The sequence below is a fragment of the Prenolepis imparis genome, unplaced genomic scaffold (genome assembly GCF_030444845.1).
Source record: "Prenolepis imparis isolate NDT839.2.m4 unplaced genomic scaffold, iyPreImpa1.0 SCAF_15, whole genome shotgun sequence".
Taxonomy (NCBI): domain Eukaryota; kingdom Metazoa; phylum Arthropoda; class Insecta; order Hymenoptera; family Formicidae; genus Prenolepis; species Prenolepis imparis.
Window position 1 is genome coordinate 7,387,802 of NW_028141173.1, and position 72,089 is coordinate 7,459,890.

The 72,089-nt window shown below is 34.8% G+C and overlaps 2 protein-coding genes, 1 non-coding gene and 1 pseudogene across 3 annotated transcripts; all 4 read left to right on the forward strand.

Moving 5' to 3' along the window:
* Positions 1–9,115: 9,115 nt before the first annotated feature.
* On the forward strand, positions 9,116–25,087 carry Sidpn (bHLH protein similar to Deadpan). Its single transcript, XM_083055160.1, has 2 exons — positions 9,116–9,374; positions 20,167–25,087. Exons 1-2 carry the CDS (start codon positions 9,162–9,164, stop codon positions 21,184–21,186), a joined length of 1,233 nt encoding a protein of 410 aa, XP_082911286.1. The 5' UTR covers positions 9,116–9,161; the 3' UTR covers positions 21,187–25,087.
* A 12,019-nt stretch (positions 25,088–37,106) lies between these two features.
* On the forward strand, positions 37,107–37,850 carry LOC145946243 (uncharacterized). Its single transcript, XM_083055769.1, has one exon. It carries the CDS (start codon positions 37,107–37,109, stop codon positions 37,848–37,850), a length of 744 nt encoding a protein of 247 aa, XP_082911895.1.
* A 1,169-nt stretch (positions 37,851–39,019) lies between these two features.
* LOC145946244 (uncharacterized) lies at positions 39,020–47,083 on the forward strand (annotated as a pseudogene).
* A 14,179-nt stretch (positions 47,084–61,262) lies between these two features.
* Positions 61,263–61,336, forward strand: Trnas-gga (transfer RNA serine (anticodon GGA)). Its single transcript has one exon. It is a non-coding gene; the product is annotated as a tRNA-Ser (tRNA).
* The last annotated feature ends 10,753 nt before the right edge of the window (positions 61,337–72,089 follow it).

The following is a 72,089-nucleotide window of genomic DNA, read 5'->3' on the forward strand; positions in this document are numbered from 1 at the left end:
CTAAGTGGCAGTGGTATCAACGCAGAGTACTGCAAGATTCCAGAATTCGAAATTGCGACTTTTGCTCATTTCCGGATCATAAAAAAACATAACCGCTCGGGACATAAAAAGAATATCGCTCACCACGTGGATTTGCCGTTAAAATCGCGCGGTGAAAAGAGGGCAGAATAAAAAGTGGTTCTATTAGGCGCGTACGCTGCGAGACGAAATATAGATGTATGCAATTGAAGGATGCGATATTAAGTGCGAAAAAGGAGAAATAAAAGTAAAACAATTCTGATCACATTGTTATCGCATTTATTCGATAGCACGCGGCGGATAATTAGCATTCTTTTTCATAATACGAGATGATAAATTTATAAGCATTTCTCGAACGGAGGAAAAATTTCGAGATCCTATAATTTTTGAAAAAAATTTATTTAAAGATCTTTGAAAAAGTTATTTTTTCAAAATTTTATTAATGTTGTTAAATGATTTTATTATGAAATTTTTGTATAAAACATTTTTAGATATCTCGAATACTTTTCGAAATATATCGACAAAAGCAAAAAGCCTACACATAAGGGATGGTTTTATCCTTTTTAGAATCGTTTTTAGGCCGCAACTTAAAAATTTCTAAATTCACCTATTTATCCCTCCACATATGTATAAAGTTTCATAAAAAAATCAGAATTTTTGGATTTACGAGATTTCTTTGTAAATCACCTCTCGTTATCCCATACCACCATATATACCATATTTTCTCTGTTCATTACATTTTTTTCTCGACGCCTACAAAAATTTAAAAGCTGCTGAGAAAATCAATTCTTCTTTAATTCTGATTAAGAAAAGACGAACGAATTGCTAATACTTAATAAAACATATGACAAATAGCAAGTCGCAAGGACACGAACGCGTATCAGAATATATCTTGTATAACGTCAATTGTAGTAATTGGGTGCATTTAGGCGGTTATTATACAAATCGTCCACAAAATGCTCGCTCTCGCAGCATCGTAATTTAAAGGTAATTTAGTTTATTCAATTAATTCGATCAGAAACGTGCAATCGAAATTTTTGTATTTGTTTACGAAAACACAGTTTCTTCTCATACTTTTTTAGTTTTTGTACATTTTATATTTTTCAAACTTTTGTATATTTAATAGAGGAAATACATTATGCACTATTTCATTAAATTATAAAAATATTATAGCAGGTGGAATATAATTTTTACATGAGTGTATTGTGTGTGTGACATGTATTCATTTAAATATAAAGATATATTATATTCCTATTGAAATTTCAACATCACTACCGTATATATTTATTGCCTAGAATTTATTATCTATAATTATGACGTAAAACATCATTCATAAAAAGCAGGAGTTAACTTCAACTCCTGCATTTTCCACTTAAATTGTATAAAAAGTATTTTTATAGAAATTCTCGATAAAAATAAGAAGGGAATTAAGGCACATGTTCGAATAACACACAAAGAAGGAACCGCTCATTCCGCGAAATATAGGCCGTGTTCCAAAATTGACTGCCAGTACTGGAAAGCTATATAGTTCACGTCACATATATTATAAATTTTCAGTGAATTTTAGAACACGGCTATAGAGTCAGTCAATAAGTAAAAAGACAAAGGGCTATTCAGTTAAAAAAAAATATCTAAATAATCTAAACATCTAAATAAGAAGTACGATATTCTCAAAACCATAAGTTGGCATCCCTGTTATCCCTGTTATTCAAAACAGCTGTTTGACAACTATTTCAGTATACATAACCTCTATCACTCGTATGTCGCGAGCGCGAGGCAGGACTGACAGGAGGCATGCGTGACCAGCGATGCACGCGTGCGTCAAGTGCGGCTGAATGTTGCCCTTTTAAGGTGATCCGCGTCGCGTGAGAGTGCACTCGCTCGAGCGTGAGTCGCGAGCGATGCGTCTCCTATTAGGAAAGTTTCCAAGCGGTGACGAAGGGCGGCAACTTTGCGCACTCGTCTTTATTAACGGAATGGATTTGTGGCGAGAAATATGCGCGCGCCACCTAAAATATCATCCTGCTTTAATAGCGTGTAAGAAGTTAAAAAAAAAGAAAGTAAAAAGGAAGAACAAAATTTATAATAGTAGATTCAATAAAGACTATTTTTTATTTCTTGAAAAATAGCATAAAAGTTAAAAGATTTATAAAATATTAACTCTTTCAAGTTATCCTTTCCTTCACTTTGTAATTTATAATAGGGAGAATGTTATTTCCGAGACCCCTCAATTTGATAGATGTGTTTGATCGATTTTTCACCGAGAAAAAGAATGTCGCATAATATAATACACGCTACAATCAATAGCACTAGTTTACAGCCAAAAATTATTCTTATAGATTTTTAGGTGCCGAAAACGATACCGCAAATCAAATTTCACCAGCAAGTCAGATTTCCAAAATAATTGAGATTTAATATGCAAAAAATGGCTTTTTGCAATATTGAGATATTTTTAAAAGCGATTAACGTTATCTGAAAAGTCTGATTAAATATTATGAATGTATATTGTTCATCCCCTATAAAATTTTTTTATTTTTTTGTTATTTCAATATCTTACTTTTTAACTATGAAAGATTAAAGCCAAGGGGTGTCTCACTCACCAAAAATTTGTACATGTATTGCGAATTATCGGGAATTCCAAGTAATTCCATGTAATGTGCCGTGTAATTATAAGTAATGCGACGGAATTACGTGTAATACTAAACAATATAAAGTAATTCCATGTAATGCTAAAGTAATTCCATGTAATTCTAAAGTAATTCAATATGTTTGTTTATAATTTTTTGTTTTACAAATACAGTAAGTAATATATAGAGTATCTTGCAGTTTTTTCCAATTAAATATTCCTCTTTATTTACTAAAATAAACACTATTTAAAAGTTTTGCAAAATGTCAGAATATTATAGGATATGTAATAACATTTTATAAAATTTTATGTATCGTTTCTGATTTCATCGAAAATAATATCAACTCTTTTCAAATAAAATACAATATATTCAAATGTTAGTACTAAAACTTTAATTTAGTAAAGAAAAATGCAATTAAAATGGAGAAAGATATTAAGAGAAATAAATTTATAAGATATTATTATTAATTATGTAATCGATATACATATTATGCAAAAAATTCAAAATTAATATTTTTTATCATACAAATATTTTTTTAGTTGAAACACCCAAATTAAGATATCCCTATATGTATAATACTTAATATATAACAAAACGTTTCCGATTATAAATAAAAATAAATGAAAAAAAATTATTTTAAACTGTGACTAAAAAATTCAAAAATTTTTAAAGTCAACTAAAAACATTTTTAATAAAAATTTATTTATATGTTTATATTAAATTTTTATTTCTTTTATACGAATTTAAACACAAAATACAAACTTTTAATACTGATCTGATCAATTATTAATGATTTTATAAATTATAATATTTTGTTATACATATATTTGTATAGAGTTGTGTTTACATATATATATTTTAGTTAGGTAGCATGTTATATAGGTAGGTCTATATATTAGTTAGCTTATATATTATACATTTTTATTACATAGTTAGTCATTACAGAGTTAGTCATATATTTTCTTTAGTTCTTTGTATTTTGTTTCAATTAATTTTTTTTATATAGTCCTCGCGTGATGGAAAAAGAGACGAATAAAAAACAAGCGAGAACGCGTACATATGCACTACTACCGAAGCACTGAGTGCATATGTCGCAGTACATACAAGAATAAACTTTGATTTTACACACACACAAACACATACAAAACTTATTTTATTAAATTAAAAAAATTATTTTTCTGCGATTATTACCCCTATTTATCTGAAATATTAATAAATAATCATAAATTTGACTCTCAAAAAAATTGTAAATCAATGCGAAGTAATACGTAATGCGAAATAATACGACGTAATGCGAAGTAATGCGAAGTAATGCGAAGTAATGCGTAAGTAATTCCAGAAAAAATGTACATGTATTGCCACAGTGAGACACCCCTTGATTAAAGCTATAGGAACTATTCATATGAAGATGCTCTTGGGGAAAAAATGTTTTTGGAAAAAAAATATTTTTTCCAAAATTGATTTTACCATTGTTTGTTCCTCTTTAGATCATACAACTTTTGTCCGAAACATTTTTTCGAAAATGCATTTGTTTCGAAAAATTCAAGGTGGGCAACTAAAATGAGACACCCTATATATAAATATATATTTTGTGGAATTGATCATGATAAGTTACACTGTGTATGTGTACCGATAGTCCTAAACTACAAATTATTATATGACTTCATCATCATAGGCGGAATATTTGCTATCTCAGCAAAATTCTGTAGTTAAATCCTTCCTAACATGACTAAAAAATAACATATCGAAATAAAAAAGATTTTATAATAGGGACATTTATTCAGGGGGTGAACAATATATTCATGACATCTGATCAGAATTTCTAATTAATGTTAATCTTTTTCACAAAAAATCTCAAATATCGCAAAAAAGCCATTTTTTGCATATTAAATCTTAATTATTTCGGAAACCTGACGTACTAGTGAAAATTGGATTGCAGCATCATTTCCAACATCCAAAAATCTATAAAAAACACCTTGTCTGGTTTAAAATAACAAAAAAGATATTTTTTTTATAAATTAGTGTAATTTTCGTAATATCAATGTTTTATAATTTTAATTTTTTTCTGAAAAAATTGTATCCTGGAAATAACATTCTTACCATAATTTCATAAGCTTTTTTGCTATAAGCTCATGCACATATCACAATTGAGAGAAATAAAATGACTTATTTAAAATAAAAAATAATGCCGAATAAAAACAATAAATAAAAAATATAAAACATAAAAAATTTTATCAGTTTAAAATTGTATAATTGAATATATGTATATTTAAAAGTATTATAACTTGGGGTTTAGTAAATGAATAATATGTATGTATGTACGAATTTTTCTCACGTATCAGCTTTCCTTTTCTGCATCTATATTTATATCTCCTTAAGGTGTCAAGTAAGAAATAATCCATATCGCATCTACGTCGTCGGATTATTATCGTTGAGGGATCGGAACGATAAATGAGAAAATTTCTGGACGCAATGAGAACGGAGAAGTCTCGTGGGATTTCGAAATAGTAGATGAAAAAGAAATAATAGGGGGAGATATACGACGGGACGCACTGGACGCGTTGCTATCGTCGTTGGATGACGGTATAATTGACGGCTCTTAACGGATCGTTGTTATGCTCCTGGTGTAATTACCTGTCGCTCGTTGCCCGCGTATTTTAATCGATTTATCATAAGCGAAGCGAAGGCATACTCCATTCCGGCAATTCACACGAAGATGACAATGGAACGAGCAAATAGCGCATATGTATTTAACGCCTCCAGAATCAAACGAAAGCAATGATCCAATTATTGAATTTTTCTTTATTTAAATTTAATTATATCTTTTAGAAAATAATGTGTAGTAGCAAAAATATAAATTAAATAATCTTAATACCCTTTACAAGGCGCAATCTTATTGTATCTTTAAAAGAAAAGAAAAATATATTTGCGAAATGGTTAATTTTTTTAATTACGAGTAAGTGCTCCACACAATTTTCACGAATGGCACAAATTTTTTAAGTACGACACTTGAGATATTGACGCTTAAAAAGCTTCCTAGACAGTCATAAGAATAATTTAATAAAGTTGTATATGTAACTAAAAAAGTTTAAGTTTTTGTGGATCATAGCGATACATATTACAAGAAAGATGACCGTGACCGACAATATGGTCAGACTGTTAAAACAAAAGTCTAAAAAATTCCGACTGTTCGTGAAGTTTGGACGACGATGGTGATTCATAACGTCGTACTGTACATGACGCGCCAAAGTCGCAAAAAAAAAAAAAAAAAAAAAAAAACGATAAGCGACGAGACGCGATTTATTGTGCGTAACGCGCTAATCGACGGCACCATCAAGTCACGACGTTGCAAAAAAGTTCTTCTTTATTTTTTTTACGCGTGCGACTATTTTTCACATCATGCACCGAGTGAAAGAACGTCACGACGATTTCGAGTTATCTCGAGTGTGACGAAGTTATCTTTCGATACCTATTGGAAAAATGGTGCAATTTAGCATTGTGTAGAAATGGTAGAGAGTCGAATACGCGTCGCGCACGAAGAGTAGTAATGAGAGAAGAGCGTTCATTAATTTTAAAAATGATGAGATAGTGCAAAAAAAGAAAAGTGAAAATCAACGTTATTAAAGACTTTTTCGAAATATGCACACAAGCGAAGGTGCACTTTCGTATTCCTTGAAATTATTAACATAAATTTAATGTCGATTTTTTATTTAACAAACATTTAAATATTATTATTGATTACATTTTTAACACACATTTTTATCATTTATTTTCTCGGTTGTAAACTTGATTTTAGAATAGATACATTAATAAAAAAATACTAAAGTTAAAATAAAAAACAAAACTAAAATTTCTTCGCATTTCGACGCCATCAGATGCTGTCAATTGAAAAAATCAATAAATAAAATTAAAACAAAAGAAAAAAAAGGCTTATGACTTAACGTAGTTTTATCTTTCGAGTCTCAAAAGCAAAACTTAAATATATACCTCTTTTACGAAATTCTCCACGCATACCGAGACGCGAGAGAGTCCGTCGCCGACAGACGCGCATCTAATCTTCTCCCTCCTTCCTTCTATTCGTCGTCCTTCCTCCTCCTTTGTACGCGGCTCTTGTAATAATAGAAGGACGCGACGGAGCAAGAGTCGGTCGGCGATGCACGCGCGTGTGCACACACGCGCACACGTACACACGAGTGCCGCGGCGCGCGGCTTGCTCGTTTGTTTACCCGTCGCGGCGCTCCCGTGTGAACGTACCGCGCCGGCTTACCTCATCCTCCCCCTCCTTCACCTTCCTTCTCCTCTTCGGCTTATCTTCGTCGCGCTCATGCGTCTGCGGTCACTGGTTCGCTCTATACTCTATACGTTCCGGTCGCTCGTTATCCTTCTCGCCGACCGTTTTCTATCTACATCACTCTCGCACAGTAATTGCGGTATCCTCCCTCCTTCGTTGGAGCCGACTTTGTTCGTTTTTATCGCTCTACATCTCGTTCGCTCTATCGTTCTCGTCTCTTCTCGTTCTATACCTATCGCATATCCTCTTTCTTCTTCTCTTTCGCTTTCTCTTTCGCTTTCTCATTCTTTCGTGTTTTTAGATCTATATAATTCTATTTGCTCTCCGTCGCTTTACGTCATTATATATCTGTATGTTGCTCTTCGTCTCTTTTATGTCTTGTATATCTGTTATCTTTTTCTCATTCGAATACGGCGAATCTGAAAATCCATCTCACCTCTTATATCGTTTTTTGCCGTCCCTCTTCAGACGATTTTTTTTCTCTAATTCTATAGTGAATATACATATTGTATATTTATCGTCCTTTCTTTCGGCAAAAGTGCCTCTGTGCAGATTCGGCCTTGCTATTTCGCATGCTGTTCTTTTTTTGCAAAAGTTACGTGTTACTTTTATTTTCCTTTGTAACAATTTTTTATTTCCTTTTCTTCAAATTCTGCAAATCCGTTTTTTCTCTTATTTTTCTACATCTATATTGTTAATACTATATCTATCTCTTTTACTCTTGCGTATTATTAGTTATTTCATTTTTATTCTCTCTTTATTATCTACCCTTTTCATTTTTCGTACATAGTTTTTGCTTTTATTTGTTTTCTTAACTTTAACATAGTCATGTAATCAGATGGTAAATGCAAGTAGCACAGGAAATGTTTATTTTATGGACATTCATTTATAGTATAGAGAAGTTCACAATACACTCTCTTGACTATAAAAAGTCTTCTAAAAAAATTGAAATCTTTAGGAATTTCATATTTCAATAGTCAATTAATGTATTTAAAGCAAAATTATCGTGTGACACATACCGTAGAGACATTGCATGAAAAATAAATCTTATGTGCACTTTTCAAGCACCCGTTGTATACGCCTTCGCGTACTGACTGTACTATCCATTTAAAGTCTAGTTCACTTTATCTGGTTCTATCTCCGTTCGTCTGCGACTATCTCACTGTCGGAGCTTCCACGATTGCTCCTTCTTCCATCCGCTTCTGAGCCGCCGTGAACGGCATCGGCATTTAGCCAGCGAGTTGAAAGCCACCAAAAAGTGAAGGATTTGCCAGAACGTAGACATGTTCGCAAGAGACTGTATTACGAAACAGAGAAATCACGTATCTTCTATAATTTGGAAAATTTCGATATTCTGATGAACGAAACGTGAAATATACATCAATTCTTGAAGTTCTTAAAATAAAAAGAAAGAAAAAAGTAAAAAAATTACATTAAAGGTTCCTGGAAAGACGGACATATTGTAAGAAAATTGTAAAGAAATTATTAATTTATTGTAAAGAAAAAAAAACGAGAAGTCAGTTTCATTCAACCTCGGATCCTGTATAAATGTAATTGTAAGCCTAACTCAATCTATACTCGATTGAGTCAATAATATCTTTAATCGTATTTTAAATGATCCGAATTAGACATGGATTTAATTTAGATAGATAGATAGATAGATAGATAGATAGATAGATAGATAGATAGATAGATAGATAGAGAGAGAGAGAGATAGAAAGAGAGAGATAGAGAGAGAGAGAGAGAGAGAGAGGGAGAGAGAGGGAGAGAGAGGGAGAGAGAGAGGGAGAGAGAGGGAGAGAGAGGGAGAGAGAGGGAGAGAGAGGGAGAGAGAGGGAGAGAGAAAGGAGAGAGAAAGGAGAGAGAGGGAGAGAGAGGGAGAGAGAGGGAGAGAGAGGGAGAGAGAGGGAGAGAGAGGGAGGAGAGAGAGAGAGAGAGAGAGAGAGAGAGAGAGAGAGAGAGAGAGAGAGAGAGAGAGAGAGAGAGAGAGAGAGAGAGAGAGAGAGAGAGAGAGAGAGAGAGAGAGAGGGTGGAATCTCTATTTTTAATTATTAGGAATAACAATTGCGTATTTGAGAATATGAATATAATTGCTATATTTGAATTGAAGAAAATGCGTGTTATATATATTTAACATTTATATATATATATATATATATATATATATATACATATACTATATATATAAGGTTTTCTGACGCGTCTTTCAGGCTAACAAACCACTAATGGAAAAACGACGGCGAGCAAGGATCAACCAATCCTTAGCGGCGCTGAAAGCGCTCATTCTCGACAGCGCCCGCCTAGAGAACACTAAGCATAGCAAGCTCGAGAAAGCCGATATTTTGGAGCTTACCGTCAGGCATTTACAGCGACAGAGATCGCTCGCTCAGCCCGGCCTGTCCAGGTACAAGGCAGGATATCAGGACTGCTCAAGAGAGGTAAGAACACATCATCATTTAAAAACACGATACAATATTATAGTATTTCTGATAATCTTTTCTAACAAAGCGATATATATATGAGCCATTCGCTCGAAGAACGACTTAAGTCGTTTTTTAAAATTCGCTTGCCACTGTGTTACTATATTCATCTAAACAATAAATCTGTTCAGTTTCGCTAATTTCCTAACTATTTTAAGGTCTTAAAATAATATTTTGTATTGTGCGGTTTCAACGGCGCACCGCCACCAACGCGCCAATAGTGCGCTGTCGATGTCATTGCGCGTTAAATTCACAGTTAATCGCTCAGATTTCTGTATATAATGTATATGAGCCGTTTGCTCGAAAAACGACTTAAGTTGACTTAAGATTTTGCACAAAAAATTGAATTAAAGATTCAACTGTGTGACTCGAATTATTAAACATTGTTTTTCAGCTTTTATATTTTTTTAATATATAGAGGTATACTATTTAGTAATAATTTATTACCATAAAAACAAATTTTAAAGTAATATAATTGTTTTCACCATTGATATAACATTAAAATCATATATAAAATTTTAAGCCGTTTTTCTGATGATCGACTACAACAACATGTAAAACATCTTTGATGTCCGAAAAAAATATTATTAATATACAAAAGATGGTTTAGCATCAATTTCAATTACACATAAAATAAAACATTAATTAATTTAAAAGAAAACTACAGTTGTAGATTAATGTAATATAGAATAAAATAAATTTTCGTCCACCGAGATACTAAATTTTTGAAAATGGAAAAAATGTATGGGTAACTTTCATATGTAATAACTCCGCGAAAAAAAATCGTACAAACTTTGCTTTTTTTTAAAATTTGTAGTAAAAAGTCCACATTTTACGATAGTTATGATAAGATTTGCGAAAAAAATTTATTTCACTCCGTGGAGTGCGTCGAAGTACGCAATTTTTTTTAGACAAAACACGTCCTTTTGAAGCAGTGGCGTACGGGGGAGGAGGATAAATTAAAAATCTGACGAATAGTTTTTAAAGTAGAGACTTCAAGCTTGACAGTGAAAAAAAAATTTTTGAAATCCGATCATTTTTAGCGGAGTTATGCTTATTTGAAATTATGCGAAATTTTGACTTAAAATACATATGCGTTAATTTTGTTGACGAGTGTATATAAGATATCCTAAAATCATCGCAGTTAATGGCAGATTCCTTAGAACATTTTAAAAATATCGAAGCTATGATAGTTTTAAAACGGGAAGCGATTATATTTTACGAATGACAGGGCTGAGATTTCACGCGTTTAGGCATGCCAAAATGACAAGTGAAAGAAGTGAACTATGAATGAGATGCCTTTTTTATGATTCTCGTATTTTATGATAGCATTGTCATTATATGTTTTCTCGTTTATTTATGCATTGCATTAGTACAAGTTCTTTTTACAAATAATTGCGAGAATTGAAGGCGTCTCAAAAATAATTTAAATAAAAATTTGCGACATTATTCAACTTCAGCTGTCAAACTGATCGAGCAATGTTACTATGAAAATGCTATGCAATGTAGGACATTCTTTTAAACATTTATTGTAAAAATTTATTTTAATTTACAATTAAAATTTGTTAAATATATTCAATTTTTAATTACTGATTTAATTTCTTTTTACTGAAACGATTGCAATTTATATATCATTGCGAACATTTGCGTAAATATTTCAAAATGCAAAATAAATAAATGTCAAAACCTAATTCTATTACAATTTATTTGTCTCGTACAGCGTAGCATAGTAGACACCTTCATAGTAACATTGATCGATCACTTTGACAACTAAAGTTGAATCATGTCGCAATTTTTATTAGAATCACTCTCTCTCTTTTGAGATGCCTTTAGTTTAGTTTTAGAACATCCTGTATATATTTCGCAATATATGAGAAGCTAACTGTTTTTAAAAAATTCTCGAAAATGATCAATATCTTCGAAAATAAGATGACAATTATAAGATGATTACAATGCGGAAAAATGCGATTTTTACGTTTTCATTATTATATTCCGTACGTTTCGCCAGTAAGGTGGCACAACGCGAAAGAACGGACGAAAAGGGGAGAAGGTGGTGAAAAAAAAGTTGAATTCCAGTGCGTCCGGGGAGCGTGTAATCGGAGAACTCGGCGGAACTGGTTCGTGTTACACGGTGAAAAGGAGGATAGAGAAAGAGATGGATTCCGATGGAAGAAGAATCCACCGAAACTATCTCGTTCTCCTCCTCTTCTCCGCCCCTTTTCCTCGGATGACGAGAGATATCTAACGTATCGGGTTGTCGTCAGAGTCTCGCGTGAACTCACCCACCGCTCGTTCGTTAAGAGATGTCCAGACGTGAAGCGAGAGAAAACTCGTTGAAAGCGGACACTGTAAATGCCGTCACGCTGAATTTGCTGGATAAGCTCGAAGTCAGATCTAGTCGCGCTCGTTGGAGAAAAGGCTTTTCGTTTCTGCGCGTAAAGAGTAGCCGGACTTTGCCAAATGCGCAATTAATCTTTCTGCATGTATAGTAAATAATATATATATTTAATTTGAAACACAAAGCATTGGCAAGCAACGAGAAAAAGATAGAGAGAGGATAGGAAGAGTGGACATGAATCGAATTAATTTTATTTTTTAAATAAAGCAATAGGTTTTTTTTAAATTGCGTATACTTTTTTAGCTATCTTATATCTTATACATACTTTTTATGCGATTAAAATCTTACTAAAGTCTTAAGGACTTTTGGTTCATTTTTCTTTTTTGAATGTACATATATAAGATAAATTATCTGTTTCGATACAATATATGATATATTTATTTTGATATCACATTGAAAGTATTACTGTGTGCGTGTGTGTGTGTGTGTGCGTGCGTGCGTGCGCGCGAATGCAATGCTATTTATCTTATATAAGCTAATAAAAAAATTAAGAAAAAAGCCCTACTTAATAGCAAGATTTTAATCGCATGAGGAAATATAAGATATCATATAAAAAAAAGGTATACATATACACAATTTTTAAAGAAAAGTTATTGATTTATATAAAGAGATACAATATTAATTTATTATATACGTAATTTTTTCCTATTTATTAGGAAAAAACTACGCATATAATAAATACCTAACCTAACTTAACCCAACGCTTCGTGTTTTACACTTACTAATATATTACACATGAAATATGTATATCTTTCCTACGTTTAATTACACCATCGTGATAATTCAATCCACGGGTATTTTTGTTAGATTTGCAGAAAAAGTTTCACTACTTACGGATTTTTTTTCCGAACGTTCGCACGCGCGTTCTCATCGATGATACGCGACGCGATACGCCGGCCGTGGCGCCAAGCACTTCCGTCATATATATCTTCATCGACGCGGTGTGGAACTCGAGTCGATTGTCAAGTGTTCACTCGCTTCGACAAAGCGCACTTGTCACGGCATAAAGCACGATCGCGCGCGCGCGCACGCTCTACCTCTCTGTCGCCTTATCGGAACATTCACCGATAAAGTCGCTTGATTTCTCGACGCTCTAGAATATCGCCGCACGAGGTGTGGCCACAAAGCGTGCGTGATTTCGCACCGTGACAAAAAATAAATAAAATACTGTATCGTAGAATAAAGAAATAATAAAATAGGAAAGAAATTATTTTATTTTTATATTAATATTAATTATTATAGAATTTATTATTGTTAGAAGATCCGATTTTTTTTTTATATACAATACACATTTGTTATAGGTTATATATTCGGCAAATTTGTGATATTTCGCGGTCTTACTATTGAAAAGACCTCCGAGATAAAGCTACAAAAATATATATATTATTTTGTATAATTACACTAGTTTACAGCTAAAAATTATTTTAAACTGGACAAGGTGTTTCTTATAGATTTTTGGAAATCTATACCTATATCTATATAATTGACATCTGATCAGAATTTTCAGATAACATTAACCTAACCTAACCTAACCTAACCTTTTTCACAGAAAAATCTCAAATATGGCAAAAAAGACATTTTTTGCATATTAAACTTTAATTATTTCGGAAACCTGACGTGCTGGTGAAAATTGGCTTGCGGCATCGTTTTCAGCATCTAAACAATCTATAAGAAAAACACCTTGTCTGGTTTAAAATAATTATTTTGTAAATTAGAGTTATTGATATAAGCGTTGTCTGTGCACATACGTATGAGGGCCAATTTGAAAAGTTTTAAAATCAACTGTATTGCGCGTGTTCTCCCTTCTCCCTCCCATGCGCAGCTGCGCAACGCGGTGTTGATGCCAAGGTTTTCCACGCGTACATATGGGTGTAATCGTTAAGTTCTCACGGTTTGTAATTCGATATATACTTTATGATGGCGCGAAGAGATATATCTTCAACTGCGTGTCAAAGATGTGCTATCAGAATTCTGCGTCAAGTCTGGAAAAATTGTGATTAAGAGACTATTGAAATGTTTGATCAGAGGTAATGAGAGTAGCAATTCCAAAAACACTTTTTAAAACATGCAGCAGTGAATATTACGATATATATCCTGTTTAAGAAAAAATGAAATTATATATACATATTTTCCTATATTTTTATTTATCTACTTATTTTGGATGTAGATTTATTACGTGCAAATAGATCAAAATTGATAATTAGTCAATTGTGTCCTCTTCCTTATCAGTTGGATATGATTTTCCAATTGTGAAAAATGTTTACGGAGAACAGAAATCTATATTTGATAAAGAGATAGAAAGAATTGTTTTTTTAAATAACATATCGCAAAATTGGTTATTCGATAATTCATCGATAGTTCTTTGATAGTTTTTAAAGGCAAATTGTAAAGTTCTTCTATGAAATCATCAAATTGAAAATAAATAATATAAAATTTTGAAATTTTTCGATTAATATATTGGTAAAGAAACTATAATATCGTTAAATATATACACGAAACATACACGTACCTACACATAAAATTCAAGGATTAATATATCCAAAATTATGCTTTTTTTTATTGTGTTTCCTTAATTTTACCAAAATATGTTTTGTTTATTATTAATAAATACACAAATATAGGTTTTTACATCAAATTAATTGAATTAATAACTCAAAAAATACATATATTTTTTGGATCTTAGAATTTGAAATTATTATTTATTTTGGAGTTTTTTTTAATCTTAAGAAAGGATCTCTTGAATATGTATGTATGAAAAAAACAATGTTACGCGCAATTAACCACCTGCACTAGCGGATCCTGACGTCAATAATGGGGGGGTTTTTGCAAAATTATTTTATTTAATATTTTTGGTTTTATGATTAGCTTTTATTCTAGGATCAACGACGTCGATAGCTCTTTAACGTTTGTTTTTTTTACTTATATTTTTTAAACGAATTCAGCAAAACTGTTTCTTTTAATTTGCAAGGGGGGGGGGGTTTAACCCCAGGATCCGCCAGTGACCAACTGAAATACCTTAATGTCATCATTATTGTTAATATAATGGTGTAATAGAATTTAACTAGTTTCACAAATCTATCTTATCCGGGAAATATCTAAATTTTGAATCGCAGCACTCCCTCTATCAAAAAAGAGGCCCTATCATCTGTCTGATAGACAGCATTTTGGCTGTCTTATTCTAGATTTCATTGAAAAAAAAAGCCTAGAGTTTGTAATCAATACTTTGCTCTCCTTTATCTTATATGTAGAATCTTTTGAAATTGCGTGTGTAAAATTCGTCTCGGGTGTTGTAAGGGGATTAAATTCCGCAGTGCTCTATGTTTGGGGGGGGGGGGGGAGCGATGGTACAAAGCGTGCCAAAAATTTCGGACGGCGAGACGAGCGCTGCTGCCGGGCGAGCTAAATCACGATACGTGTGATATACGAGGCGCAGCGTGGGCGGGCAAGGCAAACAGGAAGGAAGGAAGGAAGGAAGGAAGATTTCTCCGCGGGACAAACTTTACGGCCTTATAAAACTGGCGGTCGACCGCGGCACGTCCTGCAGGCTGTGCCTGCAGTTTCATTTCCGCTCCCCTTTCCGTGATCTCGTTCACCTCTGTCGAAAGTACGTTCTTACTCTCTGCGAGTCTGGCGCCTCGTGTGTGATGTACACTATATTCCACTATGCTCTCGAGAAACCGTCCTCCGGTTTTTACGTAATTTTGGAGAATGTAAGAGAAATGATCGCTTCTCGAAACTAAACATAAAATTAATATGATCTGAAAAAACTGACGATAAGCTGCAAATTAATTTAAAGCAAATTTTACTTTATTTTAACGGAATTTTAAAATATATAATTAATAAAATATAATACACACAACATACACAATTATTCAAAATTATTATCCGATTTTAAATAATTATAAGTTTACAAATACATAGGCCCGTATTATGAGCTCGCATCTATCTCTAGATGTACCTCTAAAGTTAGAGGCGCAGATAAATGTACATCTAAAATCAATCATATATTTATCGCACATTTAGAATTTACATCTATCTCTTAGATGTGTTTCTAAAGTTAGAGACGCAGATAAACTGACTTTAGTCATACATTCATCTGCGTCTTTCACTTTAGAGGCACGCATCTATCTCTTAGATGTGCCTCTAAAGTTAGAAGCGCAAATAAATGTACCCAAGGGCACATTTATCGAGAGTAGCATAAATGTGCTATAAATGTGGTACAAAATAGGTTTTTTAGGCGATTTCCTCTAGATGCGCCGCTAAATGTGCGCTCATAATATCGCCACATTTATCGTGGTACATTTAAAGGTACATCTAGAGATAGATGTGAGCTCATAATACGGGCCTCTCTAACTTTAGAGACACCTCTAGCTTTAGAGGTACATCTAGAGATAAATGTGAGCTCATAATACGGGCCATAGTAATTAGTGATATACACATAAAAAATCGCGCAAAGACGAGATAATAGTCAAATTTCTTTCACTTTAGGATATCTTCATTGTCTCTCTACAACTGTACAACAATGCGATTTTTGAGCTCATCAGGGTTGTGGGCAACGATAGCACGTACAACAGCATCCTTATTAACGTATCCCTAACAGAAGAAGTGATACCCCATGATTTGATGCTCTACAGCTGGTCTCTCTAGGTCATCGAATCTTACGTTAAATCTTACGCAATATTTTTTTGGGGGGGGGGATTAAACATACCATATACGTGCCATTATTATCCATTACCACGGATGAGCTCAAAAATCGCATTGTCACAGCTGTGAAGTCAGATATGCTAGCGCGAGTATGGGAGGAATATGACTATTATCTTGACAATGAACCAAGGAAAGTCATATCGAGCATTTATAAGTTGAGAGACAAAACTTGTAAACTTTTTTTTAGTTGATATATATATATATATATATATATATCACTAAACATTATGTATTTATAAACTTCAAAAATATAGTCATAGTTTGAAATCGGACGAATTATTTTGAATCACCCTCTATACTTTTTCCTTTTTAATATTTAAAATAATTTAAATAATCTTTTATGTCTATTTTTCAAAGATGTATTAAATATCTAATAATATCGAAAATGCAAATTCCGTTTTTTCTAATCACTGACTAGGAAAATTCAGCATGCGATTTATGATCCACATACGTGAATTTATCCGATATGCGATATCTTTCAATGGCGCCTAAGTCGCCACTAAGCAAGTATAATCTTTCAAGCATGTGGCGGCGGATTCGATTGTTTTATTTTAAAGTAGCGACTCCTATTATATAAAACTTTTTCTCATGCGCTCTCGGTTGTCCACAAAATTATTGTCCACTAGTAGCGGCGGCGATAGTCGGCTAGCGATGCGCGCACTCGATATGCCAGCTGTGTGAAATATAGCGCGCGACACGCTACGCGATTAGAGATCAATCGCGCCGCTTCCGCCCGAATCGTTGCCGCCGTTTCCACTCGCAATTCAGTCCCTTTCCGGTCATAATCCCGTCGTAGTGCGCTACTGATTTTTTTATATATAAATTAATCTCAGTTTCTTTCACATATATATTACATTGGTTGACACAGATTTTATTGCCAATTATATTAGATTGATTTTAGGGTTTGTGTCGCTAACTCCGAATATAACATTGGTTTTCCTAGATTGGCACTAATTTTTAAGATAATATAATAGGTACTCCATGAAAAACAAAAAATAGAAAAAATGTAATGGTCAGCCGTAGTCCATCCTCAAATCATATGGAAACTATGTCTCAAATTATACAAAAGTATATATATGAAATGTCTACATGACGTTGTATTCAGCTAAATAACATAAAAATAAAGTAAGCGATTCAGATAATCACAACTAATGCATAGAAAAATGCTGTTTGTACGATTTTCTTTTATTTATGTTTCTCATCAGGATTACATTGAAGATAAAAACAACATTAAAAAATAAAAAGACAGTTGCTGCATATGTCAACAGCTATAAGTCATATTGGACTACAATCATAATTTGAGTATTTATTATTTCAAAAACTAGGTCCAATTCGGCAAAATTGTTGTCATTTTTGAATTCAGCATCCCCAAAATACCCTAAATTCGTTCAAACATTCTTAGCAGTAAACAAAAGTTTATTTTTGTTGACCAGTGTTATTAATGTAAGTGTATAATTACTTATGCGGATTAAAATATTATCTATTTTAATATTTTTAAAATTTCTATCTACATCATATATACATATATACAATTTCTCGAATTTCTCCAATTGTGCGGAATAAAATGTGGAAACGTTGATACTAATTAAGTAATTACTAAATAACTATGTAAGAATGAAGATATTCTTTGTGTGTTGTATTCAAAGTTTGTGCAAAGAATATATGTTTTCTGAGTGTATACACACACACACACACACACACACACACACACACACACACACACATACATACATACATATTGCATATACTATATACATACATGCCGAGATACATGCGTATATACATACAATCAAACAAATAAACTATGGATTATGTATTATATATATACATATGTATATATATATATACATATGTATATATATATATACACTTTTTTTATTATCTTTTAAATTATCTGCGAATATTGAAATCGTATAAAGCGCATTATTATAAAATCCGTGCGGTACATTAATCAGCAAGGCATTCTTAGTGCGCGATAATTAGCGATTTGCGGCGATAACATGCGGCCGCGTAAAAGGTTCGCAGTTGCGTCGTCGGAACGCCGCCCGACCGAAACGAGTTTAAAGAGCATTTTATCGCACCGGTCGTTATCGCCGGCACGAAATAAATTATGGGCCACGGGTCGTAACCAGGGAGAGGGAAGGAGTATATATATCGGGTAACAAATAATCATGCGGCGCCGTTACTCGACCGAATCGCGGATTAAAGAGCGAGCGCGAAATATTCAATTACGACCTGGCGGTCGATAATGACTGACGCACGATACCGCAATCCGCAGTCGCGACAACGGAATTTGCACCACAGCAATATACGTATTTTTCCGGCGTTGCGACTCGCATGGATATTTATATTCATGCATGCGTTCGCAAAAATTATTCCTATTTATGGAATTATAATTTGTTGTAGTTACAAATTTTGTATTTGATTATCACGAGAAGTTATTCTTCTAAATAATGCAAATTCCTAATGCATGTCACTAATATTTTTTTGTACGTAAATTTTCAAGGCTTATACAAAATGATTTATTTATACATATACTAAAGTATGTTTTCCTCTTTCCTTCTCTCTTCCTCTTTTCCATCCTTTTTTTTCTGTGCGGTTATAATTCTTTATTTGCGTATTCTATTCTTTATATGCTTATATAGGATATTCTGTAAAAATTATAATAATTATATATATGTATATATAACTGTTTATTGTGTCCCCTAAAGGTTTACAAGGCGCTTTTAATAGGAGTGTTCCCGAACTTTTAATATCTGAAAATTTTCTTACTTTATTTCTTTTAATCTGGCCTAAAAGACTTTACAGTTATAATAACCCTTTTCTTTCCCTTCCTCCCTTCTCCTCTTCTTCCACAGCTACATTTTCCTCTAATCGCCTCTTCTTTTTCTTCTTCTTCTTCCTCCTCTCTTCTCTCTATTTTTTCCTCGCCTTTCTTTCTTCCTTTTTCCTCCTTATTTATCCTTGTTTTCTTTATCTCTTTCTTTCATCTTCTTAACTGCCTTTTTTCTTTCCACAACCCTTTTCCAAAAACTTCCTGTTGCCAAGAGTCATGGGGTGTTTAGGATCGAACCGGGTTCGAACCTGGGACCTTTTGCCTGTCAGTCCGCGACTTCCACATGAGGCCACATGTCACTCCTAATAATAATTAAATAGAGATAATAATAATTTTATTCAGGCAAAAATATAAAATAAAAATTTCTCATCTAAGGTTTTATTTGAGAAAATTAATCTTAACATTTGAAGATTTAATAACACAGCTCTTTTTTTCTTGAATACTTTTAATGATCTTGTGTCATATTTTTGTCTTGACAACGATTATTAATATATGAATAAAAAAATGCATTCCATTTGGTAAAACATTTTAAAATAATTTAAGTTACACAGAAGAAGTTATATTTTAATAATCATTGTCGAGATAAATTCGATAACATAAAATATAAAATTGTTGTGAAGATTATTGAAGCTAAAAAAAATATTATCAATTTTTCAATTTAAAAAAATTAATTTTGTCGAAAATAATCTCATAAAAAAAATTTATTCTACATTTTCATATAAAATCATGACCTTTTCGGTTGTATTAAAATAAAAATCTATTATCCTGGTATATTTGCAAAGCGTTTACATTGCCGGTCTGTCATTTTTCAGGTGAGCCGCTATCTCGATGCGCCAGACATCATCACGGGCAATACGACGCCGATGGATCCGGCAGTGAAGCAGCGGCTGCTGCGTCACTTGGACAGTTGTGTGTCGGAGCTGGACCTGGATCTGGGTTCGCGGCCCGATAGCGGTCTGGGTAGTAGTCCGGGTAGCGTGACGGACCGCGTAGTAGGGGCGACGAGCCCGGGCCCATTAGATCATCACGTGCCGGTCGGGCCGCATTGCAGCGCCGCCGCGCTCACGCCGGCCGGCCTGATCAAGTCTGAAATCCCGGATATGGTCGAGGCTGCCCGACCTGATAGCAGTACAACCACCGGCGACGAGAATAACAACAGCAGTCGACCGACCTCCGCCTTCAGCCAGATGAACCCGGCGACGTTGGATCCACATCATCCGCATCATCCGGCGGGTATGCCGGTGGATCAGGCCTCCACGTCACAACAGAATCCCAACAATATGCTCTCCGTAGTACAGGTTATACCTTCCCGATTGCCGGACGGCCAGGTGGTCTTCCTGCTGCCAAGTCACTATGTACAACTGGCGGCGGCGGCTGCGGCAAACGGGATCAGCATCGGACCAAATCCGCCTACGGCAATCTGGGCGGCAACCAACATGTCGTTGCTAAAAGCCACCGATAAATTAGCGAAACGACCACACGACGACATCAGTCAGGAGTGGCAGGATCCGACTGGCGGTCTCAAGCCCAGTAAAAGCCCAAGGATGGAGCAACCAGAACAACCGCTCGACTTCACCACCACGTCCAAGAAAATGAAGATTGCCGGCTCGAGAAGCTCGACTGCGCACTCTGGCGGCGTCGATCACCATCATCATCTGCGGCAACAGCAGATATCGGCACGTCTATCGATCGAGTCTGCCGGCGGCCCCATCATTCACGAGGATAGGCCGTCTAGTCACGCGGACAGCGAAGTCGCCGTTGGTATACCATCTTCGTCGCCCGTCGGTCAGCAACCCGTCAAGGATGAGGAGGGGATGTGGAGGCCGTGGTAAAGGGCCGCCCATACTAGGGCCTTCTATCTCTGTAAATAGATATGTATCTCGTGGGACAAAATATGCACGAATCCAGAAGTCGTACTGATGCGTGGCTGCGTCATCTATTGCGGAAATCTTCCTTGGCTAGGGTAAGATTGTGTGTGTATGTGTATGTGTGTGTATGCATATATATGTATATACATATATATACACTCTCTCGATATGTAGATATATGTATATCTAGACAAACGATATCGGTTCTTGATCAGTGAAATTGACACAACATGTATATGTCACTGTGGAAATAATTATACGGAAATTATTTGGAAAAATATAGAGATAAAGTACTTTAATTTAACAGAAACTACACTTTTTTTTCTCCGAATAATCTAAATGATTAATTCACAAAAATAGAATGATTCAACCATAGTAATATCATCTCCTTTTTCATGTGAAAGTTATTTATGATATTGTAGGTGATCTTAGATTATTTGGAAAAATGTTGCCGTTGAGTGGAATTTTCGGATGTAAAAAAATCAATTTTCTTTTTATAAGCGATTATATGAAGCAGTATACATAATTATAGAAAGATAAGAAACATTGTTATATTTATTTCAAAATACATATATACATACAAATATTCATCTCGAATTTAAAAATACATATTTAGACGGAAATGCATATGTATACTGTGGAAAAGTGCTCCTCTAATTAAGGTACAACATTATTTTTAAACGAAAGTAGGCGAAACCGAAGTTATTATCATGAATATTTATTTATACGTTATTATTGGAATTAGTAATGAAATACGCAGTAAAGAACTTTTGCGATAATGCAATCCGCCGAAGTTACGCAGTCGACAAATTTTCATGGATACAGGAAATTAATATGTTCGGCGAAATATGAAGAAGCTGAATGCTAATTGGCAAAGAAAGGCTATAATAAAAATTATATATTCACTTTCACGCATACCTCTACAAGATATTTACGAATTTTGCATATGTCGAAATAGAGAAAAAATGTGTGTGTTTGTTCTCCAGATATATAGGTAGACCTTTTTAATGTCCCACTCTCTAAATATCTTTCTTCTTATATCTTATACAAAAAAAATGTTTTGCACAAACGTTGTTTGACTTTAAGGAGAACACAAGACAGCGATGTCAATTTGTTCACAAATGGCGCCACTTTCAAAAAATTCATTAATCACTTTTTAAAATGGAAACCAATTTTTTTAAACAAAAGTTGTAGGTCTCGTCAAGACAAGTTCAACCATATATGTATTAGTTAAGGGTTTTCTTGATTTTTCTCGAGTTACAATTTTTTAATTTAGAAATATTAATGTTCTGCAGACATATAGTGAATTTCTCGAAAGTGACGCCATCTATACTCCGTTCAAAAAGAGAACGTTCATCGGTCTGCGCATAGACGGGCAAAATAAGAAGAGATACCGGCGGTTCAATCTTTCGGGGGCCTGGTGTCATTCATTGCAGACACTGACAAGTTAAATAAGCAGTGAAGGGGGTGACCACCTGCCCGAAACGGATGAATTTTTGTCCGATCCGATGCACTTTCTCTCGTTGAATGTATAAACAAATTATATTGCTACTCTTGTGTTCCTTTTAAAATTAAACAACTTTTATGCAAAATTCTTTTGTAAAAGGTGTGGGAAAAGATATTTAGGATGTGGGACATTAAAATGGTTCATTATATATACAATATATATAATTCCATCGATCTGGATTTTCGTCCTCGAGGCGAGAAAACTCCGACTAACTTTTTTTCACCGTCGCACTTGTTCGCGTGGAAACGAGTACACGGAAAAGGCGTATGCGCATTCTCGCCTAATAAGCCCGCGCTCTCGCACGCATAACGTCAATGGTATGCACGTTGTTTCTTGCGACGGCGTTAATGAAGCCTTTAATTTGCATCACGCCTAAAAGCCGCAACCGCTAAATTTGTTGCATCGAGTTCGTATAAACGCGTTCAACACGTCCGTTGTGTATTGCAAGATTTTCGCATTGCGATGACGTCACCGAAGTAACGATTGGCCAACAAAAACGAGAGTTCACAGCGGAAAAAGTGCAGTGTGATAAATAATGTAGTCACGGAATATTTGATAATCCTGTATGAAGGCGATTAACACGTGCGCAACTTAAACAAATATAATACGCCTATATATATGTATATATTTTTTTTAAAAGTTGCATATGTGAAAACACATTCAAGAAGTTAAAATGTGTATTAATATATTAAAATGTATTAATTTCCGTTCGACTATTCTAGTTAAATGGAAGTTTTTTCCACTCTCTTTTCATAATATAGCAAACCTTTTTAACCAAATATGAAAATTTGTTGATTATCTTATTTCAATTTGTACTCTTGCGCTGTTCTCTTTCGATTTTTCAAATTAACGGATTTTATTAATTTGAATTACTTTTCACTTCTCTCTCTGTCGAAGAATCGACACGAGAAAGAAGCAAGAACGGAAACAACTCGCAGCTAAATAGACGTGAACGCTTTGATGAGCGCTCGACGCGGATCTGAATATCAAAGCAGTGCGTATGCGAGACGGATTATAAAAGATATACAGAATACAGAATTATAAAAGATAGATCGGGTTAATCTAAATAAGTGTGAAAAAATTTAGGAGATTATTTTTTGTCGAAAATTAAGGAGGGGAAAAGTCATATAAATTTACTCCTCTATAATACTCCTATAACTCTTCATGAGGAGTACACTTCTCCTTTATTCTGCTTGCTTCTTTATGTTAAAATTCAATTTCTTGTAACTCGAAACTTATGCCATTTAGCATCGTGAAGTTTATGATAATATATTTTATTTTTTTTCCTTAAAAACTATTGATTTTACGAAAAAATAAAAGAAATAAAAGTTTCTAAACAAATCAACTTTTTGACGCATTTTTTTAGATGATTACATTCCTATTAAAAAGTTTTACTAAAAAATTGAATAGAAGTTGCTAGTTTCTCTTCATAACGATATGAGAGAATTAAAAGAAAATTAATAAATATTCTTTTTACTAGTAGAAAATGTCGACCCAACACTGTTCATTTTTTGAACTTGTCCAAAATTTCAAAAAAATAATAAAATCTAACTTTTATCTCCCCCTTTGAAAAAGTGTGAGGAGTGAAAACTCCTTAGAGAGGGATATACATATATATATATATATATATATATATATATATATATATATATATATGTATGATATATATGAGGAGTATATGTTTTTATGAAAAAATCATCTCCTAAATTTTTCGCATTTTTTATATTTAGAATCACCCTGTATATGATGCCTAATGAAAATTCCTGCAATTTTCCCCGCAAGAAGACAATGAACAGGCGGCCCCGGCTCCTCTTGACGAAGATGGTCGTCAGTCCCGTGAATGTGCAGTTATGCGAACAACAAAGAAAATAGTTTTGACGTAGTTGCGCATTACAAGATAAATATGTATGTATGTAAATGACGAAGCAATTAGTTTATGATTATTGGGAAAGAAAGTGAAAGAATGAATAGTGAGCGTGCAAGAATAAGATGTATGCGAGAGAAAGAACGAATGTATTTTAGTCCGCCATTCGTGTACATAACCTCTCAATAACTATTGCTCTATTTGCGAAATATAGATTTATTTTGATGTTATCTAGGTGTATACGGCGAGAGAAAGAGAGAGAGAGAGAGGGGGGGAGGGGAGAGAGAGAGAGATGAGTATGTATGTGTCATAAGTGAACGAGTAGCGAGCGTTTTTCGTGAAGGCGTGATTAATAATTGCGATTCAACGTAGCGAGGAATCACCATTTCACCACCTAATTTACGTCTGTAATTGCTAAATATCCTGGAATTCGAATTCCTTATTCAATGTACTTAGAGACGCGCAGTCAATATAGATATATATATTGAACTGTACACCCTGGTGTGTTTTATTTATTCTCTGCCTGCTATAATTGAAAGCAAGAATCAACGTCTCTCGATTTTCTCTGATCTGTGATTTTCATCTTTCTCCAAAATACACTTTGCCTCTTTAGCAACAAAATAAAGAATTGTTTTCTCTCTTTTTTTTCTCAAGGATTGATTCTTTCTAATATATAATTCAAATAAATTTTAATATTACGAAAATGGATATATATGAATTAAGTTAATGGCCGTTTCAGGTAAGTAGTATACATATAAATATTAATTGTAGAATATAGTTCAAAAGAAATACATCTAGGACTAGGATATATTAGAATTGTTCAGAAAATAATGTCCCACATTTTTTTCTCAGAAACTATTTATTCAGTTCAGAAATTATTTATTTCTTGAATCGCATCCTCGTCATCTTCAAATCTTGTACTGCAGAGATATCTTTAAGTTATATCTTTAAGTTGCCCAAAAAGAAATATTCTAGAAATCGGAAAGAGCCAGATCAGGACTATAGGATGAATCAGGACTATAGGGGAGCACAGTTGAGCAATTGTTTCTGATATCCAACTTTTTAGACCACTTAAAGATGCACTTCGCGAGACAAGGTTTGGAAAATGATGAGGGCACGATTCAAGCAGTGAGCACATAGTTATGTAGACAGGACAAGACCTGCTACAGTAAAGACAAACATGCACTTGTATCGTGCTGGCGTAAGGCTACAGAAGTCGATGGAAGATTATGTTGAAAATAATATATATGTAAAGAGAGGAAATATCCATGTATATTGTGTGTAAATTTCACACCTCTTGAAAAAATAGTTTTTGAGAAAAAAAAATGTGGGGCATTATTTCCTGAACAACCCTAATATATCTAGGATATATGTATATATATATATATATATATATATATATAACTATTTTTAATTTAATTATATAAATTTATGAATATATATTTTTTAATATATAAAATATTTTCTTCAAAAAACTTTTATTTTAAAAATGTTTAACCGAGTAACTGAAATTTTTCTCAAAAGAATAAAATTATTTGCGTTTACTTGCGCAAAGAATTTTACAATCATAATCTAATCCGCCTTACACTTTTTTTCCTCGTTATTCGGTTAAAATATCGACCAAAGATCTGCTGGGTCCGATTATTATATCTTCGCCTATTTTCCTTTTTTTTCGTCGCAATTCGACTTTCGGCGAAACCTTTCGTAGAGAAAAAAGTGACGGCAGCGATAGGATCGTTAATGCGATTTTTTCCTGGTCATTAAACTTTTTGCCCGGAACGTCCCGAGTTTTAACGACCACGCGCGCTGCCGGAGAAACCGATTATACCGATCGTTAAGGCTGCCTGTTTGCGTCCATTCGAAGTGACCGCGTATCTCTCTTTCCCGTCTGTTCCCGCCGCATACATAACCATAACGTATATAAAATCCGTTCGGCAATTGAGCTAAATTCATTTCCGCGCGACTCATATTTGCCGGAAACCAATTTATCGGAACAGACATGTGTGAGGAAATATATGAAACGGAAAGTTCATACATTCAACAAAAGGTTCGCTTTTTCGGATAAGGACAAGTGTTTCCTAGAAGACAGATGTTTCATTTAAAATCATAGTCAATGTTTATTATATAGGGTGTCCCAGACTTACCGTATAACCTGTTAATAGCATATTCCTGGGATTATTTGGAGATGATTTTTCTTCAGTGAAAATGTTGGAGGCACCAATAAATTTCGAGTTATAAGCGATTGAAAAAGGGATTTTCGTAAACTAAGCCTTGCGGAAATAAAATATTAACAAATTCACATTCTTCAGTTTATTTCAGGTAGAATTTACTCTAATAGAATTTTAATTTAAGGTTTATTGTTAGTTACAAAGATACATGATGGCAAAAATTTGGAACATTCAAAATGATGACTTCCCTCGACATTTTCCTGACGATTTTTCGAGGAACAGTATTTTGACATAAAATATAAAATATCTTGTAAAACATTCAGTTTTTGGTAATTTTACCTTAATACTTTTATGCACAGGATAATGAGACCAATCAATTGATGTAAAGAAAACACATAGTTGCTTTAAAAAAAAAGTATGTAATTTGCAACATATTTATTTTAAAGCAACTATGTGTTTTCTTTACACCAATTGATTGGTCTCATTATTCTGTGCATAAAAGTATTAAGGTAAAAATACCAAAAACTAAATGTTTCACAAGATATTTTATATTTTATATCAAAATACTGTAAACTTCAAGTCTCATAACTCGGAAAGTACTTAATAAAAAATAACTCGTATATAGGGTTTTGGAAAGCTCTCGAGGTAAGCTACAAGAATATGCAATGAAAAATAGGTGGTTCCATTTAAAAATTTCAAGGTGATCTTCATGTGACCTTGACAATGCTATTCAAGATCATATAATAATAATATTACTATATAATGCGTCATTTAGAGCCCTATAACTTTTGTATGAAATATTTTTCACAAAAATGCGTAGTTTCCTCAAAAAACCGCTGATACGGTCGCTCTGATGTACCCTGTATATATACAGTACAATTTGTAGTTCCTGGACACTTCAAAATTTCAAAATAAGAGTTCAAAATTTGGCAATTATTTATTCAGTATTTATTAATATTCAATATTTATCAGTTTTAGTATTTGTTCAGATTTTCAATGACATTGTTTTGATGAAACAAAAAACTAAATGAACTCTTAGAGTTATAATTAACTTTCATCTTAAAAAATTACAAATTTTAAATCAATTATTTATTCAGTATTTATTAATATTCAATATTTATCAGTTTTAGTATTTGTTCAGACTTTTAATGACATTGTTTTGATGAAACAAAAAACTAAATGAACTCTTAGAGTTATAATTAACTTTCATCTTAAAAAATCAAATTTTAAATTGATTAAAGAACCCACCTTGGATGATTGAAGTCGATATGTTAATCAACAATATGAGGATCTGATTTCTTCTAATAATAATTTAAAGTTCCATGTCTTTTGTACCAGTCAAATCAAAAGTCAGACAAAGTCAAATACAATAATGTGATTTAATGATAAATATTGATAAAAGGAGATCCATCTCCAATGACCTTGACATATGTTGTCCCGAGTGATATAAAAGGTTTTAAGTGTCGCTCATTGTTTATTAAAAATTATTAACAAAAATGAATTTCCACAAATTATATGTAATTTTCGAATACGCGTTTTATAAAATGTATTCTTAGATTTATATGTAATAAATTGAACGCGTGGGCGATTCTTCACCTTGCACTCCTCTCCTCATCTCTAATTTAACTCGACTCATTTCGTAAAAGTGAAGAAGTTATGAAGATAGATCTCGCTTTGCATGTAAAGTTATAAATCCATATGGAATTTTGAAAATATAGACCTCGTTTAGCACTGAAAGCATGGAATGATGGGGGTAAACCTTGCTTCGTATGGAAAGTTGCAACCCATGTGGAATTCCACATTCTACAATTGTAGAAATTTAACAGATCACAATTGTATGATTATAATCAATTTTACATATTTAAAATTTTTAGAATTTTTTAGCTATTTAGAATTTTTATACGATATTTTATCTTCTACTTTAAAAAAGTCTACAAAAAATTCGAAAACGTGAGAGCAAGAAAAGATAGTTTTGCATATTTAAATCATGAGGTAATTTTATTAACCTTAATTAACAAATTAATTAAATTATAATATTTATTAAATATTTTTTAAAATTTATAGAAATTTGGACAAGAACATGACGTAACTGTGTTTACAGCTATATTGTATATTTCAAAGAAATGTTAGAAATGTAGATTTAAATTTTAATTCGTATAGAAAGAATTAAAAAAGTATAGATTTCACAATATATTCTCTGCTATAATTTAAATAATATATAAAAAATAATATGTGTTTTTAACTATAGCAGAAAATATTTTCATTTTTAAGAATTTATTTAGATTTAAATTTATAACTCATCAATAATATATATAAAAAAATAATATGTGTTTACCATATATTTTCCTATTTATCGACATCATAAAACTTTGAAATTAAATTTAAAAAAAAACGAGATATGAGCGATGATTTTTCTTCTCAAAATATATTTTACACATAAAAATGAACAAATTTACAAAATTTCAGGAAAATCGAAGGTGGGGACGTTATATTACACTTTATATATTCATAAGATTTTCTTTCTGAAAATTAAAAACGTTATTATACGTTCCTATCCGCAAAGGAGAGAAATCAATGTTCGGATTTGCGTAAACTCGGTCGAAATTCGACGAAACTGTTGGGCGGTTTCTATTCGAAAACAAGGCGAATTTCTCTCTCACCACCACTCACTCATGATTTCCTTCGTTCACCTAATGCATAATATGTGTAGCGCCGTAACGCTTTTTCTTCCCCGCAAGAAGCACCACAATACTTTGTACAATTAATGTTCCTAACCCGTCGTTAGAGATTCGCGCATGAAATTTGTATCGTGTACATCGCATACAGGTTATACGCCATCATGATGGTAATCAGTCAAGTTCTTTTTTACTTTAAATTATGTGCAGGTGGAATCGATTTCAATTATTCTACTTCGTCTATTTGTCACACCTTTTTTATATGTGTACAATGCAATCAGATAATAAATTTTAAGAAAAAAATCATAAGAAAAAGATACATGATTATTGATACACTTTATATATGCCCGAATCGAGTCTATACGGGAAAAAATTGAGCCAATGAGTGAATTTTATTATACATCTGAAAGCTAAAGTTTTCAGGTCCAAAGTTGTAATTTTACAGATGTTGAGATAGACACGTCAGATAGATAGAAAAACACTTCGGTTCATTATTCATCAGATGTAAAAAGAGAAAGAGAAGAGAGAGGGATAAAAAGGAAGAGAAAAAGCATGAGGAAATGTGTTGATAAGACTGGCTGTCTTACTTAAATCAGGGAGCTTTTAAATCATATCCGAAAAAAAAATTCGAAACTCGATCATAGCGCGATACTTTCTTTCCGTCTTTCTTCGTCGACTCTCGACTACGGCTACCGCTAATTGAGTCATATCATTGGCCGTCACATCTTCGTAAGTTTGTCAGACATCTGACCGGCTATTAAAAGCTCATTATTGCGTGGTTTTAAGCGAGGACATATATAATTTTGATTCTGGCTAGCTGACCGATTCATGTTTTGTGACATCTCGCGACTTCTGTCTTTTTCTCTTTTCTCCTCGATCTTTTTTTGGAGGGTCGCGTTAACACACATCTCGATAGCACATATCCACACACATCGACCGGTACCTAGAGTAACACGATTGACTAGAAGAGAAAACTAACAGAGACTCAGAGAGTCCTACTGTTCAATTGGCCAATTAGCAATGTAGGCTATCAGATCCCTCTCTCTCTCTCTTTTTTTTATCGCCAACTTTAAGAGTTCCTACGACTGACCGCTCTTACTTCACCGACATTTTTATCGCCAACTTGTCTTTTGATCGTCGTGCTCGTAAAGTACAATCTCAGGCAAAGGCGGCAATTAATCGACACGATCGATTAACGTAATTTAGAAGCGACAACTAATGGGACTAGCGCAATTATCGATTTTGCGGTTTCGGCTGCTACAGCGAAGTTTTTTCGCGACTTATAATAATTCGATATTTAAATATTAACTTCCACACAGCACAGGTAGATTCTGAAAATGTGTTCGAAGAATATTATAAAAGTATATTGAGTATATTCTTCGAACATATACTCGTACTGATATACTAATTGTAAATACATACTAAGAATGTCTTTATGTTCGACTTTTCTGTTTTTCAATACATCTGAGAATATCTTCTAGAATATAAGTATATTTTTAGAATATTTTCAGTACGTCTGCATCTCAGCAAACAGATATAAGTATTACATTGTAATATGTAACTGTAACAGCATATAACATGTAATATAACAGATATGTTATATATACAACATACATATGTATGTTAATTATGATCTTCCATTCATAAATATAACATGTAATGTAACATGTAATATAACATGTAATATAACATGTTATCTCATTGTTATCATATCATAGTTATATTATATCTCATATAGCACGATTGGTTCAAGACAATTAATGGGTCTATTCTGTAAAAAAATGCTCTATAACGCTGTATCTCTATAAACTCTGTAGCACTGTAGAGCAAAAAAGAAGAGCGAATAAAAAGCTAAAGAGCTAAAGAGCTACAGAGCTTATAGAGCGAAAATTTTCTTACAGAATATACAGGGTATTCGAAAAAAATGGGACCCCCTATGATCTCCAGAAGTACGCACTTTCACGGAAAATGACCCGAACAAAAGTTGTAGGGATCATGAAGGACTATCTTTTGGTGACCTTGAACCAAATCATAGGGCATTGCGAACAACTATACATTTTTTCGTAAGTACCACATGCCCAATTTCGATTGATTATGGTAGGTGTAAGTTGTGTGTCGAAGTCTGAATTTTCGTGTCGAAGAAGGAAATTTTGAACAATCAACCATGTAGCGTGATACATATTTTTGTAACAGCATAATTTCACATTTGCGTAAATGTGAAATAAGTGAATAATGCGCGATAATAAAGATGTAATAAGATCTCATATCGTGTTTTTAAGTATTAATTTTTAATTGTTTAATTATAAAACTGAATGAGATAATATCTTTCGTCAAATTATAATTTAAGGAAATATTCCTTTTTTTGAAATCTATATATATTTGTCTCTCTCTTTTCTTTTATAACCAAAAATCATTCCTTTTAATTTGTATAATTTTTTACAAATTTCTTTTATTTATTTTTATTTCCTAATAATTATTAGGAATTTAATTTTACATAATATGTTTTGCTCATATTTTTTTCTTTGAAATAAAACAGACAAAATAATATATTTTGTGCGATAAGTATTATATATGAAAAATTTTGTATTTTAGTCTTCCCAATATTTCATCATCTTATCATACAATATCCGAATTATATTGTTTGTTATTTAATTTATTTTATGCATTTTTTATATATAAATATAATTCATTTAAGTAATTTATTTATTATTTTCATTCTATATTATTAAATTTAATATTAATTTTTAATTTGTTTATTTTATTTTATTTTATTTTATTGTTTTGGCTAATAATTTCTCTCTGTTTGCGAGAGATGGCGCGGTTAACACTAAACGACATCTTTATCTCATTTGAGAGAGCGATGGCGAGCGGTGCGAGGTAGTAAACTTTTAAGGTGTGTCTGAGTTACCGCAATTTTTTACTTAGATCAAGTCCATTTCGTATTGGGATTCGATAGTATTTTTTTTCGGTCCGTGCACCGCTACTCAAATAACGCGAATTTGTCGCTCTTAGTTCTGGTGTAAGAAAATGATAACAGATTATCTTAGCACAATAGACGACAACACTTTCCCGCCAAAAGGCGGGAGAGATATTTCTCTCCCGACCTCAGACTCAGAATGGTTACTTAAAGATAATGAAGATATGGACCAGGAATTTCAAAAAGATGTGGAATCCCAATCTCTAAATTTGTCTAAAGAAGAGGTTATGGAAGTAACCTACGATAAATCATCTATCTTGAAGAGAGGAAGGTCTAACCTGTCTGATGAATCTTCTGCTGCACAATCCTCTCCGAACACAATGGAAAACCCTAATTCTCCAACTAAGAGAGATAACAAGAAGTCGAAGCCAAAAAAAGTGAAAACCATTCTCCCACAGACTCAGGAACAGTCAGGCTCATTCTCACCGAAGAATGCCAAGGTCTCAGGTAATTCATTGAAAAGCAGTTAAAATGCCAACAAGGCTTCTTTAGAACCCATAAACGATACGTCGTCAAATCTTTTTTGGTATGACCGGCACAATAAAGACCCGTATGTAGTGTACGTAAGAAAACTTGGAGATAGAAAATCTGCGAAAGCTGTGTCCATCATTGAAGCAGCCAGACTGCTAAACAAAGCTAACATTAAATATAATTTGGCAGAGTATCACGCTTGGAATACGTGGAAAGTTACATTCGACTCCTTTCAAGAAGCGAATTCGGCCATCCGGAACAGATTTATTAAGGAATTGGGTCTGACGCTTTTTATTCCAAAGTTTATGATTTTTCGTAAAGGAGTTATAAAAGGTATCCCCTGCGACATCCAGCTAGAGGAGATTTCTAATGGACTTGAAAAAGATAATCTGTTCCTTAAAATAGCGAATTTATTCAGACTTAAAAGGAAGGATCCAATTTCTAAAAAATGGGTTGACTCTGAATCCATATGTATTGAATTTAGAGGTCAAGTCCTTCCTAAAAGTGTTAAGCTGTGGAAGGTGAATCTTCTAGTTTCTCCTTATATCCCTCCTATAAGATGCTACAGGTGCGGCAAGTTGGGCCATACCAGTAAAGGTTGCTCTGTGGAACAAGAAATTTGTCTGAACTGCGAAATCTCACACTCGTTCTCCATTGAAAATCCGTGCAGATCTACTCCTAAATGCGTTAATTGTAATGAAGGCCACCACACCTAACCTAACCTTGAACAGAGATTGTAATAGATTCAAACAGAACGTGGAAATTAATAAGATAATGTCACTGGATAACATCTCATACATGGAAGCTCGCAGGATAATCCTAAAATCCAGTGGTAATAACAACAAGACCAGGAATCTCCACAAGGATCAAAGCAACTTCCCATTTCTAGTCAGCAGTCAAAAAGACTTTACGGCCTCCTATGCAGAAACGACGAGACCTCGGCCGCTTCCGTCATCATCTACTGCATCGCCTGGATTGGAGAACTTGACGGATCTTTTTAAGAGAATCTCGTCCGCTCCGGATCAGGATTTGCTAATACAGAGACTTCAAAATACTATTAATCTGCATCTGTTCGGTAATAAAAAGGACCCATCTTTAATGGGTAACAATAATTACAGTAATGTCTCAAAAACTTAAAATTATTCAATGGAATGCTCGGAGCTTTAAACATAAAGCCAATGAACTACTTTTTTACTCACAAAATACTGATATCTTTTTAATTTCAGAGATCTGGCTGGACTTCAGAGACAATATTGTTTTTGGGGGATTTGATGTAATTCGTGGTGATCGAATTGGCCGCAAACGAGGTGGCGTATTGATTCTCGTGCGCTCAAATATTAAATATTCTATCAAGGAGGATATTCCGGACTGTCAGGGCAGTTTGGAGGTATGTGGAATAGAGATTTTCTCACATAAAGGGAAGATCTCTGTGATCTCGCTGTACAGGCCCCCGGATGGCCCCTTAATTAGCACGTCAGGTTGGAACAACTTTTTCGCATTATTCCAAGGAAACCTCATAATAGGGGGAGATTTTAACTTACCTCAGGATTCAATTATACCATTACAAGATAGCATTTCGGATCTAGATTTAATCCTCTTGAACGATGATTCACCAACCTATTTTGAAATGGAACACAACTATTCCTCTATCTTGGACTTGACTTTAGTTAACTCCTCTCTGGGACTGAACACGGAATGGATAGTAAACGATGATCCTTGGGGGAGTGATCATGCCCCTATTTTTATCAACATTAACGGAATCTCAGTTTCAAAATCCAAGTTAAGGAAATCTCATAAAATTTATTCTTCCCAAGTAGATTGGGCTGTCTTCTCTAAGTTAATTGAGAAAGAAGTTGGTGATCGAAAGCAAGAATTTTTAAATATTGACGATACTCAAGTGTTGTATACCTCTTTCACTTCGATAATTACGGATAGTGCGAAAAAAGCCTCTTCTTCCCAAGGCCGCTCTCCTAGTACACGAAACCAAGTAACCTCCGGAGGTTTGTACGGGGAGTCACAACCTCAGTCATAAACAAGATCTATTAGATAAACATCTAGTAACGTTTTTCGTAGACATAACTTTAAGACTCAAAAACCGAGCCCGTGGTGGAACGAGGAGTGTAATACATTTATTTTGGAACGGAAGAAAGCTTTGGAGCGATTTAAAAATTATAACTCTAAGGAGAACTTTATTCTATATAAAAAGGAAGTTGCGAAAGCCAGAATAGGTCTAAGGAAAATTAAAAAAGAAAGTTTCGTGAATTTTTGTGAAAGTTTAAGGAAAGATACGGATCTCTCATATGTATGGGGTAAAATTAAAGCTTTTAAAAACATATTTAACTCAAGTGGATCTAAGAATAAATTCAATCCAGTTATTTCCACAATAGAAAACATCATGGATCAGATTTCCTCGCTATATCTCCCATGGGTTCCTTGTGCTCCAATCGGGCTTCCGAGAGATGATTTTGAGTCGTCGTTAGATTGTCCATTTTCCCACGCGGAATTTTATCAGGTAATTCATCACTTAAAGTTAAAATCTAGCCCTGGCCTCGACGGAATAGACTATAAAATTGTTTCCAAGCTACCTATTCTGGCATTAGATCTCTTATTAGAAATTTACAACAAAATTTTTATCTCGCAAAATTCCCCAACAGAGTGGAGTAAATATCTAGTGTTTTTTATACCCAAATCCGGAGAACAGCTTAAATTTCGCCCTATCTCTCTAGCTTCATGCTTATGCAAAATTTTTGAGAGAATGATCGCGAACAGACTTAACTGGTATTTTGAATTCCATAACCTTCTTCCAAATTCACAGTTCGGATTTAGACGAAGTAGGTCTTGCATAGACAACTTAGCGATATTGCAATCTAATATTTTACTATCCTTCTAGAAAAACCAATCCCTTTTGACAGCCTTCCTTGATATTAAAGCGGCGTACGACAATGTACTCCCGGATATTCTTATTCGGAAATTGACTGGTTTTGGGATTTCTCCAAATATACTTGCTTTTATTCAGAATTCTATTTATGCTAGACAAGTACACTGCCGTTTTCAAGATATTGACAAAGTCTTATGGGCGTTTAGAGGGCTCCCCCAAGGAAGCGTGCTGAGTTCACTCTTATATAATATTTACGTATCCAAAGTGGAACAGAGCTGCGAGCCTTCCTGCAACATCGTGCAATATGCGGATGATACAGCCATTTTTAGTTCTCTTAATGATCTCAATTTATGTAGAGCAGGGCTCGAAAAATCAGTATGTAACGTTTCCAACGTGCTACTTCATATTGGGTTGTAACTGTCAGTGAAAAGACGAAATTGTGTATTTTCAGAAAACGAGAAAAATCAAACGAGGATCAGAGAATCCATATCAGGGTCAATAATGTCAGAATAGACCCCTCGGCTAAAGTTCGTTTTTTGGGCTTAACCTTCTCGCCCAACTTGAATTGGAACAATCAAATTTCTCACATATGGAGGAGTTGTCAATGTCCCTTGAAGATACTGAGCTGTTTGAGACATACCTGGTGGGGTGCAGACCCAAGACTTTTAAGGATAATTTATTTTGCTCTTATAAGATCTAGGTTGGATTATGGTAGCTTTGTTATTCACGGTCTCAATCGCACTCAAAGAATGAAATTGGACAGGATTCAATATAAGGCGCTCAGAATCGTCATGGGATTAAGAACGTCCTCTCCTACGAATTTCATTTTAACAGAGATGAAAGAACCTCCTTTAGAACTCAGATCTAACTTCCTATGTAAATCTTTCGTGACTAGATTGCTCTCGCAATCGAATCATCCAATCATTTCAACGCTTCTTGAGCTTCAAGATCTTAAAGAGAATCCTACTGTTGTCGACAGAATTAAAACGTCTGTAATTTTGGAAAATTTTATGGAACTTTCTAAAATCTCCCACCTTATAGAACTTAATGCGCGTCCTCTATGCTTCGCCAAACCTTCTGAATCGATTATCTTTTGTCCGAGGGTCAATCTATCTGTCGGAATTAACTTTGACAAAGATTCGAAAATGAACCAACAACTTTTCTCCGAAATATTTCGGGGAGAGCTGGAAGACTCTTTCTGTTTCTTTACTGATCTAAAACTTACTTTACGGGTCTAAAACCCCGGGTCTGGAATACACGGGTTTCTCTGTGATCTCCTTGAATGGCAAAACTAGAAGTAAATTCAGATCTCTTTCCTATGCTTCAATCTTTTCACTCGAAGCTATGGCCATTTTAGAGGCCATCAAAACAGCAATGAAGATTAATCTTAAAAATGTCACAATTTTCTCTGACTCGAAGTCAGTTTTGTCTGTGTTACAAAATATTAGCTTTAACAATAAAACTTCTCACCTGGTAACAGAAATTAGACACCAAGCTAGAGAATTCTCTGAAAACGGAGGTAACTTAAATTTAATCTGGATTCCCAGTCACTGCGGAATCTCAGGGAATGAATTGGCAGACGAAGTGGCCAAGGAGGCTCCTAGATCGGGTGTTGATTACCATACTTGCACATCTATTAATGACTTCAGATCTAGATGGAAGAAGGTCTTGTTCGATTCCTTCTATACATGGTGTGAAGTCTCGGGAAGGTCCAGAGCCTCCTGGTATATGGAGAACTGCCTAACTCATAATAGGAATCCTTGGTTCCATAATTTCAATATCTCGCGTAAGGGAATGGTGTCTATTTGCAGAATGAGATGTAATCACACCTCTCTTCTGGAGAGTCTTTTCAGGTTTTCCATTGTGCCGTCTCCGGACTGCCCTGTCTGTGATAGTCCGGAATCTATTGACCATATCTTATGGCAATGTGAGCGTTTTGCAGTACAAAGAATCCCATTAATCAAATGGGCAATTAAGGATATCGGTTTGTTGCCAATTCCAGCCAGGTCTCTTCTCGCACAACTACACGAGGGTAACACAGTTCATGCCTTGGACGCATTTATTAGATCTATCAATTATAATATATAAACTTTTATAATTTCAGTTTCCTGTCTATTTCATTAATGTCTGTTTGTACAGGTATTGTTTATGTAAATATGTACCTAAACGTGCTGTATTTAATTTTAATTTCAATTTTAATTTTATTTTAATTCTAATTTTAATTTTAATTTTAATTGTACTTAATTTTATTTTTATTTGTATCTTTATTATTTTTATTATTATTTTTGTTTAGTATTTTAAGCAGAAAAAGAAAAAAAAAGAAAGTTAAAAAGAGAGGAGAGAAAACGGAAATATTATTTATAGGTATATGTATTTTAGAGTAGGTCTTTAAGTGAAATGACAAAAGTATTGTTAAGGTCTATTAGTTTATATTTTAAAATATTAAATAGTTTAGTTCTGTTAGTCCTTAGCTCTTTAAGATTAGTTTAATAAGCTCTCAAATAATACGTTTGTAAAGCAAAAATAACGGCATAATTATACTGTATTACCATTTTATACCAAAGGTTATATGTAAGATATCGTTAGTCGATAAGTAGACTCGTATTGCCGGTACGGTATGGCCCTAGGGTCAAAGCCTGCTTTTTGCTTAATAAAAAAAAAAAAAAAATCTTTAGCATTTGTTTGTTCCAGATCTAGGGCCGGTCTCACCATCTCCGATTAACTCAATCGGCCGATTAAAAGAATTGCCAACTGCAAAGCTTAAAACTGACACAACTTATTATATTTGACAGCTGTGAAATATTGTTATTAAAACTGAATAATAAAAGAATTTGTATGTGAGATACTTTTCAATAATATTATAATATATATTGAGTGAAAAATATAATAAAATATATAATAATAAATAAATAATAAATATACAATAATAAATAAATATATGTATAATAATAAATAAATAAATATGTATATATATATATATATATAAATGTTGAGTAAAAATAAAATATAAAAATATGAATAATATAATAAGAATAATAAATGATTATGAGAATATAAACAATATAAAACATTTTTTGGACTTCGATGAATATGATGGTTACAATCTTCAAAGAAATAATCAACGAAGATTACGTATATTTAAACTATTAATTATTTCGACACTCTTTATGAAGATTTTTTCGTAAAAAGATTTACAATATCAAAAAATACTTTTATAATGTTGTTTGAAAAAATTAAACGTAAGATACAACATAATAATGATCGGTATGTATCAATATTGCTATTATAAATATATTTTAAAATAATATACTTTAAAATAACATAATACAACATTCTACAATTTTATATTATATATTTTTTATTGTTTTTTATTTTTTCTCTGTAAATTGTAGATATACACATCTATATATTTAGCAATAATTTAATATTATTTAATACCGTTAATTAACAGGAATAATGCTATTTTACCTTTAATCCAACTAATGGTTGCCTTAAGATTTTATGCAACTGGATCTTTTTATTTGGCTATTGCTGAATTTCTGGGATTAGTAAAGCAAGTACTCAAAGAATAATTATTCGTGTATCTATTGCTATCGCTACATTAAAAAATGAATATATTAAACTCCCTTCTACAATAGAAGAAATTCGAGTAAATCAAAAAGAATTTTTTCAAGCAGCTAAATTTATTCGCGTTATTGGATGTATAGATTGTACGCATATAAAAATCCAATCATGTGGTACGAACATTTTTACTTTAATAAAATAAATAATAAATAAATAAATAATAATTAATAATAAAATAATAAATAAATAAATAATAATTAATAATAAAATAATAAATAAATAAATAATAATTAATAATAAAATAATAAATAAATAAATAATAATTAATAATAAAATAATAAATAACATTAAATAATAATTAATAATTAAAATAATAATAATAGTAATAATTTAATATAATAATTTAATATTTCTAGGAGGTGAAGACAGCGAATTATACCGTAATAGAAAAGGATATTTTTCCATAAACACACAAATGGTCATTAATGCAAAATTAGAAATTATTGATATAGTTGCGCGTTGGCCAGGATGTATCCACGACTCAACTATTTTTGATCATTCAAGAATCAAATCTTTGTTTGAATCGGGCAGATTCGATGACGGTGTACTCCTCGGAGATTCTGGATATCCAAATCTGCCATATGTAATGACTCTCTTATTAAATCCAAATACAGCAGCAGAACATCTTTACAATGAGTCACAAATTCGAACTCGTTCAAAAGTTGAAAGATGTTTTGGGATATGGAAAAAAAATTCTCTGTTTTAATGTATGGGATGCGTTTTCAATGTATTGAAACAATACTTATTGTTATTGTAGCAACAGCTGTTTTATATAACATTCTCACACAAGGAATGTATCAAAATAATCCAGTTAATGTTCAAGCATATAATGCTGTTATGCAACAAATACAAAATAATAATAATAATATTAATTTTTATAAATGTTTTTTATTTTTATATCGCTAATACAGTAATCAACAGGGTAGTTAAATTAATCGACCAAAACTAGCCAATAAATTTGTCTAAGTTACGACTTTTTCGACCATATGGTTGTGGTCCTTTTAAAGTATAACTGAGATATTAATTAAATTTTTAAGCGAGAAAAATATTGGTCCGAAAATTGCTGAATCGGGAATCGAACCCGAGTCTTTCGCTTGCCGGGCGACTGCTCTTACCTCTAAGCTATTCAGACCCTTCGACTCTATACTTCTCTCTGCCTTGATAAACAACTATTTGTAAATAACGCCTTGTTATCCGCCGGCGTACACTAAACAGTTGGAAAATTCATCTATATGGGTGGGCTCCATGATTAGGTCCAGAAACAAATTTAAATTTTTATGAATGTTTTTTATTTTTATATCGCTAGTACATTAATCAACAGGGTAATTAAATTAATCGACCAAAACTAGCCAATAAATTTGTCTAAGTTACGACTTTTTCGACCATATGGTTGTGGTCCTTTTAAAGTATAACTGAGATAATAATTAAATTTTTAAGCGAGAAAAATATTGGTTATACTTTAAAACAGGCATGTCAAACTCGTTTTGCATTACGGGCCACATGATCTATTTTGTATTAAGCTGAGGGCCGCATGTTTTCAATGTTCCTAGAATAAATAAAATATGATTTTTTAAATTATTATATTTAGTATATTCAATGTATATTATACATAGTCGCTTTATATTTATATCTTATGTTACTTTTTAAAATAAAAATATTTTACGATTTTTTAAATAAAGAAACAAAAATAGAAACTATAATAAAAAATATTTTACTTTTTTTTATAAAAAACAAAAATAGAAACTATGAAAAATAAACAAAATCACAATTTAATATTATTTTTTAGAAGATATTTGACATCGTTTTTCACAAAACAATTTTTTTGAAAAGATTTTCAAGAAGTTTCGGCGGGCGGCGTGTTTGACATGCCTGCTTTAAAAGGACACAACCATATGGTCGAAAAAGTCGTAACTTACAAGGGACATGTCACAATTGTCCGGAACCGATTTGATTCTTCTTCAAATATGTTGTTAAATACACAAATCTAAAAGACACGTATTTTTTTATATGTGCGGATATTGAGTTTTAAGGGGTGAAACACCCCTTTAAAGAAAAACGGTATTTTTCTTTAGGATCGAATATCTGGTAAACTATAAGAGGTAGAAAAAAAAGACGTACAACAAATTTTAATGGCTTGAAGAGTACTTTAAAGTTATATGAACAACATTTTTTTATTTTGAAAAAAAATTAAGTGATAAGGGTATTTAAAAAAAAATAAAAATAAAAAAATTTTGTTCATATAACTTTAAAGTACTCTTCAAGCCATTAAAATTTGTTGTACGTCTTTTTTTTCTACCTCTTATAGTTTACCAGATATTCGATCCTAAAGAAAAATACCGTTTTTCTTTAAAGGAATGTTTCACTCCTTAAAACTCAATATCCGCACATATAAAAAAATACGTGTCTTTTAGATTTGTGTATTTAACAACATATTTGAAGAAGAATCAAATCGGTTCCGGACAGTTGTGACATGTCCCTTGTTAGACAAATTTATTGGCTAGTTTTGGTCGATTAATTTAACTACCCTGTTGAATAATATTAATGATCAGCGAACTCGAATTTTGGGATATTTTGAAAGGTAATATAGATATAACTTAATTATTATAAATAATGGAATTTGATATTTTAATGACTCTCTCTAATAATAAATTATTTTCAATTTTTTTAAATTTTAATAATAAATTATATCTGTTTTATACATTTCTCTATGAAGCATTGCACTATATTTTCGAGTGTCCCTTTTCAAGTTATCCCAGCAATTACGTAAATTTGTTTCTGTTCTTGTAAAATAATCAGGTTTATTTATATTATAATTTTTTGTAACATTGACCCACGCTTCATCTTTTTCTTTATTTGTAATTATGTTAGTTTCTTTATTTTTAATTATATTTTGATAAGAATAAATTTTTTCTACCAATTCAGTTTTTTCAGCAGTGGTAAAGTTCTTGCCACGTATTATTCTGTTTTCCTTGTCCATTTTCTGCAAATTATGATTTATTTAAAATATTAATAAATATTAATTAATATTTATATCATATAAATAATATATATTATATAGAAAATATTATATATATAAAATTATAATAAATTATGGCTCGTGTGTATTCTATAAATTAATAAAAGAAGGCCAATTTAAACGAGCTATATCAATTCCGGATGTCAAACAAACTTTATTATTACGAATAACATAACAATTCGAAATATTAACAACGTATACGTTTCGACTGTACGACAGTCATTCTCAATACATATAGATTTCCACAATTAATTTATAATATTCAGTGATAAAACATTTGAAACGAATGATTGGATTTCTATCTAAGAGCGTATATTAAATCGCTTGTCGATGATTAGTCTAAATAATGTCTCGCAATGTTAAAAATTAATCTGGATTATGTTCCATAAAGGAAAATTTTTCTGCTCCGATTTTGTCGTTAGTAAGCGAAAAGTGAGGTAGTTTGATTTCTTTAGAAGACGATCTCTTACTGAATTCCATAACTCGAAGGTAGTTAAAGTATTAATATTAGCTATAAAATTTTTTTATAATAATTATTTCCGTCGAATCTCAATTAATAATTATAATACTTACAAATACAAGTTTTCTTACTGATTTATCGTTAAGACTGTTATTAGTTTTGTATGTTGATGTGACCAAGGAATAGTTAAGAATAATAGATATCTATTGAAAAGATATAAATACATTAGCATGACTCACCTAATCTTTCAAGTACATCAAAATAACAACTATCAAGTAACTCAGTGTCTTTATTTAAGTTGATGCTATTTTTATGTTCTTTTATATGTATCATTTCTGATATTAATCTTTTATGATAATTGCTTTCATAATCTAATATCCTTGCATTATCCCAATCGAATGTATGTGATTGATTTAATGTGTGTTCAGAAATCACTGAGTGTCTCGTTGAGTCTAATTTGATATTATTCTTATGTTCCCTGAGCCTAGTGTGCAATTGTCTTTTCGTTTGTCCTATGTATGTTGCTTCACAATCCTTACAATTAATTTTGTAAATGATGTTTGAATTTTTCGTTAAATGATTTTTATCTTTTTGTGTTGTGATAATGCTATTTAGTTTTTTTATGCAACGATATCCTATTTTTGTCTTTGATTTTTTTATCGCTGACGCAACTAGTTCTGAGATTCCTTCCATGTACGGTATCGCAATAAATTTATTAGTATCTTCCGTAATATTATTACTATTATCTGAGTTATTTGATTTGATTACATTAAGATTGTTATTTATAAGATGCTTAATTCTACGATTAATTTCTATGAAGATAAGATTAAGAGGAAACCCGTTGTTTAGTAGTATATTTATGACAATTTCCAAATTTTTACTATGAAATATAGGGTGTGATAATAGTAAAGCTTTATCAACTAAATTATAAATAACGCCGATTTTATGACATATGGGATGGCTAGAATGAAACGATAGTGTTCTCCCCGAAAATGTTTTCTTATGAAACCAATCAATGTGTATTATATTATCAATTACTTTGATAGATATGTCTAAGAAATTTATACAACGGTTTTTCTCTCTTTCTATCGTGAATTTCAATCGTTCATGATAATTATTAAATTTGTCCAGTATGAATGTGACACTATCTTCTGGAATACAAAGCAAAATGTCATCGACGTATCGGTAATAAAATAGTACGTTAATATTCAAGGTGTTAAGAATCGACGTTTCTAGATCTTGCATTACTAAATTAGCAACAATTGGAGATAGTGGGGAACCCATAGGGGCACCATATATTTGTTTATAATTATTACTGTTAAACGTAAACGACGTGGACATTAGAACAAATTTAATTGCATTAATAAATTCATTTTTAGGTATTTTCGTATTCTTTTCTATGTGATGCCATCTATTGTTAATGCCGTTTGTAGTGTTGGACTGGTGGCGCTGGCGAGAGCGAGAGAGGAGAGAAGGCAGTCGTGTATTGAGAGCGGAAGAAAGAAGTGCGTGAAATAAAGGATAGTGAGATTTGGAACAGAGTATCAAATAGGACTTCTAAGTTGACCACTAAATCATACGCGTAAAGTATAAACGCCACATTGGCGACGAGGATAAAGTCAGCGCGTAAGTCGAATACGTGCAAAGAAAAGAAAAGTTCACACGAGGAGAGGTTATGGCGTCGTCGAGGGAACTCGAGAAATTCTCGGTGCATGAAAATCCAGCAACAGTTTCGGCTCGCTGGCGGAAATGGTTACGATCCTTTCAATACTTCATACTTACCAAATACAACGAACGAAGCGAAGAAAGCTTGGCTTTTTCATCTTGCCGGCCAAGAAGTACAAGACATCGCTGAAACTTTTAACATCATAGTACCGGCAGAAGGAAATGTATATAACGACACAGTTACAGCATTAAACGCACACTTCTCACCCCCGGTAAATGTACCCTTTGAACGTTACTCTTTTCGTAGCATGTCACAGAACATAAATGAAACAATCGATCAGTTTGCAGTTTGTCTCAGGCACCAAGCAGCAAACTATACGTTTGGTATAATGGTAGATGAGATGATTCGCGATCAAATAATCGAGAAAGGTGAGTCGGGAGCATTGCGAAGAAAATTCTTAGAGGAAAGCGCAGGTTTGTCTCTGGCAAGAACACTCGAAGTAGCAAGATTATGGGAAGCAGCGAACTCCCAGGCGTCAGCTATGGAAGCACTTTCGGTCAAGGGAGGAGACGAGAAGCAGGAAGCAGTAAACAAAGTCGGCACGAGACGCAAAACAAAAAGTAAAGATAACTCAGGAAAGAAAATAAAATGTTATAGATGCGGCAGGATAGGACATCTGGCTAGTGACGAGGACTGCCCTGCAGTGGATCGGAAATGTAGAAGGTGCGGCATCGTAGGGCACTTCGACGCAGTCTGCAGAGCTCGTAAGAAACCTCACGGGAGTCAGGAGGCAAATAAGAAATCGTATAAGAAAAATAAGAACAAAGTACGCCAGTTAGAACAAAGCAGCAGTTCAAGCGAAGCGTCGGCCGATTCGAGTCCTGAAATTGAAGAAGTTTACGGTCAGAGCGTCGGCGGGATCCACAGCGGACGAGGACTCAGTGACAGTAAAGCTGGGAGGTATCACCGTGAGGATGACGATTGATTCGGCGGCAACGTGCAATCTTATTGGCAAATCGGAATGGCTACGTCTTAAATCCAAAGTTATAGTCTACAAACTTCGTCGGTCGCGAAAGAGAATCTATAATTATGGGGGAAAGAGACCCTTGAAGCTGTTGGGGGTTTTCTCCACTAGAGTCAAACTAGCCAACGGTCATGAGGAAATAGCTGCGGAGATCGTAGTTTTGGACGGGGAAGGAGATAGTTTACTAGACAAAAGTACTGCAAAATCCCTGGGAGTGCTAAGGACCGGTCTTCCCGTGTACTCGATTCGGGAAGACGAAGATATTTTTAGAGAGTTCACAGACGTTTTCAAGGGTATAGGTAAGCTCCGAAATTTCCAGCTGGAGATTCCTATCGACAAATATGCGACTCCAGTTGCTCAGCTGGTAAGAAAAATTCCATTTAGTCGTAGGACAGCCCTTAAAGATATCGTTTTAAAATTGCTTAAAGATGATATTTTAGAACGTGTCGAAGGTCCCACGCCCTGGGTCTCCCCGGCTCATCTAGTGCCAAAAAAGAACGGGGAATTCAGACTGTGCGTCGATTTAAGAAGAGCCAATAAAGCAGTCAAACGGAAGAGGATACCATTACTTAATATCGAAGAGTCGCTGGAAGGATTCGAAGGCAGCGTGTTTTTCAGCAAACTCGACATCAGATGGGGTTTTTATCAAATAGAGCTGAAAGAGAAGTCGCGTTTTATTACGACATTTAACACCCCGTTTGGCCTGTTCAGATTTAAAAGACTCATGTTTGGATTAAATTATGCACCGGAGGCTTTTCACGAGATCATCGCGCAGGTTCTGCAGGACTGCGAGGGCACCTTCAACTTTATGGACGACATTTTCATTCACGGTAGAACGAAAGAAGAGCACAACGCACGGCTACGAAAAACCCTGTCGGTGTTGAGAGAGAGAGGACTCACTTTGAACAAAGACAAATGTGAGTTTGGTAAATCCGAAGTCGTGTTCTTGGGACACCATGTCTCGCAGGAAGGCATCCGACCAACCAGGACAAACCAACAAGAGATACAAGAGTGTCGACAGCCGAGAAACGCGGAAGAAGTGAGAAGCTTCCTGGGCATGGTCAATTTTTCAGCACGATTCATTCCTCACTTCTCGTCAATTAGTGAACCTTTACGAAGATTAACGAGAAGAAATACAACATTTCAATGGAGCAGCCAACAGCAAGTAGCGTTCCAAAAATTAAAGGAACTTATGACCCACCCAGAAGTTTTGGGGTTCTACGATGTAAAGGCCAGAACACAAGTAATTGCTGACGCTAGCCCGGTAGGGCTAGGAGCAGTTCTCATCCAGTTTCAGAAGGATGGTCCGAGAGTTATAAGATACGCAAGCAGAGCACTGACAGATGTGGAGAAACGCTATTCGCAAGGAGAGAGAGAAGCATTAGCTATCGTTTGGGCATGTGAGAAATTGCAGATTTATCTCATCGGTAAAGAATTCGAACTAGTCTCCGACCATAAGCCGTTAGAGGTGATCTTCGGGCCAACATCAAAACCCTGCGCTAGAGTGGAACGATGGGTTCTCAGAATGTAGGCTTTTAACTACAAGATTGTCTACAGACCAGGTAAATCAAATATAGTAGACGCACTGTCTCGCCTGCTGAGGACCGAGGGGGCTAGAGGAGCCGACGAGGAAACCGAGTACTTTGTCCATTCTATAGTAGAAGCGGCGATACCGAAGGCCATGTCTTGGGAAGAGATCGTTGAGGGTACCGATCGAGACGAAGACCTGACACGACTGAGGGAGAGTTTGAAAACAGGGGCCTGGTCCAAAAATCAAGGAAGGTACGTGGTGATTAAAGACGAGCTCGGGGTCGTAGATGGTGTTATAGTACGCGGAACAAGAATCATTTTGCCCAGGAATCTTCACGAGCGGGCGTTGGAGATCGCTCACGAGGGACATCCAGGCATCGTCGGAATGAAGCAGAGGCTCCGCGTCAAGGTGTGGTAGAAAGAAATGGACAAGCAAGTAGAGTCATGGGTTAAATCGTGTCACGGATGTCAGCTGGTAGCACAACCGGACGCGCCGGAGCCCGTAAAACGACAACCTTTACCTGAGGCCCCTTGGCAGTTCGTCGCAATGGATTTTCTCGGACCGCTACCGTCTGGACACTATATATTGGTTCTGATAGACTATTACAGTCGGTTTGTAGAGGCGGAAATCATGAAATCTATCACCGCAGATAAACTTTTGGAGAGACTGAAAGTCATCTTTGCTCGGTTCGGACCCCCAGAAGTCATAATCAACGACAACGGCAGGACGTTTATCGATGAAACCTTCAAGCAGTATTTGGAGACTTACGGTGTCAGGTTGCGATACTCTACACCTCTTTGGCCCCAAGCAAATGGGGAGGTGGAGAGGCAAAATAGATCCATCCTCAAACGTCTCAGAATTGCTCAAGCTACGGGTAGGTGTTGGAGAGAAGAGCTGATTAAGTTCTTGGAAGCGTATCGCACGACGCCTCACACGGTTACGGGCGTCCCTCCGAGTGACCTTATGCTGGGCCGTAAGGTGAGGTCAAAACTCCCGACCTTCAAGGATAGGTCAGCCGAATATTATCTGGATGAAGAGGTCAGAGACAGGGACGCCTTAAGAAAAGAAGTAGGCAGACAATATGCGGACAAGAGACGGCACGCGAAGACGAGCCCCGTTGCAGTCGGTGACAGCGTGATAATGCGTCAACCGCGAATCAACAAGCTACCCCTATGAAGGTCGTCCGAAAGGACGGCAACGCAGTCTCGGTCCAGTCACCGGAGGGCGATATCTATCGTCGCAACTCTACCTATGTGAAACGGTATATAGAAAGAGAGCCGAGCGGGGCAGCGCCGAAGACCCCCGTACAAGCAGGCTCAAGTCAAGGAACGAACGAGACACTCACACCAGTCTTAGAAGTAAGATCACAGGCTCAGGAGCTTAAGGCCAGCTCTCCTCACACGGTAGTGGACCGACTTCAGAACACCGGAGAGGCGTCACGAATCGTCCAAGAAACGCCGGACGGGACACATAGTCACCGGCCGAGAAGGGTTACCAAAACACCAGTTTACCTTAAGGACTACGTTCATAAAGCTAATAAGGAAAGCAGCTCCCCCTAGTTAGAGCTAGCAATTTAGAATTTTATGTTACTGTATAGCCTTTAGCTTTAGTTTATATTATAGTTGCACTGTATAGCCTTAGCTTTAGTTTTTCCCAAGAGAGGAATGGTTGTAGTGTTGGACTAGTGGCGCTGGCGAGAGCGAGAGAGGAGAGAAGGCAGTCGTGTATTGAGAGCGGAAGAAAGAAGTGCGTGAAATAAAGGATAGTGAGATTTGGAACAGAGTATCAAATAGGACTTCTAAGTTGACCACTAAATCATACGCGTAAAGTATAAACGCCACACCGTTCATTGCAAGATTCAGAGGAACGTTTGTAAATAACGATACTACATCTAGTGACACAATGATTTCGGTGTTCTTTACTTTTATATCAGACAATGCGTTGCACAACTCAAAACTATTATCTACAAAACTGTTTGCTTTAGGGATGCTATCTGTTATAATTTTTTGTAAAAAAGAAGCAAAATGATGTAATGCGGTATTGACTGAGGATACTATTATTCTGAAAGGTACATTTTCCTTGTGGATTTTGGGTAAACCATATGCTTTCGGGAGTAGAGAATCACTCGAGTGTAAGTAATAATGTTTTTTCGTGATTGTGTCGTTTTTCAACCATTTTTTAAATAGGTTGTTAAGATCTTTCTCGATTTTTATTGCGGGGTTATTTTTGATCATTTGGTATGTATTATTATCGTTTAATAATTCTTCTACTTTTTAAATGTAAAATTCTTTATTCATTGCAACAGTCGTATTACCTTTGTCCGCACGTGTGAATAATATGTTGGGATTTTGATTACAAAATTTTTTAGTTTCTCTATACATAAATGCCAGTTTTTCTTGTGTCTGATTTTTCTTTGGTTTATTGTTTAAAAATTGGTTAAATTGTGGTATAGCAATATTGCGTATTGTATTAAGGTTATTCAAATTGTTAGAATTACTCTCTATGTCTTTGATAAATTCATGGATCATTGTTTTTTTATTAGTATTAATTGGTAGGCTAAAATTGCTTCCAAATTGTAACAAATTCGTTACTATTGCTGGGATGTTTTCGCCGGATAAGTTAATAAACCATTTCGTGTTAGTTTGTTCTATAGGATTATATATATATTATATTATATAAATATTAATATTATATATTATATTATTTATATTTATTAATAAATATAAATATTACTTTTGATATTTCAATTATATTTTTAATTAGAATAATTAATTTTATACACTTATTTATTATATGCACGCGGCGCAATAACAATATTTCACAGCTGTCAAATATAATAGGTTGTGTCAGTTTTAACCTTTGCCGTTGGCAATTCTTAAATTTAATCGGCCGGTTGAGTTAATCGGAGATGGTGAGACCGGTCTCTAGTAGATTTAGATTTAGATATGCCTTTATTGATTCCCCAAAGGGGTTACAATTCATTGCCTCTCTTAGCGTACATTTATTTCTTATCCTACATTATTCTACTTACACTCTACTTATATTAACTTATTCTACTCTTTTCTTAACCTGCCTATACACATACACACACACGCTATAACCCTTCTCTATCTTAGCCTAGTTTGGACCTCCGCTTCCGGTTTTCCTCGTGCCTTTCCGTTTCTCTCCTTTTCTCTGCTCTTCCCCTCCTCTCTCACTCTCTCTCTCTCTCTCTCTCTCTCTCTCTCTCTCTCTCTCTCTCTCTCTCTCTCTCTCTCTCTCTCTCTTTCTCTTTCTCCCTCTCCTCTATCCCTCCCCCCTTCTTTTCAACACTTCTTTCATCCATTCTTCCCCTTTCCCTTCCTCTCCTAATATTCTTTCTACTGCCTCTTGCCAACTTTCTTCTTTCCCTTCATCTCCTCTCCCACATCCTTCCCATACATGTTCCCATGTCTCTCTTTCTCTACCGCATATTCTGCATTCCTTTTTCTCTTCACTTTCCCAATACCTGCTTTCTCTTATTTCATTGCCTAACCTGAATCTTGTCACCCTTCCCCATCTCATCTCCGACCATCCCTTTTTCAGGTACTCTGGTATTCCCTCACTCCTTATTCTCTTATACCATTTATTAAATTTCGATTCTTCTATTTTTTCCCTCCTTTCCTCCCTCTGGCCCTCCTTCTCTTTCCTTTCTACTATTTCATACCCTATCATTCCTTCCTCTCCTTCTCTTTTCCACGCTAATTCTTCTAAACCTTTTCTTTTGAAAAATTCCTCCCTCTCTTTTTCCCAGTCTGATATCCTTCTACCCTTCTCTATCCTTTTCTTAATTTCTTCCAAACACTCCTTCGCCAATTTACCTCCTTTTCCTTCCTCTAATTTCTTCTCAAAGTTCCATGCTCTTCTCGCTGCTCTACCTCTAAGTTTATCCCTCTTTAGTTCTTCCCTTACCATATATCCGGGTGTCCTCCTATCTACTCCTAGTATCCATTTAAAAAATCTTTCTTCTACTCTTTCCATTTTTTTCCTTTCCTTCCATCCCCAAATCTCGGCTCCGTAACTTAACACCGTCCAGACCAGCGCATCAAACAACCATATCCTTTTTCTTACGTCTTTCCCAAATTTCCTTTTCCCTATGCTCCACACTTGTCCCATAATTCCTATTACCTTTCTTACTCTGTCTTTTATGTGTCCCTCTTGTCTGCCATTCGATTGAAAAACATATCCTAAGTATTTTATCTCTTTAACCTCCTCTATCTCCTTCCCTTTCCACATCCACTTTATTCTTTTTCTCCTACCCCCTCCCTTTCTAAATACTATTATCTTCGTTTTCATCGCATTCACCTCCAGTCTCTTTTTATCAATATATCTTTCCATTCTTACTAACATTGCCTTCATCCCATCTTCCTCTTCCGCCAACAGTACCATATCGTCCGCATATGCCATCGAGTATATCTTCCCCTCTCCCAGTTTAACCCCTCCCCATCTCCCCCTAGCCATATCCTCTTCCAAGTCTGCAATCACAATATTAAATAACACGGACTTAACGGACATCCCTGTCTTACTCCTCTCCCCGTCAAAAATTCTCCACCTACCTCTTCTCCTATCCTCACTCTACTCTTTGTCTCCCTTAATATCTCCTCTATTCTCTCTATCAACCCCTCTCTAACCCCTCTCTCCCTTAGAGTTCTTATCAGCACCTCCCTGTCTACCGAATCAAAGGCTGCTTTTAAGTCTATAAACACGCTTATCATCTTCTTTTTCTCCCTGTAAATCTGCCTTTGCGCTAAATAATTCAATACATATGCGTTGTCCATTACCCTCTTTCCCTTTCTAAAACCTGTCTGATTTTCCGGTATTATCCCCTTTTCTTCTACTTCTTCCCTTAACCTTTCCGTCAGAATCGACGTGTATATCTTATACAGCGTCGACATGAGTGTAACACCCCTGTAGTCCGTAACCTTATCTCCTTCCCCTTTTTTCACTATCGGCGCTATTATCCCTTCCTTCCACCCCTCTGGCCACCCCTCTCCCCTCCATACTCTATTACAAATCTCCCAAGCCCATTTTCTTATTTCTTCTCCTCCATATCTCCAGACCTCATTTGGTATTCCGTCTAAGCCTACTGCCTTATTTAACTTTAATTTATTTATAACTTTGTTAACTTCCTCCCATTTTATGTCTCTTTCCTGTCCTCTTCTATTTCCTCTCTCTTTTCCTTTCAGAACTCTCTCCTCTACCCCTCTTAACAGTTCCATAAAATGTTCCTTCCATTCCCTCATCTGTATCCCTTCTTCTATTCCTTTTGTTTTCCTCCTCTCCCTATTTACTATCTCCCATACCTTGCTTTCTGTTCTCGCTTCTCCTGCCTCCCTTATTAATCTTTCTCCCTCCTTCTTTTTCCTTTCACACATTTCCCTATACTCTCTTCTCAACTTCTGTCTCACTTTTTTCTTCTCCTCCTCACATTCCTTATTCCACCATCCCTGTCTTTTTCTCTTTCTTCTATCATCTCCTTTCCCACACTCTTCTAAAGCTTTCTTTATTCTTTCATTCATTTTCTCTATTTCTTCTCCCACCCCCCTTTCGTTCTCTCCTATGTCTATCCCTCCTTAATTTCTCTCTCCCCTCCTCATTCCATATCCCTCTTTTGCCCCCTTGCCCTCTTACTCTTTCGCTTTTCCCATTTACCTTCTTCCCTTATCCAACAAATTACTGGGTGATGATCCGAGTCAATATCCTCTCCTATTTCTAGTCTTTCTATTCTTTCCCGTAGTCCTTCATTACCTAATATATAATCTATCACCGTATTTCCTCTACTTCCCGTATACGTATATTCTCCATCTTCATCCCCCTTTACATTCCCGTTTAAAATGCTCCATCCCGTTTCTTCTAGCACCTCCACTAACCTCCTCCCTTCCCTATTGCTTTTCTTGTCTTTAGAATTCCTAGTCTTTATCGTTCCTTCTTCCTCCCCCATATTTACTTTTCCCCCCATTTCTCCAGTCCTCGCATTAAAATCTCCTCCTATTATTATTCTCTTACCTTCCTCCTCTCTTTTTTCCATCCATTTCTTTAATCCCTCTATCCTTTTCTCTAAATCTTCATTAACATATACCCCCACTATTCTCCATTCGTCCTTTCCCACTTTCCACTTTCCCGTCATCATCCCCTCTTCTCTTATTTCGATTTCTCCCACTTCTATTTCCCCCTTCCTTTTTATCCCCATTATCATCCCCCCCATTGCTCTCCCTTTTTTGTTCTTCCTACTCGCATATTGTATTCCCCACTTAAAACCCTTCGGTAACCAACTTTTAACTTTCTTCCACCCTTTCTCCTCCATCCATGTTTCCATGAGCACTATAAAATCCCATTCACCAATCCTATTCCAAAATCCTTTATTTTTGTTTCTCATACCTTTTTTTTTTTTTTTTTTTAACGCTGTGGAAACCTCATGGTACCACTCACCCCCCGGGGAGGGGATGAGGGTTATGTGGGACTCCTTGTCCCCCATCGCCGATCCACGCATGGGTCGGCGGTGGGATTCAAGACCTACCGCACTAAAACCACAGCGAGTGCCTACGCTGGCGCTTACGGTGATGGCGGGGAACTAGCAGTTGCATCACTTCCCGCCATCACCTGGCCCTACCTGTCCCGGGAGAGCATCTTCCCCGAGAGGAAGACACTCTCCTCCGCCATCGTGCGGAACCAACCCGGTTGCGGCGCAGGGGGGCACCACCCCCACGCCGCGCCCTCCCAAAAGGTTTGGGGGGGGCGGGGTCACGGGTCGAGTACTCCCGCTCGAGCCGCCACCCCCCGCGCCCGGAACGAGGGCCCCTCTCCCTCCCAAAGGGGAGAGAGATTCGGTCAACGCTCCGGGAGCCCTACTCCTGGGAATTCCCCCCAGTGGGGGAACCCCCCCGCAAGCAGTGGTGCCCTCCCACCGGCGCTCTAAGGCACCGGTGAGAGGGCCGCCCCTGCCGCGTCCCTACCCGGGGGGGGGGGCCACGTGCAATGGGGTTCCTAGTGAGCCCCTGTGGTCCCCCATGCCCCCGGGTCGCGGTTCCCTCCCTTATCGGGATTCGACCATCGGCCCGGGGGCATCGCCGAGGCCCTCCCCGGGTGAGGAACTCGGCCGAGGCAGGGGCGGATGCCGCCCGACTCCCGGCCACAGGGCTTTCGCCGTGCGGCCGCCAGCCGGGCGACGCCCGCCCCCGCCCCCTTCCTAGGACTGCATTCCCGCCCCAAAGGGGCCTCCCTCTATCTGTCAAGCGGGGGGGGGCATAACACCTCCCGCTCAACCACTCCGCCCAGATGGGCCTCCTCCCTCATCTCCTTTGGGCGAGGGGGGCACAGCGCCCCTCGCCCAACATCCCGTTGTAACTGGCCGCCTCTCTTTATAGAGAGGCGCCCCCCCCCTGTTTCTCATACCTGCTATATTCCAGAACGCTATCTTCCATCTCTCTCCCTGTCTACCTCTCCCACATCTCTTTTCCTTCCTTTTCCCCTCCCTCTCCCTTCCTTCTTCTCCACTGTTTCTTCTTTCATCCTTTCCTGTCCCTATTGTTAGCTCCCTCTCCACTTCCTTCTCCTTTAATCCCCTTGTTTATCCTTTCTCATCCCTAAGTTCTTCACTTCTCCTCCCTCATTCTTCAGAACTTCCTCCCCCTCGCTCCATTTCCATCATTTACCGTCTATTTGTAGTCCCCCCAAGCCTATCCATACTCTGCTGCCCTCTCCTTCCTCTCTCCTAGCCATCTCTCTTAACTTCCATCTAATCTTTCTTTCCTCCCATGTTAAATCCTCATCTATCCTTTCCTCTCTCCCCCTCAGCTTTTTCTTATTCTTCATCACTTGTCTTTTCTGCTCAATGCTCCCCAATGTCACTACTGCCATTCTCCTCTCTCCCTCCCTTGTTATCCTTACCTTCCTAACATTCTCTATTTTTATGTCTACTCCTAATTTTTCTATTATCTTTTCTACCCCCCTTCTTACCCCCCCTTTTTCCATTTCCACTCTCCTAATTACTATATTTTTCTTTCTATCTTCTCTTTCCTTCCACTCTATCTTCCTCTCTATTATCTTTATTCTTGATTCTGCCCCCCCTTCTCTCCCCTTTCCCATTTCGTTCTTCCCCCCCTCTATTTCCCTCTCTTCACCCTCCTTCGTCAACTTTTCTAATTTTCTTTCCAAGTTTTTGATTGTTTCTCTCATCTCCCTTCTCTCTTCCTCCCATTTTTTCTCCCTCTCTCTAAATTCGTCCCTTATCTTTTTCATTTCCCTTAACATTCCTTCCCCCTGTCTTGTTATATTATCTTTTATTCCTTTTATATCCTCTCTTATCTCTTCTCCTAAAATTTTTTCCCTGTCGCTATGTCTTTTCTCACTTCCTCTCTCAGTTTCCTCTCCCATTCCTCCCCCTTTCCCTCCTCCATCTGCGGCGATCTCAGTACCATTTTGCTAGATCTGAAAACACTCTCCTCCCCGTTCCCACTCTCCTCTCTATCCCTCTTTTTCTTCAGATATTCTGTTATATCTCCTGCACTACCTTTCCTTTCCTTTGGCTGCTTTATCCCTCCTGTATCCATCCTACCTATCTCTCTATTACTTATTTCCCTTCTCTGACTTTTTATTCTATGACTTTATTTTCCCTTCTATCTATTTTCTTTGCTCCGTGCCTGTCGCTGCTGGCGCTGCTGTCGCTCCGCCTTGCGCTACCACTCTATCTATTCTATGCCCCGTGCTCTCTCTCTCTCAGCTGTCCCAACATCTTATTATCTTTTTCACCCCTTCACCGTCCCTCTCCCGCTCCACCCTCACTCTCTCATACACTCCCTCACCTCCACTCTCACCCACACACACCTCTCTTCTTCTACTCCTCTAGATCTCTCCTCTTTCACCTTTAATCACCTCTTCCACACACACACGTGTCACGCTTAACAAACCGGAAACGGAAGTCCGACCGGTCCCTAGTATATTTTTAAATATTTTATGAAAGATGACATTTCAAAACGCACTTAAAAACAAACTCAGATTGATTGAGTTTTTAGTATTTAGTACTGTTATGAATATGGAGGACAAGAATGAATTTTCAGCACGTTATACTGTTTTATTGATCAGCTGATAATTAATTGAGGTTGATGACGATCCAATCAAGATTTTAATCGAAAATAACCAATAATATATAACACGAAAGACAGCAGAGATATTAAAAATATCGAAATCTAACATTAAGAACCACTTAGCCGGGGTCCCACGGCGCGTGATTCGTGGCTTGCTTAGGCTTGTCAATAAGTTCGCCTCACGAATAGCAAGCAACGAACTATGACGAGTCGCATAGGTCCCACGGCGCGTTAGCTCGTCCAGTTCGTGGCTCGCATAGGTTCGTGATCTGTAGTCCAAAATGGATAACGAACGAGAAAAGATCGTGGTCTGTGCTGCGATGCATGTAATTTTAAATAGAGAAATGTTAAAAACGCAATTTAAAAACGCAAAAGGCGATGGTGGATAACGTTTGACCACTCCATGATTACACGACTACTGAATCTCGTTTATCGAGACGTGCAACCTACACGTTTTGACAAGCCTATGCAAGTCGACGAATTGGCCGGTCCGACGGCGCGCGATCGTCGATTGATGGTTCGAAAGTCCTTTGACTCGCGGTCTGTTTACCGACTCTCAATGGGAAGGACGAGCCACGAATCGCGAGCCGCGAGCAATAGCGAGCCATCCCGGTCCCATGGCGCATAGCGCGGATAGTTCGCCAAGACTTGTCAAGCCTTCACGCGCCGTGGGACCCCGGCTTTTTTTTATACAAGCTTGATTACATGAATCAGTTTGGTGCCGCACGATTTAAGCGAAAAAATTTAATGGATCAGGTCTCTTTAAACGATTCACTGTTGAAACACAACGATATAACGATCCATTTTTAAAACGAATTAGTACGACGAAAGGTGGATTGTATAATACAACAATGTGAAGCGAAAAAGATCATGATTTAAGTGCAATAAACCACCATTAACGACTTTAAAAATCGATCATTCGAAAAAATCATGTTTTGTGTTTGATGAGATTTTAAAAAAATCATTCGCCCAACAAAACGATTGATTCAGGTAAATACTGCTCTCAATTAGACTGATTAAAAGCAACAATCAAAGTGTCCATAGTTGGCCAATTGAAAATGAAATGAATCGTCCTTCATTAGGATATAACGCCACACCTTATATCTCCTGCTCTTTGCAAACCCGACAAAAATTGTGGCTTGGCTGGAATGTTCTACCACATCTACCATATTCACCTGACCCAACATTATTAGATTTTCACTTATTCCAGTCTCTATATAATTCCCTTAAGAGAAAAAACTTCACTATACTAGAGGTCTATAAAATTTACTTAAAGATGTTCTTCGTCCAGGAAGATGGGAAGTTCTAAGAGGTAATTACGAAATTGTTTAAAAAATTAAAATTATGCAACAAAACAGTGCATACATTACTGATATATATCTCATATTTGTTATTTATATTTAAAAAAAACAATAAGATTTAACTTATAGAGGAATTTTATGATATGATACCAGAGATTGAAACCAGAAGAGACATCGTCGTAAGCATGTTTCGTGACACAACGGATGTTTCTTCTCTTTGAACATGCTTGTTGCACACTCGGTTATTACAGTATAACTCCGATTGATACACAAAGAACAGAAAGGTAAAATTTGTGAGAAAGAGTGAGAGCGTGAAAAAGTGAACGCGTGGTCAAGAATAATTAGCGTCCCGTTAGATCAAGTGTGTTGAGAGAGATCAACGAGGCAGGAAATTCACACCACTTAATTACCGCCGCGTCTACGAATGCCGTAAAGGCCCGACGGGCCATCCTAATATTCCGGCCATTACGCGGATTAGATTGCACTTTGATCTTACGCCGCGTTTACGACGTCGCCCGCGGTGATTTATCGGCGCGAGTAAGATGAGAGAGGAGATTCTGGATCTTTTTCCTGTTGATGAAGAGAAAAGAGATCTCTCAGAAATTTGAACGCCTTTTATATATTAGAAAAAATATCAATTCTATTATAACCGGATTTTTGTGAGACTTGGCTAAAATAGAAAAAAGTATACCTAGTTTTTTTAAAACTATGTACATTAATGATAATTATAAAAATTTTGATGATAAAAAATCAAGTCTGATCTCTCTCGATGTAGAAATTTTGCAAGATGGTATTGTGCAATCATTTTAATCTATCTGCTAAATTCTGAGAAAGATGAATTACGACAAATGATATATACAAGAAGCGCGTATTTTATTATATAATCACCCCACATTATCTCTACATTTAATCGTAAATAAGGATTAAACTTCTATAAATTAGTCAATCATCCTCAGGAACACCGCTGGGTCTGTGAGACCCTGTGCGTTTTTCAAAGGCGCCATTTTTGTGCTGGTCAAGGGAGGGAAAAAATTTGGAGGGTCCCACTATGTACTCCGCTATAAAGCCGCCTGATTTCGTATACAGTGTTCGAGCAAACAGTGTCGAAACTTGAAAACAGGGTCTGACAGACCCAGCAGTATACGAACGTTAGAAAATCGACACAAAAGAAAAAATTAAATTTGAGTAAATATTATCAAATTCATTATTAATTAATTAATTTTATGTATCTTTCGAAAAGAAAACCCCAAAAAATCCGTCAGACATTCATGTTTGATCTAATATTCAATTTAATCAAACCTTTATTATAAAAGCGTCTAACGAAAGCAAGCTCAATATAATTTTAAGCTCAATTTTTGTGCAAAAATATTAAAACTATTTATTTTTCATTAGTTATTGCTATTGCATACATTATGTTAACAAAACTTATTAAATGCCAGAGTCAATTAGTTGCAGTTTTTTAAATGAAATGAATAATCAGAATGATGTCAAAAACATCACTGAGCAAATGTAAAAATTTCGGTTTTCACTATGCAAAATAATTATACTTTTTGAAACAAATTGTTCTGGCGTATTTTTTTTCATAAAGTTCAAATCAAGATCTTTTCATTTCACCGTAATTAAACCATTCTATCTTTTTTTGCAAAAAAGATACAATTTTTTGAAAAAAGTCCGTTTCTTGCGAAAATTGAAATTTTCTTATTTTGTATTTTTACAAATATCTTTGTTGTAAAAACATTTAAAGTAATTTGAATTGCACAGTATTATTCTTTAATCTTTGGCGTATCGATTGGAAAAAAAAATTTATTTTAATCGATGCAATACAATCCGAGATATAAATAATTGAAAATGCACAGAGTCTCTCAGACCCAGCAGTGTGTGAACGTAAGTAAAATAAGCGGTAGGCCTGAGGGTTAGTATGATTGTTTAATAAAAATATATCGAGACATTAATATAGTTTTTGAGTTACATTAAGTGATGGAAAGAATTCTCATTAAACCTTAGGGTCATTCCACAATAGGTTGCAAATGCACTCGTTGCCAGTTGACAATTGCGGATTGACCAATCAGCTGACAAGTAGCTTTGCTCTGATTGGTCAATCCGCAATTGTCACCTGGCAACGAGGGCATTTGCAACCTATTGTGGAATGACCCTAAGGGATACAACTAGATAATAAATTATATTTTTCTCAAGTGCTTTCATAAAAATACTTAAACTATAATAATATATATTTAAATCAGATGCCTCTAGAACACACTGTAGCCTACACAGTATTTAATCACAGAAAACTTTGATTAAAAATAGATATTAGAATACATTTGAAATACGCCGCTTGGTTAAACGACAACAAAATTGCGCACTTTCCTAGAGAATGTTACAAAATGTCGGACTAAATATAGAAAAAGGGAGAGCAGGGGTGGAGGCGGAAATAAAGGAGCACCGACAAGGAAGGGACGCGAAAAAGACTCTAGAGACTCTGGAAAGGGAGGAGAGTTTGAGGGAATAAAGCGCGGCGCCAGAGGCAACTGACGCGTCTGATGAGCTCCCCTTTTTCCGCTTCCCCTAAGCTGTCTGATTCAGCCTCTATCGTGCTCCCTCGGTTCTCTCTTATTCGCCCTCTTTTTTCTGCACCACCTTCATTTTATCCGCCAGCGATCACACCGTTTCATCACTTTACATCCTCCGTATTATACCTTGCCTCTTTGGCACATGTGTGAGTTCTCAAATTCGCAAAATTTCTTTATCGTTCGGATTCCATCCGAACTGCCTCCCCCTACACACACTTTTATATATACACATATATATATAGGTGTTATATATATACAGGGTGTTTTAGAAGGAATAGTCAGCATTCTAGGACACGATTGTACACATTATTTTAAACAAAAAAGTTTATATAAAAGTTTATATGAATGAAGTTTATATAAACATGTGTCCTATTCTGGACAGTTATAAAGATACAACCTTTTCTGTTACCATGCTTACGAATATAAACATTAAATCACCTTTGATAAGTCCTGTGTTAGTTTTTGGCATATATGTAATAAGACTATATTGCCAGTTGGATGGGAAAAAGGTCGAAAACATCACGGTGCAGATCTTTGACTATATAAATATGGACTGCCAGTTACCCCCACTTTTCTTATATGGACAATGCTAAAGGAAGAATCCAACATTGATTCGATATATTGCGATATATTGCGAGAGTTAGGCCCCGCCCCGATGACCAAAAAGTAGGAATTTTAAACACATCAAGGTTATATTCAACGAAATCTTTGAGTCAAAGATAAAAATAAAATACATTATAATATTATTATTAGAATAAATAAGAGATAATGATAAAAAACAAGAGGAAACAAATATAAAATCATAAAAATCGTAAAATACAATATTTATTCATATAATCTACTGTCCCTTAAACGAAACGGTTTTTGTACATATATCTAACAAAATTTTAAGTATTCTAATATGATTAATTTAATAAATAATAAATAAATAAATGTGATCTGATGTTATAGATGTCGGCCAATAGAGCCAAGCGCGAAAATTAATTTCTAATTTTTCGGAACAGTATCTCGAAAAATTAGAAATTAATTTTCGCGCTTGGCTCTATTGGCCGACATCTATAACATCAGATCACATTTATTTATTTATTATTTATTAATATTGAGAGTCGACTAAATAAAAAATATTTCTTAAGTTTACGCCTGGGCCTAATCATGGCGTTATTTACAAACATCTATTTAGAAGGCAAATGAAGAATATAGGATCGAAAGGGTCTGAATAGCTTAGTGGTAAGAGCAGTCGCCCGGAAAGCGAAAGACGCGGGTTCAATTCCCGCTTCAGCGACTTTTCGGACCTATATTTTTCTCGCCTATTTTTCCATTGTAAGTACGAGGTTGATTGATAATTAATCAAATGGAACTCAGTGATCTCAAACCAAGAGATACTGTTCCGAAAAATTAGAAATTAATTTTCGCGCTTGGCTCTATTGGCCGACATCTATAACATCGGATCACATTTATTTATTTATTATTTATTAATATTGAGAGCCGATTAAATAAAAAATATTTCTTATGATTAATTTAATTAATTCATACTTATGGTTTTCTAATATATCTAATTTTAAAATATGTTTCAAAATTTGTAAAAATTACATTTAAATTTAAGTTTCTAAAAACATCATTTATAATCCGCATATTTACATTTTTACATTTTAATTTATTTTGTAATTTGTACATGTTAAAAACTTTTTCAATTGTTGAAATTATGGTATACAAAAATCTACTCGTGGGTGTCTTAAGAATCCAAAACATAAAATGTTTCGTTGATATGATTTTCATCATATTTTCGTTTATATTTCGTCGATTTATAATCTTCTATGAAACAATATATAATCATCTTATATCGAATAAAATAAAAATACGTAAATAATACGTAAATAACACGGTAGCAAACTTGTAGCAAAGCTTCTCTTTACAAGGATTAATTCCTCTGTTCACCACTTGGTCATTGATGTCGCAACAGGTCTTGGATTTCGATATAAGCTAGCACTAGTAGTCCATATTTATATAGTCAAAGGTGCAGATGATATCATTCTCTTTGTCTGGCAGACTTTGTTCGTTATACGCATGCGCGACATTCTCTCAATAAAAGAAAGTAGGGATGCTAACTCACATGCCAAAGCACGCTATTTCGAGTATTTAGAGATTAAACTGTCGGAAATTTATTAATTTAATATATTTTTAAAAATTTAAGAAAATTTTTCTATACTATTATTAAAATATACTATAGTTTTTTTATAACGATGGGTAAATTGTGCTATATAATTTAGTTTCATATTTAACCGCCTGCGCACAACACCTTGCGCACAACAGACAAAGTAACTTTTTCTGTCTCACTTCATCGGTGACCCTTCCACCCACGAGAACTGGCAATATAGTCTTATTATAATACATATATGATTTTTCGTTTGTGGTGTAATTAAAATGGCTCATATTCACTCATACCAAAATTATTATTAATTAATTAAAATTATTGTTTATTAATTAATATATATATATATATAAAGAATTAATTATAACGTTTATTTGATCTCCTTGGAGTTACAAAGGCACTTTTTTTGCAAACAGCGTATCCGAACCTTTTATAATATCTCTTTAATTCTTTCTAACCTGACCCTGAAAATAAGCGACCTTACGCGTTTATGTATAATCCTTCTTTCCCTCCTCTCTCCCATCTCTCCTTCCTCCTCATCCTTCTTTCCTCTTCTTAATTGTCTTCTCCTCTTTCCACAATCCTTTTCCAAAAATCTCTGAAGAGACATGGGATGTTTAGAATCGAACCGGAATCGAACCTAAGACCTTTGCCTATCAGTCCGCGACTTCCACGCGAGGCCGCATGTTATTCCAAGAATTAATTTGTAATTATATTATTAATATGATATATCAAACAAAAACGCATTGTTAAAAAAAGACTATCAAGTGATCTGTTTACTGATTTCTTTCATCATTATTTGATTTTAATATACTTAAACAGCATAGTAAATCGAGAAATCTTTTTCACCTATTTTATTATTATTATTATTATTATTATTATTATTGTTATTATTGTTATTATTATTAATGTTTAAATAATTAAGTCTGAATGCGGTCAAACATTTAAACATGATTTGTATATATATGAATATTGATTATTATGTTATTTAAAATGTTTAACGATGTGCAATATTTTTTAACACTTATTGTTAGTAGGTGTCGGCGCGCGAGAGATACTGCATCCTCCATTAAACTTACTTTACAGTATTAAGGACTGCTCCCCGTCCAGGCAGGATGTCTCCGAACCGAGCCAATTTCCTTTCGTTGCCCGCGGCGCGCAGAACCCCTTTTCCCCTACCCTCCACCGGACGACCATGCTCTCGACGACGATGGAAATGGCATAGGGCTACGGAAGGCTGCAGGATCGAATTAATTAAGACCGCTATGCGCCTGCCGTGGAGCACAGGATTCATGGAGATATCCCTAAATGCGTTTTACGACCGGCGCGACTGTCGCACGTCATGTCGTGAAATCGATAAGTTAAATGTGCGAGTAGAGGTAGGTTCGAGAAGTTTGTGGAAAATAAGATTTTCAAAATAAATGGATCTCGATTTAATATCGATTGTGATTGTTATATCGAGATTAAATGTTTATTCTAATTTTAATATAACGAATTTAACATAATTTAAATATTTTGTAATTATTGTTACAATACCATCAATATTATATTATTTACGTGTATGAATTTATTATCATTATATTTATTTACACGTGAAAAATTATTTATAAAATTAAATAACTCTGAATTAATTTAATAAGTAACAGTAATTATAATCTGCAACTAGCAACTACAGATATTTTCTTACAAACAACTGTGTTTTTTTTACACCAATTGATTCCTTTCATTATTTCATGCATAAAAATATTGAGGTAAGATCGTCGAACAATAAATATTTTACGAATTATTTTACAGTTTATGTAAAATTATGTTAAACTTAAGTATAAAATATTTCATAAACTATTCATTTTTTGGCCATCTTATAACTTTTTATGCCGAAAATTACGAGGAATCGATTCATATTACGAAAACATAGTAGTTCCATTTAAGAGAACATAAATTTTTCATAATACACCTTCTTCATAAATCTTCAAATGATCTTGAAAAGCGTCCTTCAGAAAAATGTCAGTAGCGCCATCTTCTGTCCCTCTTCAAATTAAACAACTTTTGTTTAAAACATTTTGTTGTGCATCAAAAATAAAAAAGTTTTTGGGGGTGATCGATTAAAATGGGACCCTGTATATGGATTAAAAGATTATTGTATATAAGGATAGAAAAAAAAAGAAAATATATATATATATATACATATATATATATGTGTAAATATACATATATGAATATATATTCTATGCTTATATGCAATAATTTTTTAAATATTTTTTGTCGCGATGGACTTTTGGCAGCTAATTATCATCTTTTCTCTTTTCTTTATTCATTTTTCATTAATAATAATAATGATAATAATAAATTGAGATAAATGCGCGCACTTATAAGAAGAAAGAAAGATAATTAATTCACGCATGATGCATTGATGTTGCACGAACATAAGCACAAGTAGGAGTCGCGATTTCTTGCGCGTACTTGGCGAAGTCGGATCTCTTTTTAATCCTCTACTCTCTCTCCAATCCATTCTCTCGCGTCTCTCGCGAATTGCTTTCCAAGCCTGTTTAACCACCTGTTACGCCGAGGGAGACAAAAATTCTCACTGAACTTCCGCGCCTTTTTTTTCGCAAAACAAGCGAGCACCGCTCACATTCTCGTCCACCTCCATCCCCTCCCTTCTCTCTCTCTCTCCGTCATCATCGTGAAATCTGCCAGTATCCCCTTTGCTATCTCACGTCGACATTCTTTGTACTTGCGCTCATCCCCAATATCATGTGCGCACATTTATCTTCTTAAAAAAGCTATATTTGATACTTTGCACCCTCAAAGGCAAGAATGCGTTTTATTTTGCTCCAAAAAAGTGATATTTAAATATATAAAATACTACAAATATTACATATATATAATACTAAAACATAAAACAAATATCTTTGTATATGTATTTCTTAAATAAAGAAATTTATATAATTTGTATTTTTTGTATAAAATAAATTTAATTACGTTTATAAAATATAAATAAAAAATATAATATAAAAATATATACAGAGTGTAACGAAACAGGTGTTTGCTTTAAAGATGAATAGTACACATTTAAATGATGAAAAAGTTTCTATCAACATAGATTCGCAAATAACTCCTTATTGAATTATGGCCATTACTTTTAAGCTTAAATTCGTTATCAAAATTATTGAATGAAACTACACAATGCAATGTGAATTGATTTTATTTTGTTTTATTTTTATTTGATATTATCAATAATTAATAATTTCTATTGTTTTAATAAAGCTATTAATAATTCCCATGAAGTTACTGCTGCTTTCATTGGTAAAGATTTCAACTGTTTTTGAAGATGAATGCTGTACCGAAGCGAGAACTAAAGTCTTTTTGCTTGAGCCCTATTATAATTCGCAAGACCATACATCAAGTTCATGTCTGCCATTTCTTCATTAACGTAATTCTCTATTACAGCAACTAATATCAAATTGTATTTTTTGAAAAATTTTGTTTTGATTATCAGGATAATGTCAAATAAACAAAACAAAATAAAAGCAAAATATTGCAGTGTTTGTATTTATTTAATAATTTATAACAATGAAGCTGAAAAATTGTAATGCTCATAACTGTAACTCATAAGAAATCATTTGCTATGTTGATAGAACTATTTTCATTGTTTTAATGTATACTAAACACTTTTAGTAGCGGACACCTTTTTCGTTACAACCTGTACACATTAGATATACAATGTACTAGATGCATTATATTACATAAAATGTAATATGCATATATATATACAGGATGGCCCACATAAAGTCTTACAAGGTGTGTTCTCCGCTATTGCTAGAGATATTAACTTGAATTTTTTTTTAATTAAATGGGACAAGGTGCCTGAAAATTTGATGAAGAAAAAATGTTAGAGACCTTTAAGGCTCCTAGATCCTCGCCGCGGCCATGTTGGATTGTGACGTCAGAGGCGAGAAAATACACGCTGAAAATTCTTGCGTGCCATTTTTAAATAAAAAGATATTTCGATGAAACAACACTACAAATCTCTTTGGCACACTTATAAAATTGTCCAAAAACTATGCTTTCCCTTGACAGTTAATAAACAACCGTAAAATGTGTGTGTGAGTGTAATATCGGACTTTGTCATGTGGAATGACTGCGCATGCGCAAAGACCAGACGGCTTGGACTTCATGGGTGCTTTCCAGCTACGGAACACAGTGTGACACTGTGTTACACAGTGTTACACAGTGTCGCCTTGTAGCTGGAATGCTATTTAGCTATTTCATTTCACCACCAGAGTACTTTACAATATTTGTCACTAAATTTACCGATGTATATGTACAATTATGTTTAACAATTTGTAATAATTAAAAATCGCAGTAGATATTTTCGCTGTAAAAATATTTTGTAACAAAATTTTTTTATGAATAAATTTATTTACCAGATATAGAAGAGACTAAAAAAACTGATAAAATTATGTAAATTAAATTGTTATAAAAAATTAATAAAATTAATTTTTTTTCTATAATTATTCAAATTACATAATTAGTTTCGTGCAAAGAGCGATTAAAAGAAAAAATCGCGCGTAAGCATCCATTCAATTTAAGAATTTTTAACTAATATCTTCTAACTATATGGTCTATTAATTTTCATTAATTATAAATAAAATAATTATTTCTTAAATTATATAACATGAGACTATATTCTTAAACTTGCTTAAACAATTTTTCAACGATTGCAATATTAATTTTTTTAAAAATTATGCCTTCTAACTATGCTTAATTAATTTTTATTAATTATAAATAAAATAATTATTTTTTAAACTATAAGACTATATTCCTAAACTTGCCTAAATAAGTTTTTAATGATTGCAATATTAAAAGTTTGTTAATTATGTCTGCTAACTATACGCTTAATTAATTTTCTTAATTATAAATAAAATAATTTCTTAAACTATGAGACTATTACTACGTTTACGCGAGTGTTACTTCTGTAGTAACTTACTCAAGTAGGGATATAAAGCCGGTTCTAATCCAGGTCCTCCGAGGGGGGCGAGGGCAGGGGGGGTTCTCCGGGGCGAGGGGGTATGACGTCACGCGGGGCGGATGACGTCACGCGGGGCGGGGGCGCTTATCGCTGTGCGAGAGACGCTTATCGCGTATTGTTTTTCATAAACAAAACAGTGTATTGTATTACTTTGAATTATCTAACATGTTTTATTATAAACAAAACACCGCAAAGTGAGCGCCGATATTCGGCCGCCCTCGCGGTACTTCCCCCCCCCCACTCCATAAGGCGACGCGCTTTGGCGGTACTTCCGCCCTCCCTCTCCTCTGCCCATATGTGACGTTTCTTCCTCATTGTTTAGGAAGAATTCTTTTGCGATAATTTTGCCGACATTCGGCCGCCCTCGCGGTACCTCCCCCTCCCCTCCGCCATCTGAGGAGATCGTGGGAGGTCGCGCTTATCGCAATGAACACGTCGGGACACGTGTTTTTTTTCGCGGTAAAAGACCATGTTGCATTACGCGCCGATATTCGGCAGCCTTTGCGGTACCTTTCCCCTCCCCCTAAGCGGGATTCTTTCTCATTGTTTAGGGAGCGCCGATGTCCGGCCGCTTGAATTTTTATAAACAAAAATGAGCGCCGATGTCCGGCCGCTCGAATATTTTCTAGGAAGAATTGCGATAATTTTTGAGGAGATGGGGCTGAAACTTATGGAGAGGGTCTGTCTCCACGTCAAAAAGTCTCGAACCGTCTCCGAGCTAAGTGTCCTGTGTGAATTGTAAGTGAGAAGAAAAAATAATGAACATAGAAGAAGTAATTATCATCGAAGATAGTGATGAAGATGTGAGTGTCATCGAAAATGGAAAATAATAATTTCGAGAGAATATTAGACGAGTCATCTGATGAAGATCACGAGTTGTCGGATAACAGTGTAGACGAATCTGACGAAGATCACGCGTTGTCGAGTGACAGTAATTATATTAGTGATCGCAGTGAGGACCTTACGGATATTCACGACAAGGTCTAATTCACAAATCCTTGCGCTAAACGGACGTACAAAAGTTTGCGCCATATACTTTTATTATTCTACGGGTGGTGCTCTGGCTTTATGTACTTCATGTATGATCTCTATTCAAGATTTCGGACACATGTATGCTGTACGAAAGCATGTGATTAAATTACACAATGCAGTGGATTGTCGATGGTGTTGCAATTGTAGAGAATCATTGTGTCAGATATTTCCATGTGATATGTGTCCTATTTGCACAAAATAAACTTTTGGAGATTGTACTGGGACACTTAAAGTGAGAATTCTACAAGTGTTGTGAAAATGGCGACTCAGAAAAAATCGAAGGACATGTCTTCGGTGGTATAGTTTCTACGAAATCATGAACTCGGTGTACAGAAACCCCAAACGAAAGATTTGGCCCATTTTTAGAAATTCATGAAGATATTTTAAGAACAACTGGCGGTTTATCTAAATGCTTCAGAGCACACAACAATATCAAATGCTTTCGACGTCGCTATAAAAGCTGTGTGATTTATTTTAAAGGATCTGAGGATCCATATATTGGTCGAGTGGATATGCCATCACCATCGGCATCATGCGAATCATCGGATTATGATTTTTCGGATCAAGATATTGAGGAACCATTATGATTTTTCAGACCGAGATATTGAGGAACCGTATTCTCCCTAACCTGTCATGGAGGCAGTATGTAATACTTGTATTTATTTAAATAAATTAAAATATTTATAAATTAATTAACAAAATTTTTCTGTTATGCAGAAGGGGCCCCTTGCTATCCCATTATGGTCCTCTACCGCCTCGCAGCCACCGCCCCGCCATCTCGCAGCCGCTGCTCCTCCGCTTGCCGCCGACGCATTAAAAATTTTTATATTTTGTATTTTAAATTTATATTCTTTATCTATTTATCTTATTATTTGTATTTTTCTTATATATTCATATTATATTATTATATTTTTTATATTTTTATATTATATTCATATTATATTATTATATTCTTATATATTCTTATATTTTAAATTTTAAATTCACACATACACACCACACACACACACACACACACACACACACACACACACACACACACACACACACACACACACACACACACACACACACACACACACACACACACACACACACACACACACACACACACACACACACACACGCACGCGCACACACACACACACACACACATGTAAATACACATTTATTCATAATTAAAAATTAGTATTATTAAAAATGTTTTTATTTTAAAATTCCTCTTCTTTTTCCTTTGCAAACCTCTCTCGCGTTATCTCGCGCTCTCCTTTGCAAACATCTCTCTCTCGCATGCGTCTCTCGCGCTATCTCTTTCTCACATGTGCCTCGCGTTCTCTCATAAACGCCTCACACTCTTTCTTCTAAGCGCTCTCGCGCTATCCCTTTCTCGCATGCGTCTCTCACGCTATCTCTTTCTCACATGTGCCTCTCATTCTCTCATAAACGCCTCACACTCTTTCTTCTAAGCGCTCTCGCGCTATTCCTTTCTCGCGCGCACCTCTCGCGCTATCTCTGGCGGTTCTTAGCATCGCGTTCCCCCTTTCCCCGCATGACGTCATTCCCCGCAAGGACCTCACAACTATTGAGAGCTATACGTATAAGAGCTAGGGAACTGTTTACGGGTGGGAGAGAGTGCGGATTGGAAATGCGTACAAAGAAATTACATCATAATTTAAACTTAAAAATTCTTTATTATTCTCTTTTACATATTTTACATATTATTAACTAAAAACTAAATCTATTTGCGCGGGCCTGCGTTATAATAATTTTGGGTTCAAATATCACAGATTTAATTTCGATTTTATTTATAGAACATTTGGTGAGCGAACAGCTTATTGGGTAAAAAAATGGATTGATGTTAACTACAAATTAGTAAAAACCACATCAAAACTAACTTTTTTAAGGTGCAAAAATTGGGATTTATTTCCCAAACATCTAATGAATTTATGTAACTTTGAATTTAATTTACATCATCATTAAAAAGAAGAGACGGAATGCTGCATACATTCAAGGTTGATTCATTAAAAATTGAGATTTTTGATCTTCACAGATTAATTGAATTGTTACATAATGAAAAATACACCATAAACCAAATTCTTTTCAATAGTTTTCCTACATACATATGGTTTGACATAACAAAACATTACATGAGAGCTTTGGATAATTACCATAAAAAATTCATTATCTACATATGAAAGAATTTCAAGGTTTACTAAAGGAAAAAAACAAAGCATATATTAAAAACATCAAACCAATAACCTTCAGTTATAACTTAAATAATAGTTTAAAACATAAACCAATTACTACTATTAATAACAATCTTATTATCACAGATATCAAAGCATCTGATTTCCTAAAAAAAACCTGTTCATCCTTTAAATAATACTAATGAAAAATGGTTCATAAATTTATCTAGTCATGAAATCCCGGGAGAGGTTTCTAATTTGTTACAATTAGGCAGTAATTTCAGTCTCCCGATCACAAAAATAAAAAAAACGGCCATACATGAGTTTATTAATGATATTGAATTTAACACCAACAATATCAATAACATTACAACTATCCGCAACATTTCCATACCACAGTTCCATCATTTTATTCGGAATAATCATCACACGAACCCTATTCAATCAAGATTATTATCGATGCTTCATTTATAATAACTAAACAATTTTGCTCTCATAATCCTAACATCCTTTTCACGCGTACTGATAAAGTCAATGTAACGGTTGCACTAAACAAAGACAATTACATCGAAAAAGTGGAAGACCTACTAAATGATAAAAAAGGAACCTATACTTTGATCAACAAGAACCCCGCATCAAAAATTGAAAGGGAACTTAATGACATATTAAAGAATTGGTTAAAAAATGAGCACATTACCAAAAAAGAATATTATTTTTTGCATTCGAGTGACTCGATACTATCCAAAGCTTACGGTCTACCTAAGATCCATAAAGACAATGTATCGTTCAGAATTATTGTATCTTCTATCAGCACGTCTTTATATAATATAGCCTCATTTATTCACAATATCTTAACAAAAAGCATCCCGAAATCGGCTACCTACATAAATAACAGTTTTGAATTGTACAGCATTCTGTCAGGAAAAACATTAAGAGAACAGGATGTTTTAATTTCACTTGATGTGGTTTCACTTTTTACAAATGTATCTCTAGATCTTGCAATTGGAAGTATTATTAACAGATGGAATTATATTAAACTACACACAAAAATTCCAAAAGAGAAATTTATTTTCATGGTTACCCAGTGAGCAATATATTATCAAAAGAAATTCATAAAGTACTCAAGTTTAAGAGTCGGACTTCCGATAACTCCATCAAAATGATAATATTATGATATCAATAAGTCCTCCAATGCGTCGATTTTAGAGGAAAGAAAGACATCACATAAACGATATCTAAAAGAATTCCACAATCTGACTTCTTTTAAATATAAAAAAAAAAGGTTACCGTTAAGAATTGCTATTTGTAGTATTATATTTTTACATATTTTTTATATTTAAAAAAATATAACTCTTAGTATACATTTCTTTTATAACATTTTATTAAAATTAAAACAGGTTTCAAAATGCCCATAGACTTTGAATAAAAAAAAACTTTATGATTGCAACGTGCTTTTTGCAGACATAACCCAACTTCTTTGGTTGGATATAGAGGCAACATAGAACAAATAACAAAAATATATATGAAAATATATAATCTCTATTTTATGCTCAAATACATATTTAATAATATTTATAATTTAAGAAAGAAAGATTAAACGTTAATATCGAAGAACGTAAATGCTATCTCCTTGAAATT

Excerpts from the sequence above, each read along its gene's own strand:
- Sidpn (XM_083055160.1), top strand. The coding sequence starts at position 9,162 with ATGGAAAAACGACGGCGAGCAAGGATCAACCAATCCTTAGCGGCGCTG. Across the intron at positions 9,375-20,166 it reads ATCAGGACTGCTCAAGAGAG|GTGAGCCGCTATCTCGATGC; the intron begins GTAAGAACACAT and ends GTCATTTTTCAG.
- LOC145946243 (XM_083055769.1), top strand. The coding sequence starts at position 37,107 with ATGGCCATTTTAGAGGCCATCAAAACAGCAATGAAGATTAATCTTAAA.